The following is a 71,424-nucleotide window of genomic DNA, read 5'->3' as shown; positions in this document are numbered from 1 at the left end:
ATGTGAAGTAGGAGTTGATTAGAAGTCAATATATAATGCCTCTCCTTTCTTCCTGAGTACAATCCACTTAAATTATCCTTTATACACAGAGGTTTTTTTCCAGTTTTAAGGTTTTTTTCTGTTTTTGTTTTTGTTTGTTTTTTTCAAGACAGAGTTTCTCTGTATAGCCCTGGCTGTCCTAGAACTCACTCTGTAGACCAGGCTGGCCTTGAACTCAGAAACCCACCTGCCTCTGCCTCCCAAGTGCTGGGATTAAAGGCATGCGTTACCACTGCCCGGCCCAGTTTTAAGTTTTAAAATAGCATATTTTCCCCCAATTTCTTTCAAAGCAAAGAAAACGGTGACTGGCATTGTGGGAGCTTAGTGAAAATCATACTGAAGTTAATTGTGTAACAAAATAACAAGAGTACCGCCAGACAGATGGACATTTATCAAAGACAGCCTGAGATACCCAAAGGTCTAAATTATCTTATATTTGCAGTCCGTAAGTTCATTCAATCTTTTATCACACTCACACAGGCCAAATGTGAATAAGAGATATATCTAATTATCCCCATTTTATTGAGAGAAAAAATGAAGATAAAAGAGTAAGGGCCTCCACAAAATCCACTTGGCCACTGTTTGTCCTGAGTTTCTAAGTTTCATTTCCTATTGGTATAACACACTTGTTTCTGAGTCATCAGACCACACTACAAGATTCTGCTTTTGCCAAGGTGTTTCTCTGATCACAAAAACAGAGTTTTCTCTCAACTGCTGGCTAGAATTGCCAAGAAGAATGGTTTTTGTTTTCTTTAAAAAAAAATTATTTATTATATGAAAATACACTGTAGCTGTCTTCAGACACACCAGAAGAGGGCATCAGAACTCATTACGGATGGTTGTGAGCCACCATGTGGTTGCTGGGACTTGAACTCAGGACCTCTGGAAGAGGAGACAGTGCTCTTAACCGCTGAGCTATCTCTCCAGCCCCTAAAGAATGGTTTTCTAAGACTTGTATAAGGAACATCTTTGAAGACAATCAATTAAAATTCTCTAGTAAGAATCCTATGTTCTTGCAAACACTCCCCGAGCCAGAATCTTGTAAGAAACTTTAATGAAATGCAATGGATCACAAAAGGAAAAGAAAGAAAATTAGAAAGCTAGGAACATAAAGAGGATCAGGTGTGGGAGGGAACAAGAGAGGATAATTGCAGTGCCTTTGGTGAAATACATTGTATGCATGAAACCCATCATCATGTATAATTAATATATGTTAATTTAAAAAAGGCTGGGGAGTCCAGTGTGGTAGCACAGTGCTCTAATCCCAGTGCTGAAGAGACTTAGATGCAAGTTCAAGTCAGCCAGGACACAAAGTGGGAACTTGTCTCAAAACAACCACAAAGGGGAAAGATGAAAGGAAATTGGGTCCTTGCAGAGTTTGTTTTGTTTTCTTTTTCAATGTAGCCCTGGCTAGCCTGGAAGTCCCTAGGTAGACCAGGCTAGCTGAACTCAGAGATCTTCCTGCCTCTGCCTCCGGGGGTGTTTGGGATTAAAGAACTGCATGAATACATCCGATGCACCTGCCTTGTGTATACCCGGCACTGCAGGTCCCCCCACTTGGTCCTGTTGATCACCCAGTGAGATATGTAAATTCAGCTGGGTGCTCCGTCCTCTTACAGACAAATCCTCTGCCATCAGATGCAGCCACACAGCTAGTAGTCAAGTATCACAGTAGCTCAAACGCTGCCCTGTCCATGTGTTCTGACAGGCCTGCAAAGGAAACTTAAGCATCGACTGTCGGTTACAGAGAGACATTTTAAAAATGGAATCTCTATTTGGATTCTCAGAAATAACACAGAGGTCAATGGGACTTGCTATTCTTTCTCTTCAAGTAGCTAACCCTACATTATTAATAGCAGGCTGATCTACCCAGCTCCCTTTTGAGACAAGGAAGATTCCCTTCCCCCCATATCAGACACTTCCATGAGAACCTTAAAGGAAAAAAGCTTTGTTTTTAGCTTTTAAACTTTGCTAGAGCCTTTCCTCCTCACGCCCAAATAGGGAGTGAGGGACTTTCCCAGACAAGTTCTTGCACAAGAGCCCCCTCCATTTTTCCCCACCCGCCTTGTTCACTTCATTGGGGAGTCAGTCACCTGTCTCCAACCACTCCTTCTTTAGCAGAACCGACAGCCTGTCAGTCTTCTCAGCCAGCATCTTTTCTCCCAGCAGATGGTAGGACCAGTGGCTGGCCAGGCAAAAGCAGGCTTGAGGGAGAGGACGCCTGAGCCTGTCTAGTGAGCGTCTTGAACAGCCGGCAGCAGGGGCCCTCGGCTCCTTGCCCCTCCCCCACCCAGAGTCCGAGCGTACAGCAGAGGCGGCGGCACAGGAAACTCGCAACTCAAGTTGAAACAGGACTCTGTGCCTTGCCTCTCAGCAGCCAGGGCTTTAAATAGGATTAATGAGAGAGAACATTCTAAACATTAGAAGAGGTTCCAGAACAGGCAGCCAGCGACTTCCCCTCAAGCTGCCATTCTGGATTGGTTCCCTGGTCTGCGCGCGCCCCTCCCCCTTCGAACCAAGGGCGCTCGCCCTAGGCTCTGCTCAGCTCTGACCCCTCCCCCTAGGGTTTCAATGACAAGTCCCATGGCCCTCTCAAGTAGCTTCTCTGGCCACTCTGAAAGCCAGGAAGTTTACTCTGGCCACATTAATTTAGAGTAATTATTTCCTCTGATAAAATTCAAAAGCATCATAAGGAGGAAGGTGGGGTCATCTGGAAGGAGGCCATGTTCAGCTCTGCCTCTCTCCCATCTCAGTAGGAAGGACTCTTTTATAGCAGCTTTATACTACCTCAGAGAATTCCATTGGATGTTGTCTGTAGTCTCACAATTTTCATGTGTTGAAGCCTGTGGAACTGTATTCCTGATGTGTCTCTGAGAGGCAGGAGACTAGGCCACACAGCTCCTTGCCTAGAGAATACAACCTAAGTCTCCAGGACAACAGAAGCACAATGTTTCCTTCTTCAATAAGTCAGGCTGGAGCAGGCCATTTTGAAGAGAAGACAGAGGTGGGAAAGACGGCTCTGATGAGAGCAGGGGTGACCGCATGAACCCCTGATATGTTCTAAGTGGAGCCTAGCAGAGAGAAGTGGAGTGTCTCAGAAGCTGAGGCAGAGAGATTGCAATTTTGAGGCTAGCCGGGCTACATAGTGAAACTCTTGTCTCCAGAAAGATAAGTATATAAATGTTAGCAACAACAACAAGAAAAGATACAAAAAGGATTTTCTATCCATTTAGCAAGATAGGTCTAGTATCAGACTTTAAATATAGCTGAGGGTAACCTTGAACTTCTGATCCTCCTGCTTCTACCTCCAAGGGATGATGGCCTTACAGACTCAGGTACTCTATTTAGTTTATTCATTTCTGAGGAGCCATCCCAGGGATTGAAGCCAACTAGGCAAGCACTCTATCAATTCACCTAATCTCCGTGGCAACACTATGAGGTAGGTACACAGCCATCTTACTGAAGATGCCAAAACCCACAGATGCTCAAATCCCTCACATGAAACAGCACTGTGTTGGTGCATAGCTTAGGCAATCCTTCTGTAGACTTCAAACTGTCACCAGATTACTTATATATATTCTACTCGCCAACACAATTAGTGAGCAGAGACAAGAAAATAAAAGTCTGTATATGTTTAGAATAAACACAGTATTTTTAATGTTTTCTACCCACAGTTGGTTGGTCCTAAGAATGTAGAAACTACAGATCTGAACTTCTATCTGTCCTCTTACTAAGGAACCTTAAAAAAAAGGTGGGGGGGGGGGAGTTTAGGCAAAGCATTTGTTACACACACAAACACTAACCTGAGCTCAAATCCTTAGTACCTATGTAAAAGTGTAGGTTTGGTAATGCTATTTACAAATCCAGCATTAGATAGAAACAGAAATATACCAGATGCTTGCTAGCCAGTTAGGCTAGCCAAATTGGGCAGCTACAGGTTGAATAAGACCCCCTGCCTCAAAAAATAAAGGTCCAGTTGTGAGTAGTACACACCTTAATCCCAGCACACAGTGAGCTGAGCCAGGCAGATCACTATGAGTTTGAGGCAGGCATGATCTACACAGTGAGATCCTGTCTCTAACATTAGATTAAATAATGATAAAGGAACATGCTTCATGTCAAGTCCTTGACCCTACACATATGTGTATGTGCCTACCTCCACACACACGTGCACACATTTGCGTGAACCCGTGCAATGTACCATACACCATACAAAGAAAACTGGTGCTATTGTCAAATTTTCTATCTATGGAGCCTTGAAGGCAAAATTAGTCAACTTAGGAAAGCCTCTTCTGGATGAGAGGCCCTGGCAAAGCACAGCTGTCCTTTTTAACTCATTTTTGCGGGTGGAGAAAAATGCTGGAAGCAGAGTCAGAGGTTCCTCATGCAGCCCTCCCACTGTGTCCTTCTCTGTACCTTCTGACCTTCCCAGATATGCAGGTGATCACATGGACTCTGTGTCCTAGGGACGACAGTCAGCACTAGAACATAAGCAATGTATATGGTCACAAACAGGGACTTTGCTATTTACAGTAATTAGCCCTGGAGGTATTAGAGAAAAAGTGCGACACTAGCTCGGAGCCTAGGGACTGTGACAGTTAGTTCTGTTACAAAGGCGTGAGTGAGCAGAGTCCCACACCCACGACAGCCACTTCCCTCCCCGAAATGGCCACGACCCTTAGAGAATATTAACCTCTCAGTCTGGGGCACAATGGCAGCGTGGTAGACAGGACTGAGTCAATGAGTAAATCAAATTGCCCCACACTGGGACTGGGAACCCTCTATTGTTTTGAACTCCCCTCTGGGAGGAGGAAATGAAGGTGACAACATTCCCCATAGGGGAACTAAATGGCTTCTCAGAAACCGTGGTCTCATGTGCTTTTTTTGTTTAAATGAGTTTAGGGCGATGAGCAAACGGGAGGGGACAGGGCCTATTTGAAAAGGGGCTCCCTAAGAACAGACAAGGGTCATGCTAACTTCTTTGTCTGCATGCCACTCCTCAGCCCTGGGGAGAAATTAGCTTAAAGCCAATTAGCACATTAGCCATCAACCGTGCAGGGGATCAGGCTGAGTGTCGTGGGGGAGTGGTCTTCACTCTTCATGCCATGTTTGCCTGTTCTATGTGGGACATTAAATTGAGTACTCAAAATCTAGTAGGAAAGGAGGGCCACCAAGTATACAATGCCTAGTTTATGGCAGTCTTTGCCTATAATCTCAGCACTTAGAGACTTTGTGACTTCAAAAGCCTAGTTAATGAATCCTGGGCTACAGAGTGAAACCTGTGTTTGTTACTTTGCTGCTTCTGTGATGACACGTGATGACCAAACAGCCTACAAAAGAGGTTATTTTGGTTCACAATTCCTGTGGCCCCTCATACATCTTCGCTCAGGGTCCTTATCATATCCTTTGTGAGATATGGAGAGTCCCCAACCTGACTCAAATGTAGTCAGACTGGGGTTTTAGACATAACATAACATTCAGTGTTTGACTTACGGTTTCATTGTGGCTAGAGACAGGCAAACACTGCGGCAGGAGCCAGGAACTGAGGCCACATCTCTAACAGAAGCATGGAGCAGACTGGGAACTGGACTTTATATTCTCAAATCCTCTCAGTGACATACGCGTTCTGTCAAGGCTCACCTTCCCATAACCTCTCTGAGAAGTATACCAACTTAGGACCAAGTGTTCAAATTGCTGAAACTATGGGGAGCAGTTCTCATTCAAACCACGCACACCCTACCTCAAAAATAAACAAGCAAACAAATAAATAAACCCACAACAGTAAACCAGATGTTTAGCTTAAGAGCTCTGTTAAGCAATTCAGATTTTCATGTGTTGGACTACTGGTGATCCTGGAAGACACACTCTGGAAATCTTTAGCTTAGGGAAGGTTGAAGAGATTTTCTGTTCTAGAGAGGCTATGTGGAAGAAGAGAGAACACGGGCATTGATTGAACCTATAAGGTATAACTGTATGTAAAGTGTCAGATAGGCAGAAAAATGGTATATTATAGCCAGGCAGGGAGGGTACTTTGCTGTATAACTGTCTCCTTCTTGGAAAAAAAAAGAGGGGGGCATATACACAGTACAGTTCAATCTTTAATCAAACCCCTCCTCAAAAGATGGGGCAATGCCAATTCAGGTAATCACTACTAGAAGATGAGACTAAGCCTGTTCAATGTCATGAATGGTTTTATTGATCATAAGAGGGGCTGGAACAAAGACCTTTTATTTCTCAGCCAAACACGGGTCTCAAGTGTGACAACTAGACTGATAATGTCAAATTGTCCCCATGAAGCTACCTGCTAAGGGCAAAGTTTGACAACAGTAAAACAGAGAGAGGGAAAGACCAGAGCCCAGCACCACTGACCCAAGCAAGGAGCTAATCTTTGAGATTACTAACTCCTGACGTATTTTCCTATTGTTTAAGCCGGGCTGTGGCTTTTTCAGCTACTTGTAAACAGAAACATTCCCAACTGATATACAGCATCAAAACAAACTTGTCAAAACCACTTTAAGGATATACTTCAGAACAGAGAACAGCCCGGGTCCTTCCGAAGCTAGGGTGTTAAATTACAATGGTGTGCTACGTTCTACAGGGAAGAAAGGATGGAGACATTTACGGAAGCTCCATGGTTGGGCTCCATCTTGTATATCCATGGAGAGGCTTACTAGAGGGACAGTCACCACATAAACCGGGTGCCCCAGCCTTAGAGTCCCAGTGCTCAGGAGGTGGGCACAAGAGGCTCAAGGTGGGGCAGGAGAGACAGTTCAGCAGTTAAGAGCACTGACTACTCTTCCAGAGGTCCTGAGTTCAATTCCCAACAATCACATGGTGCTCACAACCATCTATAATGAGATCTGATGCCCTCTTCTGGTGTGTGTCTAAAGATAGCTACATGTACTCATATACATAAAATAAATAAATAAAATTTTAAGAAAAAAAGAAAAAAAATGCTGTACTCTATACATAAAATAAATCTTTAAGAAAAGATAGCTACAGTTTACTCATATAAATATAAATAATTTTTTTTTGGTTTTTTTGGATTTGTTTTTGTTTGAAACGCTATACAGGGTTTCTCTGTATAGCCCTGGCTGTCCTGGAACTCACTCTGTAGATCAGGCTGGCCTCAGAAATCCGCCTGCCTTTGCCTCCCAGAGTGCTGGGATTACAGGCGTGTGCCACCACTGCCCGGCTTAATAAATACATTTAAAAAAAAAAAAAAGAAGGTAATCCTTCCTAACAGTTATTAGTTCAAAGTCAGCATGGACCATGTGACATTATCCTAATAATAACGTAATAATAATAACTATGATTGTAGATGTATATGTAAAAATAGGAAACACACAATCTGGTGCAAGTTAAACAGCAAAAGCCACTCTTGAGAGCACTTTCTACCCCAGAGGTTGTCAAGGACACCCCTCTGAGACAGGGTGGGAGTCTTTCCATGCATGAAAACCAACCTTCTTGTCTCTTCTTGAGGCAGCTGGGAGACAGGGTAAACACAGTCTGTGGATCTCTTAGACCTTGTGTTTGTAGCCTTATCATATCCCCTCTTCAACATTTGGAGAGTTCCCAGACTCATTTCAATAAAGTTGGCTTTCTTATCTTAAAACACGAGGCCTTGGAATTTTAGACTTAACATAATATTAAGTGGCTGTGCGCTGTTTTATATCCCACTTTGGTTCCGTGCATTCTTTTACAGTGTTCCCATTGACAGAAAGACAGAACGAGTGTTATTGGACCCATTTGCTGGTGAAAAAGTGAGTTTCAAAAAGGGTGTGACAAAACTAAGTTTGAAGCAAAGGGGCCAGGGGTACGTGTTGTGAATCGGACGCCAACCACGCCTTTGAGATATTGTCCTGTCTACTACAGTCCACCCCGGAATGTATTCACTCAAGGATTGTGTGTTCTTGTGCACGTGCACACATGCTAGCTATTTACATGTGTTAGGTTTTAAAGATTCAAGTAAAAAGAATGCAATCTTAGAAGAGAAAACTTACGGAAGAGACAAATTACCTATGGGTGCTAGAAATGAAGAACAAGATGCCAAGTGCCTTAGTTAGGTTTTATTGCTGTGAAGACGCACTATAACCATGGCAACTCTTTTTTTTTTTTATATTGGGTGGATGGAGTAGAGCCCAGCCACACTTTATTTTTTCTTTCAGCCCATTTTTTTTTTACCTTCTTAGACAGAAGGTCTTTTTTCATTTTTAGATATTTGCTCTATTTACATTTCAAATCTTATCCCCTTTCCTCTTTACCCCTCTGAAACCCCCCTATCCCAGCCCCCTCCCCCTTCCATCAATCTACCCACTCCCACTTTCCTGACCTGGCATTCCCCTACACTGGGACATCGAGCCTTCTCAGGAACAATGGCCTCTCCTCTCATTGATGTCTGAAAAGGCCATCCTCTGCTACATATGCAGCTGGAGCCATGGGTCCCTCCATGTTTACTCTTTGGTTGGTGGTCCAGTCCCGGGGAGCTCTGGGGGTACTGGTTGGTACATATTGTTGTTCCTCCTGCGGGGCTGTTCACCTCTTCAGCTCCTTGGGTCCTTTCTCTAGCTCCTCCACTGGGGACCCTATTGCTTAGTCTATTGGTTGGCTTTGAACCATGGGTTTTTTGATCCCCCTTCTAAGAAGGATTAAAGTATCCACACTTTGGTCTTCCTTCTGTGGTCTGTGAATTGTATCTTGGGTATTCCAAACTTCTGGGAATAAGCTGAGAGTTCTACTCCACTTATCAGTGAACACATACCATGTGTGTTCTTTTGTGATTGTGTTACCTCACTCAGAATATTTTCTAGTTCCATCCATTTGCCTAGGAATTTCATGAATTCATTATTTTTAATAGCTGAGCAGTACTCCATTGTGTAAATGTACCACATTTTCTGTATCCATTCTTCTGTTGAGGTACATCTTGGTTCTTTCCAGCTTCTGGCTATTATAAATAAGTCTGCTATGAACATAGTGGAACATGTGTTACATGTTGGAACATCTTCTGGGTATATGCCCAGGAGTGGTATAGCTGGGTCCTCAGGTAGTACTATGTCCAATTTTCTGAGGAACCACCAAACTGATTTCTAGAGTGATTTTACCAGCTTGCAATCCCACCAGCAATGGAAGAGTGCTCCTCTTTCTCCACATCCTCTCCAGCACCTGCTGTTCCCTGAGTTTTTGATGTTAGCCATCTGACTGGTGTGAGGTGGAATCTCAGGGAATCCTGTTTTGATTTGCATTTCCCTGATGACTAAGGATGTTGAACATTTTTTTTAGGTGTTTCTCAGCTACCTGGTATTCCTCAGTTGAGAATTTTTTGTTTAGCTCTAAATAGGGTTATTTGGTCCTCTGGAGTCTAACTTCTTGAGTTCTTTGTATGTATTGGATATTAGCCCTCTATCAGATGTAGGATTGGTAGAGATCTTTTCCCAATATGTTGGTTGCCATTCTATCCTATTGACAGTGTCCTTCGCCTTACAGAAGCTTTGCAATTTTATGAGGTCCCATTTGTCAATTGACAAATTATGTTCTGTTCAGGAATTTTTTCACTGTGCCCATGTGCTCCAGGCTCTTCCCCACTTTCTCTTCCAATAGAATCAGTGTATCTGGTTTTATGTGGAGTTCCTTGATCCACTTGAAGTTGAGCTTTGTACAGAGAGATAAGAATGGATCAATTTGCATTCTTCTACATGTTGACTGCTAGTTGAACCAACACCATTTGTTTAAAATGCTGTCTTTTTTCCACTGGATGGTTTTAGCTCCTTTGTCAAAGATCAAGTGACCATAGGTGTGTGGGTTCATTTCTGAGTCTTCAATTCTATTCCATTGATCTACCTGAACCATGGCAACTCTTAAAAGGAAAACATTTAATTGGGGATGACTTAGAGTTCAGAAGTTTAGTCCGTTATCATCATGACAGGAAGCATGGCAGTGTGCAGGCAGACATGGTGCTGGAGGAGCTCAGAGTTCTACATCTTGATCAGAAGGAAGCAGAAGGAGCCTCTGTGCCACACAGAGGGTAACTTGAGCATATATAAGACCTCAACGCCCACCAAACACAGCAGTGACACGTCTCCTCCAACATAGCCATGCCTACTCCAACAAGACCACAGTTCCTAGTTATGCCACTCCCTATGGACCAGACAAAGTCAAAACACAGAGCCTGTATCTTAGAGGACAGATTAGTGAGGTCAAGGAACTTTCCTAACCACTGACTTTGTATACCAGGTTGAGTTAGAACTCAAAAGGCTCCTGCCCCATCCTCTGAAACATTTATCTACCAACATGAACTACTGAGGTCAAATATAACAACAGGTTTTGTGAATATACCTTTCTAGACCTGACTCAGGCTTAGGAAAGTGTGAGGGATATGGCATATGGATGAGGAAGGGCTCTGAGAATTCTACTGGGGTAAGAGTGTAGGCATCTAGTCACTGTAGGGCACTCCCTTGGAATGAGGAGCTAATTGAGCTTTTTGTCATATTATTTAGGTTTAAGTGTGCAGCCATGTCACACATACAAACACTGTACAATCCATCACAGGCTTCTTCTTCATCATCATCCTATCTCCTTCACTCTCAGCTCACCTCCCTTTATCTCTGAAGCATCCTTTCCATAGGATGTTTCTGTTGTCCTATGGTACAACCAGTTCCAAGCTCACACCCAAATACTGACCACCTTCTACCTAACTGGGTCACAATAAGATAGTATGTGTGTGCTCAACCTTCTAGCTGCAGTGGATTTGAAAGAGATGCAGTGCTGCAGTAAAAGTGTCTTCAGAGTCTACTGTCAGTCATGATGAGTCACAAATGTAACCCTAGCTCTCCAAAGGAAAATCTTGAGTTCAAGGCCAGTCTTGACTACTTACTGAGAGTATGTCTCAAAAAAAGAAAAACAGTGCCATCTACAACACCAAACCAAGGTCTAGCCTAGGATATGACTTTGTAATAGCAAACAGAGAGTGGTAGGGCCAGAACCAGAAAGCTATAGGCTCCTTGGCTGTGGAATATCACGATCATGACAAAGTTGAGTTTGACCAAGGACAGCGCTGAGTTGACAAAGATCTGCAATCCACTGTTCTTAGTCTCTCTTCAGAGTCTACTGTTATCTTCAAGTATTATTTGTTCTGTATCCACCTAATCATCAGAATTCTTGAGACAGGTTCACTTCTGAGAAGACATACTTATACTAAGTCAATGAGTGGGGCACAGAAAGAAGAGGCTGTTGGCAAAAAAAGAGGCATCCTTCTGCCTGTGGTTACAGAGGTGTGAGTAAGGATGGTACTCAAATCTGGAACTGGGGAAATATATATACATACACACACACACATATATATATATATAAAACACATATAGTTATATATGTATATATTATATATGCATATATATTATATGTATTATAATACATAGTTATATATAATAATGTACATATGTATATATGTGTATACATATGTATATATAACACATATAGTTATATATATAATATATATTATATATATAATACATATAGCTAGAGGAGCAGGAGAAATACTTCTCAGATGGAGAGACAGTCTGGATAGACTCCCCCGTCTCAGTCTCCCAAACACTGGGATTACAGGCTGGCTATCTAGTTTCCCTCTTTGGTGTATTCGGGAGGCTAGAATTACATAATTAAATAAAACTTTAAGTTAATCTAGGGTCAAAACCAGGAGGAAGCAGCAGGGGTTTGGAGCAGGAGAATGTCAGAAAGGCTGATTCATCCATGCATACTATTAGTGATCTCTATTTTTCTCCTCCCCTTAACCTGCCCCTTTCAGGCCTAGGCTGGCAATCTCTGGGCAGCGCCTCCGCCTTCAGACTGTCTGCGGTTCACTATCTTACCCTCACTGTACCCTCAGACAGGCAGTGAAGAAGTGGGTGAATGAATGATTGTTGCTTTTAGTGCTGGGGATCGAAATTCAGGTCACAGCTCTTACCACTGAACTGATTCTCCAGCCCGCCCTGCCTAGGTATTTCCACTTAACATTTTGAGACAAGGCTTTGGGTGCTTTGGGTGGCACTGATTTCATTTTGCGCACCAGGCAGGACTTGAATTTATAATTCTCCTATTTCAGCCTCTCAAGTCCCTGGAATTAGTGGCTTGAGTCACTAGGCTAGGCTTCCGAAGTGTCAAAATTTAATTGGATTTTTTGAGGAGTGAAGTCAGGAGGCTCTCTGGGCTCTGGTCTGTAATCAGAGCAGGGTGAAGCAATACCCTCAGAACCCCTCTAGGCCGTTAGTTTGGTCTTTAAACCAAGGAACTCAACCTTTTGCTGGGGTTGGGTTGGAGAAACCACCGGTAAGAGGTAGAGGTAGCAAAGAAGAGGGGAATGCAGAAAATGGGTAAAGAAAGTGCGAAGGCGAATAGGTTGCAGACAGAGAAAGCGAGAACGAGGAGATAGTGGAAGATGAGGAAAGATCGTGAAAGGCCGAACACAGGAACCTCCGAGTGTGAGGAAGCAAGAGCCGAGAAACTGCAAGCCTGACCGGCGCGGGCTTTGCGCACAGAGGAGCCAGGAGGTCGGAGCAACCCCAGCTGTCAGCCTGGAACAAAGGCTGGGGAGAGTGCAGGACGGGGTGCAGGCAGTGCGGGCCAATGAATGTCGTTGACTCTGGCCCCGTCCCACTCGTGCCCCGCCCCGCCCCGCCCCGCCCCGCCCCGCCGGCGGCCAGGGACCCAGCGCCAGGGCCAGAGCGCCCGGGCGAGCTGGCGGGCTCTGGGCGGCTCCGAAAGCTCACAGTCCGAAAGTTTCTCTGCCTTTCTGCGGCTCCTGGGAGTGTGACTTGAGCGACGCGGGATCTGTCGGCTCCAGTAGTTCTCCAGAAAAAGAGAAAAGGGCACTGCACAAAATACACCGAAAAATCAAAATCTGCAGCCATTTGCAGCTATCCCCGAGACGGAGGAGGACAGACAGGTAAGGTACGGGTACCCAGGGTCCTGTTCCTTCTTCGTGCAGTGTCTGCAGTCCTGCGGACGGCCCAGGCACAGGAAAGGCTGCGCTCTCTACGGCGTACCACTCCGGGAGTGAGTCCGCTCGTCTGTCGGTCTTTGTCTGTCTGTGTCGGCGTCTGTCTAGGTGTCTTTGTTTCTACATGTAACTATGGGGGGGGGGGAGGTAGAATGCTAGGTAGGTGTGGGGGATTCTCTCCCCTGTCACTGCTTGTGTTTCTAATCTGACCCCAGCCGGAGGGAAACGGTGTGCATCATTAATCCTTATGTCTTTGTCTGTCACACCGGGGGGTTTGTTTCCTCGCAAACCTGAATTTCATCTTGGAGATGTGCGTTAGGTGTCATGAATGTAGAGATGAAGAACTGAGAGATGAGGAAGTGGGGCCACAGAGACTGAGGCCCCAGACAGAGGATCCAGCTGCGGGGGACTGGCTAGTGAACTTTACCTTGCTGGCTGGAACTTTGGAGGTACATTGTGTCTGGGAGGAATAGGAATGAGTTTGGATGGATACACAGACAGACAGACAGACAGACAGACACACACACACACACACCTCAGTTCACTCCTTTTTCTCACTCACCACAGGGAGTCAGATCCCCTCTGTTTTGCCCCTCATCTGCCCTGGATTCACTCAGCAATAGAAACCCAAACACCAACAGCAACACATGTGATGCTTCCCCTCCCTGCTCCTGCTCCGAGTGGAAGCGATTAAACCATGGCTTGTGAACTTGTGCACATGTGAGTATTCTACCCACCCAAGGGTTGTCATCCTGGGAAAGTGCTGTAGAATCCTCAATTTCCGAGCACGGAAGGGTTTAGGCATCCCTCAGGCTCTGCCCTCAGGCTCTTTGCATGTCCCCGAGGAGGTACTGGGTTCTGGGTAGCTGTTCTAGAGGCTTCTCCACCAAAGGGAAACACAATCTAATCTCAGAGCCCATCCACAGAGAGAGAGGAGCGGCCTGTACGCCATTCTCCCCGCACCCAGACCCTGATGAGGAGGCCACTGCTAAGGGATTTTGAAGATTTGTAACCTGAGCTTCCTTCAAGTTCAGAAACAATTTTCTGCAGGCAGGCAGGCAGAAGGAAAATGGAGGTGTTTGAAAGGTGTATGCACATGAGTATCAGAGTTAGATTTTACAGGGGTAAGAGTCTTCAAGTCTGGCACAGAGCAGAGTGTGGGCAGGAGTCTGTGGGCAGAGAGCGCACCCTAATCAGGCATGGCCTACACCTTGTATTTACCTAGCTCGCTCTTCTGAGCATTTTCAGTGCATCATAGATGTTATCTCATTTGTTGTCCCCTTTATCCTCACTGCATAACTACCACATTAGCATGAGATGTGAGTTACTCTGTGTCTGCCAGTGAAGAAACTGAGGCACCAAAATTGAAGGGTGTTCCCTGAGTTCCCATAACTAATGAGAGCCAAGTCCACCATTAATGAAATCCAAAAAAGCAGGTCTTAGCTGTGTAGATGGGAGTATAGCGCACTCATCTGCTAGAGTTGAAAAGAACTGTCTGTGGAAAAAAAAATTAGAGCATCCTTCCCAGATGTTTCATGGAAAGACCAGACATTGGCTTTTGCTCAAGATGATTGTCCTTGCCTATTCCTAGCGTGTGTCTTGGCACACTCTGCAAGGTACACCTGCATTAGACATTCAGTCTGTGCACTCTTGAGACTGAAGGAGAGAGATATCCTTGTCTAGCTATCTACCTCTGATGGTTGACAGGAGCTGAAATAGAAGTGTGTTGTGGGAAGTGGTCTGGGTGTGCCAATTCAGAGTGTGAGAGTGCTCGATTGCCATGCAGGGTTAAGAAGCCAGATGTCTGCATGTATGGGTGAAGAAGCAGATGGACTCTAACTAGATAAAAATGGTCTCTATTCCTGAAAATGCCTTTGGGCGATTTAACATTCGCCCTATAACTTTTCATTGGCTGCTACAAAACGCAAGACTTTGGTACCCACAATGAAGCTCATGAATGAATATCATAGGCTGAGGTTAGTTTCCTTGAATGAATGCTTTTTTGAAATGCAGGGACTCTGGGTTTGAGCCCCTAACACTACATAAACCTTCATATGGTGGCACAGTATTATAACCAAACCTTGCTCAAGTGGTGGAAATAGGAGGATCAGAAATTCAAAACCAGTCTTGACCACATAGGAAGTTCAGGATCAGCCTGTGCTACCTGAAACAATCCCAAGTGCAGAAAACAATAGCAAACAACCCAACAATAAAAATATACCAAATAAGGTCTTGACAAATCATCTATTTTTAAGCAACTTCAATTCATTTATGAATAATATTGTAACAAAGTTTAACACCATCCACTGAGTGCCATCGAATCTTGCACCATTGTTTTAACCACAGGGATCTGCCACTGTAGGTTAGTTCCCCAACCATCTTTCCCTTAGGTTCAGATCCCATTCCTTCTTCTGAGACATTTCTACCATTTGGTGCTGCTATCACAGTGACTCATTGGCTTCCCCAAGAAGAGTTTTTGGGGAAGAAACCACACAGTGAATTCTCAGCTAAGATATAGTGTTTATCTACTCTTTCTGTGTGTTTGTCTACCCACAAGAGCAGATTTGGGAGGAGAAGGTGCTAGACCCAATTCAGAGCTGGGGTCTGGAGTTGATACATTCAGAGCTTCAAGCATGCAGTTGCAGAACAAGGGTAAGGGACTCAGCAAAAAAGGAATTTCCAACTGCCTGGGGCCTCTTCAGGCCTTTACGGTCGGTCCGTCTCAGCCTTTGAATGCTTCTCCTTGATGCTGCACTTTGGACACTCTGGGGATTCTTTGGAGAATGCAAGCTGCTGTTGGGTTTGGGGAGGTCACGTGGTCATGCTCCATGCTTTCTAGCTTCACATACTGTTGGCATTGTTGATCATGATGTCTCCTCTTGTGATAACCACATATGCTCTCAGGGGCCCGGGGTTATTTAAAGCATCACTCCTGCTTGACAGCCTGAATTCCATTGTTATTTAATTAAAAATTGAGACAGGGACTCGTGGCTCAGGCTGTCCTAAAACTCGTTATGTAGCTAAGAATGACTTGGAATTTCTGTTCTTTTACTAGTACTTAGATTATTGATATGCGCCACTATACCTAATCCAATACTAGGGATCAAACCCAGGTCTCTATGCAAGCTCTCCTAACTGAGCTAATCCCCTCAGCTCTCATTTCTTAAAGGTCTTGCCCATGTCAGGTGCTAGAGAAATGAGTGATGCTTTTGAAGAGGTGAACTAAATGCACCGAGCCTAAAATTGGTGATGTTAGTTGGAAAGAATTAATTAGTGACAACCCCACTGAACTAACAATCCCACACTAACTTTAGTATAGCAGCTGTCTCAAGATGGAAGTGAACTGGAGACGCCAGAGAGGAGGTGGGTGCTCCGGGCTCAGCCCAGGCGATGAACCTAAGCGGGTGTGTGAAGAGCACAGCTGGAAACAAGTCAGCTGAGAGCTAACGAGACCCCCTCTGGGGCTCTGCGGAGGGGGGGGGGCGGCCCCCCTCTGGCAATTGGTCACTGAAAAGTGGGAGGGAACTATCTCCAGTCAGTTTGCAGTTTGGCCTCCACAGCTTCTTTTAAGCTTTAGGAGAGTGGGCAAGAGACCTTGCCTAAACTCAGGCCTGGCTGGGCTGGCCTCCCAGGCCCTTTAGCCGAGTCACCTCTGTAGACTTCTGTTCCTCTAGATCCTGGCTTCCACCTCCTTAGATAATTCCACGGCCATGAGGAGGAGGTTGGGAGGTCTTGCAGACTAACAACTATAACTGCCTGGGAAGCAATTTATGTCAAGACTTTTTTGGGTTTCCTTTTTCTTTTTAGCCTTTTTGGGACAGGTTCATATATAACCAAAGTGGTCTTTGAACTGTCTATTCCTACACACACACACACACACACACACACACACACAAGTGCTGATCCTCCAGGACCAGCCTCTCACGTGTTAGGATTAGAGTTGTACCTACACAGGCCTAGGTTTGCTTTTGGATGGATCCAGACTTCCCCAAACAAATTCTCTCCCTCTCCCGCTCCCTCTCAATCTCCCTCCCCTCCCCATTTCCTTCCCTCTTCCCTCTCCCTCTCCCTCTCCCTGATAAAGAGGTGTTTCAACACCCCCTCTTTATGGATCAAAATTCCCTGAGCCTTAAGGCTTCTGTGGCTCAGGCAGACAATTCTCTCTCTCCCTCCCCCCCCCCTCTCTCTCTCTCTCACACACACACACAGAGAAACTACACTTTAAAAGAGGACTTCCTGTTATCACTGATAACATCCAACTGCCCTATGCTATCCCTTCTACCATGTGGCAAGTGAGGAAACTGAGTAAGGTGAACGTACCCACCCAGGGTTTTCAACTGAGCATCGAAGCCAACTGGCGCGAGTACTGGTTGTAATGTAGTTATGAGGCTATTGGGATTCATTGATCTTTCTTTTCTTCTCCTTTTGTCAGAAGGGAACCGTGCTTGACGTGAAACCCAGGGCCTTGCACATACTGGGAATGGCCCTTAGCACAGAGCTATTCTCTCAGCCCCTGACATTATTAATTAAGTAGATTTAAGCTCCCTAAGTCATTGTCAAAGGCCTAATAAACAAAGAAGGAGATATCTTTAAATTTGGGGCCAGCCATGGTGAAAGGAGAGAACTGACCCTCATAGGTACCCTTAGCATCAAGCATGCATGGCTCTAAATAAATTAAATAAACAATAAGGTAACTATAAGTTATAAGAAAGAGCACAGCTACTCTAATAATGACTGTAATTTGAGGATGATAAAGACCTCGAACTTTTCTTTCATTTTATTGTGCTTCTTTTAGCCCCTAAGTGCTATATACATAAATATCGTATATCTGTTAAGCTCAAATCAAGCCAGGAAGTAGCCAAGGATGAGATATCTATTTGGAGTTTGCTTTAAAGAATGTTTTCTATGTGTTAGATTTCTCCTTAAATTTAGTAAGTTCATGTTATTTATTGATAAAGTCTACATTAAAATTAGAGCCAGTGCTTCCTCCAAGGAGGCTGAGTGAATGATATGTCCTGGAAAGGCAAGACTCATTTTTAACCAATTTCCTCTTGTATAGAGCAGGTGACTTCCAGAATAAAACATGGCCGCAGGAGTCAACACATGGTGTGGAAGCCAAACTGGAGTTTATCACATATGGGAAGCTCTCCTAGTTGAGGACGGAGTGCTATAGGAAGAAAGGGTTGGTGGGAGAATGGAAGGAGACAGCACAGGGAGGGGATTGTACTCATCGATGCAGTACATTTCTGATTTTTCTTACTAACTGACAGGCTAAATGGGCATCTAAGCTGTTGTGATGTAGGTTGTGTCTACTACCCGGAACAAAGCAAAGGCGTCCTTTGCAGACCGCCAATAGATTTGCTTTGTCACTTAATCACTGTGGAAGAGAAGACCAACTCTCAGAGCAACTGACAGAGCTCACCATGTCCTCTCTCTCTCTCTCTCTCTCTCTCTCTCACACACACACACACACACACACACACACACACACACACACACTTTTTTCTCTCTCTCTTCCCCCTCCAGTTCATTCAACCCCTCTCATGTGATACCCATGCACAAATGTACCCTTTCAACATGTGAAACAGACTGTGTGTGTGACTCTCAAGATCCTAAGACCCAGAGATCCACAACCCGTCTTCCTGAATGCCCTCTCTGTAGCATGACCTGAGGTGTGGGCAGTGAGCCCACACCCTAACACCACAGAACCTCACTTTCTACCATCCTTAAAGCAGTTCTGGGTAACTATGAACTCTTCATAGCTGTATTTCCTCTCAGGGCAGAACCAGTCTGGTTGAAACACCCAGCTTGAGGGGCATATAAGAAAGGGGTCTCTCAAGTGGAACTGAGATGAGGGCTGGGGGTGCCCTTTGCTCTTGGCTCTGAAATCCCTGTGTATGCATCTCATCCAGTAAGCAGACTTCCAGGTGGCTGGTGCAGCTCCTGCCCCAGGCACTCAGGGCAGGGCTGTGTGCTTGGCTCAGTGACCTGCTGGCTTTGGGGGCAGCTTCCCTGCCTTTGCTGTTGCAAAGCCATTTGATGCTAAATCACCCTCCTCCTGGCACCCTGGTCTGCTAAATTGGTCTCAACTTGCTGTACTTCCACCCACCACCTTAGTCATTATTCGCTGGCAGCATTCAGAGTGGGTGTAAAGCAACCGAACATTATATTCCTGCTGTAAAGAGAGAGAATTGAGTATAGACATGCACAGAGGGGAGAAAGGGAAGGAGGTAAGGGGGAGTGAAGGGGGGCAGGGAAACAAAGCTTGGGGTTTGCCAGCACCTTTCTCTGGAGAACCCAATGACATTGATGGGGCTGTGCCATATGTCAGGGAGACAACACATTTGAGGGGACATCCCTGCTGAATTGGAAGGTGGAGAGGTCAGAATACAGGGAGAGAGAGTCCTTCGGTTCTGTAATATGAATTAGTTACCCCGTGAGCATTTGTCCTCTTGTGTTAGGATTTAGCCTTTCAGCTCTGTCTGCCCTCCCAGCTGAGATGATAAACCCTTTGCAAGAACAAGTACCCACGTGTCCAGTGTCTTGGTACAGGCTGAATTCAGCCTGCTGAGGTGGGAGCCAGGCTTATGATCGCCCTTTAGGTTTTCCTGTGCTATCTAAGGCACACAGTCAGGAAGAGGAATCCTGAGGAGCTTGGCTGCCATTTTGATGAGGAGGCTTCAGACACCTCTCTCCCCACAAGGCAGGGAACTTTCTTCAGAGCCTGTATTATACCCAATACTGTACAGAGGCTTGCAGGAGCTGGATAGTGGAGTGGGCTCTCAGGCCTAGCATCTGGGGCTGTGGTAGGGAGGACAGAGAAACCTGAACAGGAGTTACTCTACGATGCTGGTGGCGTGGGTTTGGTCATCCAGGAAGAGGAACACAAGCCTAACCCAAGTGGGCTTTGGAGCTGGCCTGCTTCTGGACTCAGGATCCTTCTCTCGCGCCCTCTGCTTGAGCAAGATAGTAGAGAAATCCTGAGACAAGTGCCCAGCACAGCCAGGAAGTCAGGAGCACTCAAAGTTGTGAAGAGGAAAAGAGACAAGTCCCCCTCTCCTAAGAGGTGACTCCTGAGCTGGGTCCACTCTGTCCCTGAGCAGCAGGGTCGTGAAGAGAAGTGCTTCAGAAGAGAGATTGAAATACAGAACAGGTATCTTATTATTGCAGCATTTAGATGTTAGTTCCAGGAGGCCAGAATGAACAGACAAGGGCATCTCAGCAGTGCAAGTAGAGGGGCTAGGGAGGTTTGTGCTGGGCACACAACTTGAGACAACAGCCCCTCTTTACTACGGATCAAAATTCTCTGAGTCTTGAGGCTTCTGTGGCTCAGGCAGACAAACCTCACCACAGGCAGGTGGGGGAAACAGGAGAAGCCTGGAGAAGCCCCTCCCACCTCCATCTGCTCGATAAAGGGAGCTAGTTACTGAAGGAGCCCCCCCCCCCAAAGAGCCTTGGACTCCTCCCCTCGCCAGACTCGCAGCTGCCTCTTGAGTAAATCTCAACAACCAGTGGCCGGTGGGCAGGTGTGGGCAGCACCCAAGGCTTTTCTCCAGCCTTCATTTTGTCGTCTATCAGTAGGAGAGCTGTGTATACAGTCTCCCTGAGCTCTACCGCGGTCCCTGCTGACCTCTGTTGACTTAGGAACCTCCTGGAGTTACTTTTACACAGGATATACAATCAAGGGTTCAAGTCTAAGGTTGCAAATTTTCAGAGAACTAAAAAGCCTGCCAGACTTCAAGGGAAGACGAGTTCCTAAATAGCATTCCATCTGTGACACCCACTCCATGCCCCTCATCACCCCACAAAAATTGTTCCCCAAGTTATTTTTAATCCACTCAGCTCTAAGAAGTCTCGTTTTGAACTCCCAGGGCCCATTTCCTTTCCATTTAATTCCATTCTTCTTAATTCTTAAAATCATAGGGTAATCAATAGACTCTAGGTCCCAGGAACAGTAGAATACATCTGCCACAAGGAGTCCCTGGTCTGGTGCTGTGGATGAGACAAGTACTTTTGTGTATATGTTTTGAGATTGTCTTTAGCTCAGGTTGCCCTCAGACTTCCTATGCAGCTGAGAATGACGTTGAACTTCTGATCATTTTTCTCTACCTTCCAAATGTTGATGTTATAGACTTGTGCCCAGTTTTGCACAGTGCTGGGGATCAAACCCAGCACTCATACAGTACTCTATGCCTAACGGGCAAGCAGCCCACCAAATGATCTACATCCCTGGGCACTGACACGCACACAAACACATCATGGGTAATAAGAATCTTTAAAGTATTTTCCTGGAGGGCACAGAGCTTGAGAAGATCTAATGGAGAAGGATGTCACTGTCACACGGATGAAATAGTGGGTGTGAGAATAGCTGACAAGAGGCAACATGGCGACCGACCTTGCATGATCTGTTGGAATCAGATAGAGAAGGGCCGGCCCTCAACTGTTGAGTACACATGCTATTTGGGAGTCTGAGAGGCAGCAAGTAGGCCTTGGCTAGAGCTGTGGAGTATAGAACAGACCTGAAGACTGTGAGATTGCTTTCTGGAAGTGCTTATCTGAGTGCTTTCCTACCATCCTCTTATCTCCTGCTTGAGAGCAGGTGTCCCCAGAGCCCCTGTGGCCTGGACTGTTTGGTGGTAGTGAGACTTCAAAGAGGAGTAAATTCCTATTGCAAGGTCAAGGTGCTGGGTTCTATATTTACTTATCTAATTGGATACATGACTGACACCTTCCTGCTTGTACCTGTATAACATCAAAAAGGACTCCATTAAAAACAAAACAAGCTAGAGGGATGCTCCATCGGTAAGACACTTGCCTGACTGGGCCTGTGTTTGGTTCCCCAATGCTGTAAGAGGGAGGCCTAAGACAAGGGAACTTGTGGGGCAGCTAACATGGCCCGTGTCGCAAAATTCCAGACCAACCAAGCATCCTGTCTCAAAAAAAAAAAAAGGTTGGAGTGAGGTCGGAGAGATGGCTCCACGTGTAAAATGGTGGCCTGGGTTTGAGTCTGGAATGCACTTGAGTATGGAAGACACACATACATCTATACACATATAAAGTATAACATAGAAATTGCCTGCGCCTGGCACCCAAAGTTGTCCTCTGACCTCTACATACAAACCATGCACATGGACGCCGCCGGTACATGCACCTTTACATGTGAAGGCACACAAATTCTGGAATAAAACAATACAGATGAAGACAGAAGCCCAGAAAAGGGGGGGGGGGGCTTTGCTCAGACTCCCTCGTGCCTAGCGTTCCCACTTTAGCCTCACAATTTGTGGACCAAGTGTGATGACTCAAGGATCCTATGAGATCCTGACTCCCCCAAGGTTGGGCAGATTTTTTTTCCTGGGGACTAAATATGCATCATTGTCTCCAGGTTTTTTGAAAATTTCTCCCAAGTAAAGAGATTCCTAGAACCTCAGCGGTAGCTCCTTCCCCTGGCCTCCGCCTGCTGGTGTTGGGGGATGGAAGTGCTGGGGGTGTCCTCATGCTTCCCTGTCTCCTCTCGTCCTGTCAATGAGGCGAGCAGTCCCCGGCTAGTGTGACAGTGAAGGACTGCTGTGCCCATGGTAATGGCTACCAGACAGAGGCGCATTACACAATGGCACAGAGTTCCCTGGCACTGTCTCCAGTGTGTATAGCTTTCTTGTTGCCAGTCCATGGGCATTCTCTACCCAGACAAAGCACAGAGAGAGATGCCCCTTTGGACAGATGTATGTCTTGATGTGGTTTAGGTTGGGGACGGACCTCCATCAGACTCGGCAGAACAAAGTGCCAGGGCAGCCTCAGAAGCCACCTCCAACCATGCCATGCCACACTATCTGTCCCCAGGGGGAGTTCCCCTCAACCAGGCAGCAACCTGCTAACTGGTAGGAGACTAGGTGAGCCCTAAAGGCATGTGTACCAACCCTGTTGATCAGCTAGGGAGGTTGGTAGTGATAAAAAATAGGGTCTGGAATCAGGAAAACAACCGATAAAACTTTTTTTTTAAAGATTTATTTATTGAATTTATGTAAGTACACTGTAGCTGTCTTCAGACACACCAGAAGAGGGTGTCAGATCTCTTTATGGATGGTTGTGAGCCACCATGTGGTTGCTGAGATTTGAACTCACAACCTTTGGAAGAGCAGTCAGTGCTCTTAACCGCTGAGCCATCGCTTCAGCCCCTGAGCCATCTCTCCAGCCCCAAAACATTTGTGATATATAATTTTAGTTGTCATACTTGACACAATCTATAGTCACCTAGAAAGAGAGTCTCAGTGAAGGGTGATCTATATCACGCTGGTCCGTGATATAGAGGAATTATCTTTTTTATATTTTTGCTTCTTTACATGTTCATCTTATTTTTTTTTGATATTTTCTTCATTTACATTTCAAATGTTTTCCCCTTTCCAGGCCTTCTCTTCAGAAACCCCCATCCCATCCCCCACCCCTCGCCTCTATGAGGGTGCTCCCCCACCCACCCACTCACCCACCCACTTCCATTTTCCTGTCTTGGCATTCCCCTACACTGGGGCATCAAACACCCTCAGGACCAAGGGCCTCTCTTCCCACTGACGTCCGACAAGGCCATTCTCTGCTACATATGAGGCTGGAGCCATGGGTCCATGATTATAATATTAACAGATGTGGGCAGACTTAGACTAGAAGATATATATATATGAAAAAGAGAGCCAGGCAGTGGTGGCGCACGCCTGTAATCCCAGCACTTGGGAGGCAGAGGCAGGCGGATTTCTGAGTTCGAGGCCAGCCTGGTCTACAGAGTGAGTTCCAGGACAGCCAGGGCTACACAGAGAAACCCGTCTTGAAAGAATCAAATCTAAAAAAACCAAAAAATAAAAAATAAAAAGAGAGAGAGAGAGAGAAGAGAGAGAGAGAGAGAGAGCATCAAACTGAGAAGGAAGGGATTAGAGAAGCAAAGGAGGAAAGGGAGGAAATGATGGAATTATATTTTAATTTAAAATTTTTTAATAAAAGCTGGGCAGTGGTGGCGCACGCCTTTAATCCCAGCACTTGGGAGACAGAGGCAGGCAGATTTCTAAGTTCAAGGCCAGCCTGGTCTACAGAGTGAGTTCCAGGACAGCCAGGGCTACACAGAGAAACCTTGTCTCAAAAAACAAAAGCAAAACCAAAATTGTTTAACAAAAAGTAAAAGTTTATGGTACCGTTGCCTGGCGTTGGGCCTTGAATCAGATGGGCAGGGAAAGAGACCTGAGCAGTAGTCATCATAGATATCTTCATTTTCTCTCTGCTTCTGACCATTCACATGAATAGCAGGTCCGGGGTCTGGCCTTGACTGGCTTTCGCTGGACTGTAACCTGGAATTGTAAACTACATAACTCTTTAACCTAAGTTGAGTTTTCGCCAGCGTGTTTTATCACGGCAAGAGAAATAAAGCTAGGTGCCAGGCCTTAGAACCTAGCTGTGCTGCTATTGCCTGTGCTGGGCTTGCGGGCAAGGGCACCTGGCCTCTCTGAACTTCAGTGTTGTATTTGCAAAATTAGTTGCTGTGGGACTCACACAAGCCACTGGAAGCAGAATCCTGTGAAACATGGTGGTAGTCCAATTTGTCAGTGCCTCCCCCCTCCGCCCATTAGTTCCAACGAAAGCAAAAATGAATAAAGCTGAATTCCCCGTATGTGAACGAGGGTCCTGAGGGCTTCGTGTGGGCCAGGGACAGACAGATTTAGGGTCAGGCTGCCCATTAACATCTTTATCAGTTTTCTCTGGTGGTCTGTGTGGTTCTGGAGACTGGAATATGCAACACCTGAAAAGTGGCAAGGAGTAATTTTCAGTTGTGCCCACTGGATCTCCATCTCGCGTGTCCATTTACTAACTGCAAATGCACAGACTGCGAACGGATGCTGGGAAATGAACTGGCATGACCGTCCGGAAGTCAGCCCTGAAAGTGGGTCTCTTGCTCTGAGTGACTGGTGCAGAATGCCCTGGAGAGGCGACGGCTAGGAAGGAGGCTAGGGCCAGGGACCATGCAAGCCTGCTGGGACTTCACCTCAATCAACATGTGAGCAGATCCAGGGTAGGAAGCTCTTTACCCCAGCTGACCATTGTCCGGACAGGGGTTTACTCTTCATTTTCTTCTCCTGTCCCAATGGCTTTCCCAGCTGGCGAATTCTAGGATTGTGTTGGCACCTAAGGACCAGAAGGAAACTAAATGAGAACTCTCAGTGTGTTCACTGTGGAGGTTGTTGGGGGGGGGGGAGATCTTCAGAAGTGACATGGCCCAGGTCTGGCTGGTTCTCCCCAAGAGGATCCAAGACCCGGTAGGGCTGACTTCTGCATGGGAAGATGAGAAGCTTCTCTCTGTCTAAAACAGCATTAGACAAGGTAGGGCGGGGTGGAGGCAGACTGAGTGGGCTGGGAGAAACTGCTTCTCTTCAGGACGCATTTTCCTACGAAGGAAACATCCAAATGCTCCCACAGGAAGTGTGTAGGCCGGAGTTTGATGCCCCTTCCAGGAGGGCTCTGCACTGTTCTTCTCCTTATCCAACCCCCTCTAACCCAGCCGGCTCCACACACAGAGCTTTCCCTGTTAAAGGTGTAGCTGGGTGTGTGGTGACTCCCTTGGAGACGTACAGCCTCTAAAGTGTCTAATCTGAGGACCTGATGTTAGAACCTGCGTTGCTGAAGTACAGCGGTCCCGCCCTAATATGTTACTATATTCCTGGGATAGGGTGGTGTCTACACAGACCAGACCCCTGTAGCTACCAGGAGGTAAAGAAGAGGGATGCTGAGGCCGGCTGCATGCCGAGTTTGTGGAACTTTTGATTGTAGAACTGGGCGTGAGGAAGATGGCTCCTAGGTGGCTCTGCAACCCTGTGAAGCCCAGGTATTTCCCCCCAGGCAGTCTCATCCCTCCCGCTTAAATTATAAATTATTCAGTGGTGAGAACCACCCATCTGTGGGTGGAGTTCAAAGACTTCCCTCTGCACAGACCCAGAGAAGACTAATAAACTCCCACTTGACCTTCCTTCAGAGATTCCCAAGCTGAGGAAAGACAGGACACTTGTGACTGAAGCACAAGGCAGCCTGGAATTGTACCTTACTGTATTTTTGGGATGCCTGCCAGAAGTCAAAATCAGGGCGCTGCCTTGAGGTCTCTGATTAAGGCGTCTCTACCAAGAAAGGCCCCAGGAAGGTGGCTTCCGGTCCAGGACACGTGAAGAGGCTGCAGCGAGCCCACTGTCCTCCTTCGCCTACCCAGCCACTAGAGGCTCCAGGAGGAGGTAAATGGAGCTGGGCAAGTGTCTCCTGGTAACTTCCTGTTGTGGGGCTGAGTTAACTGCAGTGCTGGCCTCCTGGCCCTGGCCAGCCCTGTGCTTCCCAGGCAGCTGTACTAGGAAATCTTTAGTACAGTGGAAGGGAACCCTCCTATGACCAGCCACCTGCCTGTGTGGCCTTCTTGTTGAGAGGGGCTTTCTCAATCTAGGACTTGGCAGGCAAGGCCATTTGAACCTTGCGTGACAGCATGGAATCTCTTGTAGGTGTCTGGCATTTCAAGAAACCCGGCTGCAGGTGTCTCTTACCATGTGTATCAGTGTGTGATCAGCGTCCCGAGCCAAGCCTAGCACCCCGAGTCAGGCTTAGTGGTGTAGGCCTGTCATTCCTGCTTCGTGGGAAACCAAGGCATGCCTCGGCTGCAGACAGAGTTCAAGGCCAGCCTGAGCCAGCCTAGGGAGAGCCTGTCTCAAAATTAAAAACTCAAAGAGAATGTGATACTCAAAGAGAATGTCTCTTCATAAAGCATTGTGATATAAGAATGAGTTTGTGATGTGACCTGGAGTTCAGATATATGTGGTGTATACATAAAAGGCCAGGACCTGTCTAATCCTAATATGGAGACAACCCACTTTGTTCTCTTGTTTTCACACGTGTACACACACACACACACACACACACATAGACACACATACAGACACACACAGACACACACAGATCACACAGACACACACACAGATCACACAGACACACACACAGATTCACAGACACACACACACACAGACACACACAGACACACACAGACACACATAGACCACACAGACACACACACAGATTCACAGACACACAGACACAGACACACACAGACATACACACACAGACACACACACAGACCACACACACACACACACTCACCACTGGTTGCATTCTGTCTAAACTCCACCCCACAGTTACCTGGCAACAGCCAGGCCAGCCTGACCCACTGTGAAAGGGGCCGCTCCCCCTCCTCGCTGTCCTACTCCTGCTTCCCTCTTGCTTCTCTCTTGACCTCTTAGGTTCTCTCCTTCCCCCTTCACTCTCCATGTGCTCATGGCCATGGCCAGCCTCTCTCTCTCTCTCTCTCTCTCTCTCTCTCTCTCTCTCTCTCTCTCTCTCTCTCTCTCTCTGCCTCTACTACCCTCTTAACTCCCCTCCTCATGCCCTGAGTAAACTCTATTCTATGCTATACTGTTGTGTGGCTGGTCCCTCAGGGGGAAGGGATGCCTCATCATGGGCCCGCCGAGGCGCCCCCTTCCCCCACACCTCACCACACCCCCATAGAACATATCTTATATCTCTTTATCTTTTTATAAACACACAAATCACATCACATGCCACACTACTACCACCACCCCATGCCTGGGAATGAAGTCCAGTATTAGGGTACTCAGTTAGCATGCATGATGTTTTAGCCTCAATCTCCCAAACAAATCTGTGTTTGACTTCCTCCCTGTACTCAATCCCTGCAAACCAACTCCTCACTATTCATGGCCCATGCCATAAATGTGAGGTTTCGTGTCTCCCCTCTGTCTTCCTCTCTACCGCCCCCAAGCCCCAGGAGAAAAGGACACGTTGCAAGTATGCTATCTAGGCTTCCGAAAGTGTGGAGAAGAACTAGGGTGTAGCATAAAGGCAAGGGACAGAAGGAGGCCAGCACTATGAATGTTAGGTGTGATTCAACAGAAGTATCTCTGGCAAAACTTGGATGAGTCTGATCTTATCCACATCTGGGTTTGGATTGCTATTACCTGCCTAAGAATCAAGGCAAAGCAAACAGAGGGAAATAGGAGATGTTTTCAGCTGAAACCCTCTGAGTCCATTCTCTGTATCATGGTGGGAGGGACTAGGGCTACTTCCTCCCTAGTCTTGAAGGAGCGTCTGGCAATTCCTTTAATTGGAAAGTGGCCCTGGAAATGCTATAGTGAACTGGATGAGCAGCCTGTCTCTAGAGAGTTTATAATCTATTTGCTTGATCAGTGGTTGCTGGGCCCTCTCCAAACTTCTTCCAAATAATACTTCCTAATCTGTTATATTAATATCCTTTCCAATACTAATCTTTATTTTAATCTAATCCCTAAAGCATCCAAATGAAAATGCTCTCAAATTCATTTGATCACAAAAAGACAGGAAAAGAGCCCAGGGCCTTGTGAATCTGGAGAAAAATATATTAAGAATTCGAGCCTCAGTAATCTCACCTAATAGCTTGAGCCACCATATCCCATATGTTTAAAAAAAAAGCCATAAGTCAAAACTTTAATTATACTCTGTTCCCTTCATACAAGAGTTTCCCCTCAATACTTCCAAAATCTTCTACCCATGGGGAGGAACATTTAGCTCCAGATTACAGATAAGAAACAGATACCCAGAGAACAGATGGCAGGGGCCCAAGGGTAAGAGTGAAGGGTTACAAGGGTTACAACTGACAAAGATGAGGAAGGTAAAGGAGGGGTAGGTCTGGGATAGAGGCAGGGTTGGTTCTGCAGGGACAGGGAAACATACTGGGGAAGGGGAAGGATCAGGGCACAAATGAACAGCCCAAACCTGATGCCATCGTTTGTTGGACTGTCAACCATGGCCTGCATTTGAGGCGTGGCCTTGACATTTAGTCAGGCATAAATCCCAGAAATGAGTTTCCGATAGATGGGAGGGGGGCAGCCGTCCCTTTGAAATGGGATGAGGCTTTTTCCTTTGCTTACTTCATGCTTTGTCTAGGACCAAATGCATAAGGAACCCGAGGCAGCTAACAGGAAATCCTGTTCCCTAGCTCTAAGTCCACTAGTGAGTGCTTCAGGTGGGGCATGGCCTCCTGATAGCCTGGGGTTGGGGTAGAAGATCAGCCCCTGGACAGGACTCCTGAGCTGGGGAAGGGGAGGGTGCAGGAGCCTTTTCAGCACAGGCTCTTACCAATATCCGTGTCTTGGTTCTTTGGTAGGCAGTAGTGGAAGGATTCCTGTTGTGTAGGGAAGGAGGAGACAGGAAGACAGTCCTGCTCCCTATCCTGCTGTGCTGCCCATCTGGACAGATGCTTCCCTCCCTCTTTTTTGGGGGAAGAAGTTAGCTAGGTATGGAGACAATGGAGCCCTGAGTGCAGAGAGAGAGATGGGAGTCATGGTCTAGGCTGATACCACATGGAGTTGTGCCAAACACACACCTTGCTTATGTGAGCACAGGGTGCCGATGCCTGAGGGGTGGGGCGATAGCCCAAGCAGGAGAAAGGAGCCACCACAATGGACATTTGTTAACCTGCCCCTCTGGATAAATGACTGAAGCCTCCCTGCCCCAAAATTGGTATGGATTGAGCTAAGTAGGTAATAAGAATCAAGAGTTGGGGCTCAGAGGAAGAACATTTGCCTGGGGCTGCATCCCCAGCTGTACAGAGGTGAAACTATCCAGGGTAAGCTAAGGAGGTCTGTTAGAGCCAGAGCGGAAGGAGGGTATGTGAGGGAGGGAGAGAGCTGCCTTTGGTAGCTCCAAGCCCAGTGAGGATCTGAGTTAGAAATGTAAATATAAGCAAGAGATAGTGGGTAGGAACTCAGGAGTCATAGCACGTGCAAGTCATGAGTGACAAATATTGATATTTTGTATCAATAGAACACTTGTCAATACATGGTGGCTTTAGCTAAACATGGTGGCATTCTCCTATAACCCTGACACTCAGAAGGAAGAGACAGGAGGAGCAGGAAGTTTAATGTCTTTCTCAGCTACTAGAGAATTTGAGGCCAACCTGGTCTACATGAGACTCTTTCTCAAAATGAACACAAAGCGCCGGGCGGTGGTGGCGCACGCCTTTAATCCCAGCACTTGGGAGGCAGAGATGGGCGGATTTCTGAGTTCGAGGCCAGCCTGGTCTACAGAGTGAGTTCCAGGAAAGCCAGGGCTACTGTCTGGAAAACAAAACAAAACAAACAAACCCAAAAAAACCCAAAAAAATGAAAACAAAGGAGACCATAGCTTTAAAATAACACCAGAAACTGGTCTACAATGAATGAATGAATGAATGAATGAATGAATGAATGAATTTAAAGTGTATGTACACTAGAAGAGGCCATCAGATCCCATAGGACTATAGTTACTGATGGTTATAAGGTGCCTTGTGGATGCTGGGAATTGAACTTAGGATCTCTGGAAAAGCAGCTAGTGCTGCTGGCTGCTGAGTCATCTCTCCAGACCTGTGAATGGCGACGTTTCTCACCCTCACCGCAGCAGAATCACACCTTTGATTCTTTGTAGTTGCTCATGCTGCTGTATGTAGGAGCCTCTCTGTGAGTTCCTTACCCTCTGCTCTATGAGTGCACCCACAATGCTGTCATGATTCTTAGTGATCATGTGACCATCTCTCCCAGTGTTGGTAGGAATGGAACCACTGGGTCATATGTTCAGTTTGAATAGACATTCTGTCAGCATGTCTAAGGGTGTCCCGGCACATGTACAATATTGTCAACAGTGGATGAGTTTCACACCCTCCTCATCCTCATCAGCATTGGGTACTATCAGGCTTTTACATTTCACCATCCTAGTGGTTATCTAGAGATCATTGCTTATAACCTTAGCTTGTATCTTTCAGATAATTGATCATAATGAATGTCATTTCTAACCATCTGTATATCCTGTTTTACATATTACTTATATAAATTGTTCACTCATTTTGAACTCAATCTTTGTGTTAAGTGGGAGTTTATGAGTTCCGTTTTCGTGCGTGTTTTCTGAAAAGTCCTTTACCAAACATATATACTGTGAATATCTTTGTCCATTCAGGGCTTTGTGTTTGTACTCATAATGGAGCTCCTTGATAAAAAAAAAAAATCTTATTTGCCAATATTTTTCTTTAACAGTTTATACATTTTATCCCCTGCCTAAGAAGTTTTTGCAAAAACCAAAAAAAAAAAAAAAAAAAAAAAACCCCTCTGTCTTTTCTAGAAGTTTTAGTGTTTTACATTCTGTATTTTTGTCAATAATCTACCTGGGATTATACATATAATGTATATACAATATACATTACATATAATATGATATAATAATGTATATTATATAGCAGTATACTCTAGAATACATACATGTTATATATTATATATATGTATGCACATGTTGTGTAGTGTTAAATAAGAGTCATGGTTAATTTCTTGGGCAGAGGATATAGTTGGCAATGTGTTTAACTAACATGCACAAAGCCTTGGCATTGATATCCTACACCACCACCATATTACTGGAACACACCTGTAATCTCAGAGCCCGGGAAGTAGAAGCAACAGGGTCAGAAATTCAAGGTCACCCTTGGCTACTGAGTAACTTTGAAGCTAACTGGGCCAACATGAGACCCTGAATTTTTCTTTGTTTTGTTTTTGATGCATTTCATAGTCACCTGAAATCCCAACACTTGGAATGAAAAGACAGGAAATCAGGAGTTCAAGTCAGGAAATCAGGGTTTTCAGGGTCATCTTAATCTCAGAGCAAGCTTGAGGCCAGCCTCTGCTACATGAGACTCTGTCTCACAAACACCCAAACCAATAACAATAAGAACCATGTAGATAGATGATAGATAGATAGGACGTATTCCTAGGGGCTGGAGAGATGGCTCAGTGGTTAAGAGCACTCACTGCTCTTCCGAAGGTCCTGAGTTTAATTCCTGACAACCACATGGTGGCTCACAACCATCTGTAATGGGATCCGATGCTCTCTTCTGGTGTGTCTGTAGACAGCAATAATGTACTCACATACATAAATAAATAATTTTAAAAAAAAAGAACATATTTCTAACTGGATACAGCTGACTCAGCAGCAGTTATTTTCTCTCTGCTCTGCAATGTCACCTCTGCCATGTGGAACTCTATTTCTGATACTGTTCTTCCCTGTTGATCAATCTGTCTGTAGATATCACATTTTCTTTTTTCGTGCAAGTTTTTTGGCTTATTGTTTGCTTCTTTGTTTTTTTTTTTTTTTTTTTTTTTTTTTATGAGAACGTGTCTCATGCCTCCCAGGCTGACCTTAAGTTCATTCTGTATCTGGAGATAGCTTTAAATTTTGATTCCCCTGCCTCTATTAAATTGTTGGCATCACAGGAGTGTGCCACCATGCACTGCTTGACACTCTCTTGATGTCTTGACGTCTGGTAACCTATACCCTCCAGCTTTAGTTTTTATTGATATGGATTTCGTGCTGACTGAAAGTGTGGGGTTGTGAGATGAATGAGATTGTGAAATGGGATTTACTCAACTGGTAAATTAAGAAGAATCTAAATGAAGCGAAGCAATGTTCAGACCATCTTGAATAGACTAAGAGAGGCTTAAATATACAAACGAACTTGGTGACTGCTCCTGCCCATCATAATGTGGAAAGCCCGTTGACATTGTATCAGCCTGGTCAGGTCTAGCACAGCAATACCCTACTCCTGGTACCAACTTATGTCTTAGTCAGGGTTTTACTGCTGTGAACAGACACCATGACCAGTGCAAGTTTTACAAAACACATTTAATTAGGGCTGGCTTACATGTTCAGAGGTTCATTCCATTGTCCTCAGGGCAGAAACATGGCAGCATCCAGGCAGACATGGTGCAGAAGGAGCTGAGGGTTCTATATCTTTTTTTCCAAAGGAAGCCAGGAACAGATTGGGTATACTCAGGCTACTAGGAGGAAGATCTCCAAGCCCATCCACACAGTGACACACTTCCTCCAACAAGGCCACACCTTCTAATAATGCCACACCCTGGCCCGAGCATAGACAAACCATCACAGATGTTTACTGTGTCATTGATCCTCACTGTGTGCTTATGGAGACACCAGCTAAGAACTGTAGAGCATTTTCAAAAATTTAAAAAAAAAAGGTGTGTGTGTGTGTGTGGGGGGGTACTCAGGAGGCTTGGCCAACAGGGTCTGACAAAGGGAAATACATGATAAGATAATTCTCACACATCGCTTTTTAAGCCACCTATCCTAGCTCATACATATAATCCTGACTGCTGAGTCAGGAGACGGAGGAAGGAAGAGGGAGGCTAGCCTACTGAGACCTTATTTTAAAACAAAAGCCAGTCACAGCTTATTGATTCATAGTTCCATGGAAAGGTTTTTCTGAGACTCTCAGGTTGTAGCTTGGGTTTTGATGTGATGAACCACAGAGGTTATCAGGTGATCATGATGGAAAGTTGAAATCCACCCTTGGAATGACCTTTGTATAGCAAGTTGGAGGCAGGGGAGCAAGCAGGACAACCTCTAGGCTGTCACAATATACTGAGCAGAAGCTTGGACAGGTCCTGAAGTAGAAGATTTGAGACAGATGTGACATACACAGAGGAGCTCTTGAAATGTGGTTATGTGCCAGGATCTACTCTCTCTCTCTCTCTCTCTCTCTCTCTCTCTCTCTCTCTCTCTCTCTCTCTCTCTCTCTCTCACACACACACACACACACACACATCTGCATACCACACCTTTATAGTACTTGGTTCTCTTCTTGGTTAAATAAAAAAAAAGTTCATATATTTATATATTTTTCTCAGCTAATCTTGTGATTAAAACCAAACCAAGAAGATCTTTTCCCTCCAGCTGCTCTGCTGAATCCTCTGTCTGTTGCCACAGGCCTCAGATCTGATGAATCTCTAGAAGGGCCCCTGAACTCTGCCTTCCTGAGATGGCTGGCCTTGGCCTTGGTCTGCTCATCTAGTCAGCTCAACCCCTTTCATCTGCCGACTCCCTTTGAAGGCCCTGGCCTTGCACCCTCACGGGGAGACTGCCCTTCCTTCTCCACAGAGTGGGTTGGGTCACAGTTCTACATAGATCTACCCAGTGCACTTTAGGGAGCACTGACAGAAAGTGACAAAGGGATCTCTACAGAGAATGGACTCAGTCAAGGCCACCTACCTAGTGACCAGTGTTGCCAAACAAACCTGGTTTGTCTAATCCATTGTCACTGCTGTTCCACCATCAAGAAAGACAGGCTGAGGGCTAGTGAGATGGCTGGCTGGATAAAACCTCTTGCCATGAAGACTGATGACTTGAGTTCTTTCCCTGCAACCTACAGAAAAGTTGAAGGAGAAAAAACAAAGTATTAAGTTATGAGATAGTCAGGGAGCAAAGTTGCATCTGCGCTGTGGCCTGTGCACAAGCACACCATGCATCACATGCAGATAAGAATAATACATCTTAAAAACTAAGAAAGCGTTGTGCCATTAGGGAGATTCTCATTGGTAAAGCACTTGCCTTGCAAGCACGAGTGTAGCAGCCAGCTTCTCTACCAGCATCTTGTTCCCCGAAACCACAGCTCTGATACTGAATTATTTCATGTCTGAATGCCTAGGCAGTAAGCTTGGGCTCGTTATCTGGCTAGCTAGTAGCTCAATATTTCACTTATTCTATGTAAAACCATGGGGTTTGTTACTTTTCCTTGGGTTTGTTCATCTGTCTCCATCAGCTCAAGGTGAATCGCCAAACCTAACAGTAAATAGAGGTCAGTATTCTACATGTATCCATGCAATATTCAGACATGCATGTGACTGTTGTATATTGCTTACAGTGAACCTCTTTTTTTAACCTAAGTAGAAAGCACATGTGGTAAAGGAGTATTAAAATGTGCACAAGCCAGTATATTAGTTATTTTGACCTTGCTGTGGTAAAGCACCTCATAAAGGCAACAAAAGAAAGGAGAACTTTATTCTGCCTTAAAGGAAAGGTGTGGGAAAGTCGATCACAGGCATCTACAGTCAGGCAGCAGAGAGAGATCAATGCCAGTTCTCAGCTAGCTCTCTCCTTTTAATTCTATCTGAGACCCCAGCCCACAGAGGGGTACCACACACGTTCAAGGTCTAGCCTCCCACCTCAGACTCCTAGGTGATTACACACTTGTCAAGTTAAGGTAAAACAGGTATTAGGAACTCAACTTAATTCTGTGTATATACGTTCATATATACATATATACTAGTGTATATATATTGCTAATATATATAATATATATTGCTATATATGCTAATATATAATATATATTGCTATATATGCTAATATATATTGCTATATATGCTAATATATAATATATATTGCTATATATGCTAATATATGTAATATATGGCTATATATATGCTAATATATAATATATATTGCTATATATATATATATATATATACTAGTGTCACCAAAACCACACCAGTTACATGTCATACTGCATCATTACAACATTACTAGTTAATAAAACTTTTTCAGCCCCACTCTAATACAATAAGACTTTTATTGCATGTGTGGTCCAGTATTGACCAAACGTTATTAATATGGAGCATTACAGTATCCAATCTAATTTGTCAGCAGGCCACAACTAAGAAACATACAAGTGCAAAAGGAAAAGCTTTGATTCAAAAGAAATCAGAGGCTTCTCCCAAGGCCTTTTGTCAATGTAGATCTGGGTTCTACCTGCTTTTGTATGATCCCAGAGTCGCTCTGTCTTTTCTGTTACAAAACACCCCTGTTAAGGACTAACTGCCCTCTTGATGGGGCTCTATTCTTGGAGAGAAGAGATTCTGGTATTTTTCAACAAGCAAGCAAACATCAACCTGTGTCTGCTGGAGCAAGAGCCAGGCAGGCCCTGAAACAGCTACTGACCTGCAAGCCCTTTCCCATCAGGTACTCTGAACAGTTACAGAGGCTAGAATCTGTTTCCTTCCTACCCAACATTTCAAATCTCTTGAGTCCATGAAATGCTAGCAGGGTATTGCTAAGAATCCCATTGGCTTCTGGGCCTGAGGGTCCCTGTGGCAACCAGGGAAGGCTCCCTCAGTGAAGTGCTGGATTAGAATAGGCCCTGGCTTAAACATGCTACAGAGATGGTCAAACCCTAATGCCAGGGAGAATCGAGGCTGGTTCTGGGGACCTAGGCCTTGCCAGTAGGCATCTTCAGTAGTGATCCCTAACATGGTCCTTCTTTGGCTGTTTTTCTCTTATTTCCTATTTCATGCTCTTAGTTTTACTCTGCTTCCTGTCATCCTAATGATCATGTATCTATCATCAATCTTCACAAGTCTTGTAAAGAGCTGGGGGCCTAGCTTGGTGGTATAACATGTGCCTGGCATTCAAGAGACCTTGAGTTCCAGCCTTACCCCACAAAACAAACCAAACAAATCATTTCAAAGAGCAGAGCTGCTAGTTGAGGGAGACAGGATTCAGTACAGGAAGCATGGAAAATGAGCCTGGGAAGTGTGAGAGAATCATTCATGGCAAGTTAAAGGTGGAGCGTGTCTCCACACTGGCCTGGAAGAGCATGGACGGCAGCCAGCGGCAGTGTCTGGAGCCAAGAAGGTGGCTGCCAGGACTGACCTGCCCCTCCTCCCTCTCTGCTCTCAGGAGCATAAGTACAGCAGACTCCCCTCCGTTAGAGCAGGGAGCGGGTCTGCATTCAGGCAAACTGCCTTTTATTTCAAGTTTCCTCAGTGCTAATGGGGACATGGGGTCTCAGCACATGTGCACACGCCTCTGTGCATGTGGCTGCTTGAGGAATTAGCCCCATGAATGTAGATGAATAGGCAGAGACAATGGACTACCGTGAATGAGCAGTTGTAAGGGGGTCTTTCATGAGGCCTGAATTACAAGTGAACTCCTAAGGAAGGGACCAGCAGGGACACTAACCACATCCAGAGAATCTGAGAGGACTTTTCTGCCTGACAGAACCAGGCTGCCAGGAAAACTAAAGCCCCACCCCCGCCCTCACCCCAATTAGCAAGATGACTGCGCAGATGGAAGCGGGAAGAAGCACGTACCCTTATTAAGGGACTGTCTTGAGATCAGAGCTAGTTCTTCCAATGCAAGAATGGAAAACAGGAAGGTGCGACCATGTCTTCTCTGCTGAAACCTGGGGTTAGTTGTTGAGTGGGACAGTACTTAACAGAACCTTAGTCTTCATCCCAGGAGAATGTTGTAAGGGCTCTATCATCTTCTGTCTTAGAGATACTTCTACTTCTTAGTGATATCTGAGTTGGAATAAGAGCATTTAGTTTCTTAGGCCAATAGCTAAGTGTCTGACTTTTTTTTTTCTTTTTTCTTTTTTTTTTTTTTAAAAGATTTATTTATTTATTTCATGCATGTAAGTACACTGTGGCTATCTTCAGACACACCAGAAGAGGGCATCAGATCTCATTACACACAGTTATGAGCCACCATGTGGTTGCTGGGAATTGAACTCAGGACCTCAAGAAGAGCAGTCAGTGCTCTTAACTGCTGAGCCAACTCTCCAGCCCTCTTTTTTCTTTTCTTAACAGCAACTCACTGACATTGTTTTAACTAACCTCCTTGACCCTTTCTAACACCTCTCCTGCCTTCCCCCCCTTTACATCCCCACCACCACCACCACCTCTGCATAGACAGTTTAGCTGGGTATATGAAGATGAGTCAATTAGGGTTAACCTAAAAGGATCCCAAAGGAAATGACATATGGATAAAAAACAAGTTATTTTAGAAATAACTGGTTTTTTGGGGTTTTTTTTTGTTTTTATTTTTGTTTTTGTATTTTTGTTTTTGTTTTTAGTTTTTCCAGACAGGGTTTCTCTGTATAGACCTGGCTGTCCTGAAACTCACTCTGTAGACTAGGCTGGCCTTGAACTCAGAAATTTGCCTGTCTCTGCCTCCCAAGTGCTGGAATTAAAGCATGCACCACCTCTGCCCAGCTAGAAATAACTGTTTTAATAAGAAAGACCAGACAAAGCAGAAGGGTAAATATAGGAAGATTTCCTGGCTAGGGATAGGAGGGTAGGGGAAGGGGGTGTTTGACATGGGCTTTCAGCGGGATAGAGGTGCTGGTCCTGGGGCCAAGTTGTGGAAGAGATTCTAGGTGAGTCATCAGCTTTAACAAGACCATGAAGGTGCTGGATATTATCAAGAGGGAATGAAGATGAAGAACTGAACAGAACCGAGAAGGATCAGATGCTAAGATGACACTCTGTGACACGGTACCGGATAGACCAATTTTAAAGGAAGTTATTTTGGCTCCTGGTTTCAGAGGAAACTGTCCATCATGGCCAGGAGAGCATGACAGCGAGAGCTGTTCTATACACAGTGCCAGCAGCTTCAAGTGACAGCCCTTTGTACTGATGGGTTAGGTAGAGCGTTAGACCAGAACTGGAGGCTTGCGTAACCCATGGATTACTGGCTCTCCTTGCTGGATAATACAGTACGTGACAGATGCAGTTAGAGCAACTCCTTTAGAAAGGAAGCAAAGGCTTATTTTGGCTCACAGACCAAGGATACAATCTGACACGATGGTAGAGGCTTGCGGCAGCTGGGAACCTTATGTCCTCCAGTAGGAGCAGAAAGCAATGGATTCTGGTGCTCAGCTAGTTTTCACCTTCTTATTGGAGACCTGGACTCCAGCCCAGGGAACTGTACCACCTACATTCATGAGAAATCTTCGCTTCTTAGTTAAAAATTCTCTGGCAGTACTCTCCACAGACATGCCTGGAGCTTTGTCTCCTGGGTAATTCTAGATCTTGTCAATTAATTAAACGTCAGGATCCCCAAAGGTCCGCTTGTAGTGGCTAATATCATCAGTCAGGCCTCGCAACCCAAAGTTTCCATAGCCTTCAAAAGCAACATCATTAGTTAGAGAATCGAGGGTTTAAACTCCTCATCATGGGGTAGCATAGATTTCAGATCCAGAGCATAACTTAACGAGTGCTGATTTCTGAAAGGGAAGTTAAGGCTGTGATTTCAGAGACGTTCCCGGGGTTCCCAGCTGAGAGGGATCTGGTTCTATGAACGTAGCTTCTAGCTGCAGCACAATGGAAGGTTTTGCCCATTCACTCAGTGAGCATTTGTTAAGCTCCAGCTGTATGCCAGGCACAGTGCTCAGTGGCATGGTGGCGGGTGTGGCAGTTTCCAGGCCTTCTGTTTTCCCTGCCTCCTACCAGCTCCCCTCCAGTACCAGAATTTCCAGATTGCATCAAGTCAGAGTTGGCAGTAGGCATGGACCCTGGGATGATGCCAGGATGCTGACAAACTCTGTTTCAAGCTCTGGCTCTGTGGTGGTAGCAAAAGAAGAGGGTGCTTTGAGGACAGATTATGCCCTGGGGTGACTCTCGATTCACAGGGAAAGGTCCAGTTCTTAGACCATGTTTTTCATGGTTTGTCCCATTAAAATGAGCAATATGCTTATACTCAGTTCTGACATCCAGTATCAGAGATGTCTTTGTAATAATTAAGCTGTTACACCTTTCAATAAGTCAAATGAGACAAATCTGGCCTAAGATTACTATTTCTTTATTTGTTTTGCTTTTCCACTGTGAATTTATCAGTTTTAGGTTTGTTGCTTCATATAAAAGACCCTACCTTAGCTTTGATCTCCAGCCTGCAGTGTGTCTGTGTATGTGTGTGTCTAGTTCTAGTTGATTCATGTTTCATGTTTCTAGTTTTAAAAAGACATTGATATTACCAGGTGAGGAGACAGCACTTGGAGGCAGAGGCAGGTGAATATCTGTGAGTTTAAGATTTGGCTGTTATATATAATGAATTTTCTGTCAGTCGGGTCCAAAGAGCAAGACCCCATTAAAACAAACAATACAAAACAAAACAATGTGTTGATTATCATTTCTTTTTAAAGCTTCTTTACAATTTTTTAAAATTAGGCCCTGGTGTGACGTACGACTTTAATCTCAGCACTCAGAAGGCAGAGTCAGACCAGTGAGTGTAAGACCAGGATGGCCTACACAGTGGGTTCCAGACCAGTCATAGTTACATATCAAGATCCTAACTCTTAAAAACTTTCAAATTAATTATTTTTTAGTTAGTATACAAGATAATTTTTTTGCTATGATAAACACATAGCACCTATTTATATCTTCCACCTTCTCTCCTACTGTCTCTCCCTTCTCTCACTTTCTCTTCAAATAATTTCCCTCTACTTTAATGTTATATATCTTTTAATACTATATATGTCCTGCCATATATATTTAATTTTAGATTTCATATAGAAGAGAAAATATGTTTGTTTCAGTTGTATTTACTTTCCTGTAAATGTCACGTATTGATTTTACAGCTGGGTAAAAATACCATCGTGTATATATGCCTCATTTTCTTTATCTGCTCCTCTGTAGTCTGGCTTGATATCTTGGCTATTGTGAATACTGCAACAATAAGCATGAATGTGCAAGTCTTTCGGTGGTATGTTGACTTAGAGTCATTCAGAGTAGTATATTTGGTGTGCTGTATTTTATTTATTATTTATTTATTTATTTTAAGTTTTTGAGACAGGATCTTGCTGTATTTGACTGGTTTTGAACGCAATGCTCCTGCCTCAACCTTCTGAGTATTACGAGCATGTGCCAGGACTCCTCATTGTCTATTTCTTGATAACTGGAAAGCCATAAATACACACACACACACACACACACACACACACACACACACACGAGTATTTGTTTTTTGGAGAGTGGGGGAGTGGGTAGGTGGCCACTGGCCATATAGACTTCTCTTGCCACTAGGGGGGATATATTTAGCCCATGAAAGCTGCCTTCCTTTCTACAGTCTCCAGGATTGCTTCCACCCATCCTACAAAGGTCTCAAAACTAACACCACACACACACACACACACACACACACACACACACACACACACACACACACACCAGCTTCTAAATCCTGACTCCTTCTGGTAACAGTTCACCTAGCTTTTGGCATACACACAAAAGAAATCTCAATCTCCAGCAGCGGTGCTCCAGCAGTGGTGCTCCGCTGTGGCTCCCACATCCAGTTTGCACCTGTATTTTGGCTGTGTACTCTCCCCCTTCCCTGAGTGGCTTTCCCCCTCTGGGTCACTTCATCTTCATCACAATCAACTCCCCTGCTTCGGGGTCCCTGACCAGCCCCTCCCTCTCCTGCTATTCTTCTAGATCCAGCCAGGCCTTTCCAGCTTCTTCTACCTTCTCTCTTGCTCCTGTCATCAAACCCTCCCTCCCCGGGCTTTCGTTCCCTCCCTTCCGTCTGGGGTCTTCTTAGACTTCGCCTACCTCCTCAGGTTCTCTTCCTTTCTTCTGTCTTACCCGTTGATTCTGCGTGAGGGAGAATTCTGTGTGAGGGAGGAGGCAGAAGGGTGGGGACGGTGCTACCCCTCCATGTATTACTTATTCTTCCTGCCCCCAGTTTAGTGAATCACCCATCTTCTCCATAAAATATTCTTTGTTGCCTACCAACAAGCTCAAGATCATTATCTTGAGAGGCAGCTCTCCTGAGACATGCCTGCAGCTACTGGGCCTTCCATATATATCTATCTATCAAGCAAGCAGCTCAATGAAGGCCAGGGGTCAGATCAGTGGATCTTTCTTAACTGATTTAATTTTGTTTTCTACAAATCCCAGCTTCCTGGTTGTGTAGGCCTACCCTCTTGTCCCAGTGTTATTGTGAGTTTGTCATTACTGGGGAGTGAGGTCTTATACATCAAGAATTCCAAGACCCCATGCAAATTAGGACAGCATGGTATTCGGTACATCTTTTCCTGAAACACAGCTTGGCGTTCACATAGAGCCATGAGCTCATGTCCATGTCTGCAGCCACGAAGGTTATGCCAGTCAGTGGTGTAATCTTAAATCCACAGCAAGGAGGTTTAACACACGTCTGTAGACCCCAGCACAGTCACCGCCTGACCAGAGGTATAGACTAAGGTGTTACGGTGGTCCAAGTGTCCATACTGCCTCCTGTGACAGGCAGTCTTTACTGCCAGCGTCGTGAGTGAGGTTCAGTCACCCAGGAGATGGCAAGGCACATCTCCTGTGTCTGTGAGAACATTTCCAGAAGGAAGGAGACCTACCATGGATGTAAGTAGCACCACCCTCAAAGCTGGGGGGGGAGGGTAGGAGGCAGGAAAATACTGGTATTTCCCCTCCTCTGTTTTTTGTCATAAATGCTTTCCCTGTCAGGATCCTAGCACACTAAAACTGAGAGGCAAAATAAATTTGTCTTCCTTTAAGGAGTTTGTCAACTGTAATAGCAACATGAAAGTAACTGATTACCTACTGTGTGCTGAGGCCAGGTTTATCACAGCTGCGCTAGGGCCAGCTTGAGCTAGGGCCCAAGGAATCCCAGGTCTGAGGATTAAGAATGAAAACATTTGGTGTTTTGTTTTGTTTTGTTTTGTGACAGGGTCTCTTTGCATAGCCCTGGATGTCCTGGAACTCAGTATATAGATCAGGCTGACCTTGGACTTACAGAGATCTGCCTGCCTCTGCCTTTTGAGTGCTGGGATCAAAGGTGTGCATTTCACCTGCCCCCTTTTAAAAGTGAAAACATTGTAAACCAGGCCTGGTGACCCATGTCTTTCATTCCAATACTTGGAAGGCAGAGGCAGGTGGATCTCTGTGAGTTCCAGGCCAGCTGAGTCTACAAAATATGTTCTAGGACAACCAAAGCTGTTGTACAGTGAAACCCTGGCTCATGAGATCCATGTGGCATAAAGATAAAATCCTATTTCTAATAATCATAGTATAGGATAATGATCCAATAATAAGGCCCAGGCCAGGAACTATGCTAGAGGTTGGTAATACAGCATTGGATAAAAACTGCCTTATAGTCCAACAGAGAAGATAGGGGGAAGAGGAGTTTCACTGGCTGTGATGGATGGATGCTCTTCTGAGAAAGACAGGCCACTTCACACCTTCGCATCCTAGCACCCTGGAGGCGAGGCCGAGGCCGGAAAGATTAGGAGTTCAAGGCTAGTTGGGGCTACACGTTAAAGTCTTAGCCCAAATCGAAAAAGAGAAAAAAAAAAAGGAGCAGAGAGAGGGTGGGTGCCTTTCTAACACACAGTCAGCTTCCCTGTGCAGTCTGAACAACCTCAGGGCGTAGGCCTGGGAGCAGAGCAGAGCAGCCTGGGAGGGTCAGAGGAAGAAGGGAAAGGTTTACAGATAATTCACAGGGAGAGGAGTGGGAAGAAAGAGAGGAGACGGGGACACCACCAGACTCGGGGTTTAAAGACTGCAGTGCCATAGATAACTCAGTGTGGGGATGGTGGTCACAGAAGTTTGTCAACACTAAAGAGTTTCTGAACACATAGTCAGAAATGACCCCAGAGACGGTCCAGCGCCATCCAGATAGTGCCAGTGAGTGACCCCTTATTCTATGGACGGAAGGCAGCAGGCGAGTCAGTAGAGCTTGGGCAGTGGAGATGAGCAGGGAGGAAAACATGGTTGTGTATAAGGCTTGAAGCCAAACAGCCCTGCCATGTTCTCATGTAACTTTGCTTATCTGTATAAGCGGACTCTGGGCTGCTCACGGCTATAGTCACAGGACCTGCGGGCGACTACCCTGTATGGGTGATAAATACTTGGAATGCAATGACAACGTGGTGTTTCTGGCAGCTAATTCCTCCCAGGGCGCGTCTGTCTACCTGTATGAGCTACTATGATACACATTCTGGAAGGTGGAACTCAGCAGTACCTGCCCTACCAAGTCCATCATACCAGGCCCAGCCCTGTTCTTAACTTCGGCTGCCCCAGGAGGAGGCTGTATTCAGGAATAGTAAGCTGTGGCCTGTGAGCCATAAATCCAGGCTTCTCTTCGACTTCCTAAGCTGTGGCCTCAAGAAACCCTGTCTCTAATGCTGTGAGGAATATCTGCCCAGGATCATAGTAGCAACTGATGACGTAAAGACCAGGCATGGGAGCGCACAGGAGCAGCCAATGAGTTAGCTGTGGCACCTAACTTCCTGCGTGCTGCCTGAGGTCCCTTAGTGGATACAGTGTTAACTATCTGGGGCGGAGGATGCAGCTCGGTAGATAAGAGTACTTGCCTAGAATGCATGAAGCCCTTTATTTGATCTCAAGTATTGCATATCCCAGGCACAGTGACATACTTCTATAACCCTGGCACTGAGGAGGTAGGAACTAGAGTATCAGGAGTTCAAGGGCGTTCTCAGTTATAGAGACCGGCCAAGGCCAGCCTGGGATGTGTAATTCCTGTCTATTAAAAAAAATAAATAATGGGGATGCCAAACTTCCTCTGCCATCTGCACCCATGACCGGCCCTTCCGGGAAGAACTGTGACTGACCCATGACAAACGTGTCAAGCTATATATCCTGCCTTTTGTCTGTTGTCTTGATGGACTTAAATATTCAGATGAAATGTAAAAGAAACGTCCAACTCAAATTCATACCAATTCTCTCATTTTCTGAGGAAAATAAAACAAGATGTTTATTCCCAAGGAGCTGGCCAGGCTGTGACCAAGAAAGTGAGAGAGGTGCAAAGAAAATCCCCTGACTGTGTGTCTGCAGTGCCAGTGGGAACGAGAGGCCTCAGCTCTGACGGGCTTCCAGTCCATCAGTACACCCCAGCCAAGGGAGGCCGATGACCTAGGATTTGATTTCACACAGAACTGGCAATGCTTTTTTCTTCAGAAACAGCCAAGCAAGGCGGTGATGAGGGAAAGGCACTTCTCCACATTACACCTGCCTGGGCAGCCTCCTTGGGTCAGGGTAGGTCATTCCTGCAGACAGCCAAGCATGTGGAAAGTTACCACGAAGCTGTGGTGGCAGGCTAGGACAGCATCACTGAGGCCAGAAGTACAGAGAGGGCCTGGGATAGAGGTCCAGTCAGCCTCGAGTCCCTGACCTCCAAAGGTTTACAGGGGCTAAGGGGGCAGATGAAAATGCTGGGGTGGGAGCTGGGTGGCAACCTGCTGGTGCCCTGGGCTTCTGAAGAGGTCTGTGGCTTCACTGTCCCCCTGGATACTGGCTCTGAGGCTCCATACTCAGTGAGATCTCAGACCATGCGTTGGATATGAGGCTCTGGATCTGACGGGTGAGTCCTGGAAAAAGAATGAGCAGAGAAGGCAGGATATGGATGATAAAGAAATCCCATTCCCTGGCCAGACACATCAAATGGTACTGAAAGAGGTTTTTAACTCAAGACAGGTAGAGACTTCAAGCGAGAGCATGAAATACTCAGTGTACCTACCCCTTAAAGGAACCTGCCTCATGGGACCAGACACACTCTGACAAGGACCAGAGCTGAGAGGGCTTTGCACTCCTGTGCTTCCTGTAGTTTGAAGTCTGCCCCTTTGTACCCTCTCTTGTGTTCCTCACTCCGGGACACCTGCCCACTTCCGCCCAGCACAGTGTGTTACAAACATACAGGACAAACATGCCACACAAACACATTACCCCACACAAACACATTACCACTCCCCATATATGCACAACAGTCATGCACATACCAGTACACACGCGCACACACACACACACACACACACACACACACATCGAAGTGCAAGAAGGTGGGTAAGGAGGTGCCAGCATCGGCAGGGATGGCGGAGCACAAGGCAAGGAGAACCCGGTTTTAAAGGCAGGCTCACGTGCTGCTGACCCCACCGGTCCCATCCCTCTGCGCCTGCCCACCAGCTGGAGTTCCCCTTTCTGCTTGCTTAAGACAGAGCCCGCCTTAGGATCTTGTGAATGGCAAAAGGCTTTCTGCCTTTTCCCTGGTTTTATTTCTTGTTAGGAGTTAGAAATCTTGGCCTTCTCCAGGGTTGATGGCTGACGATGACACTGAAGTGTCAGGTTGCTGGGGTGCAGTCCCCCAGTGGGATGAGGCTCCTGATCTCATTCTGAGTCTGATATGAAATTTATTTTATTATTATTATTTTTTTTGGTTTTTTGGATTTGGCTTTTTCTTTTCTTTTCTTTTCTTTTCTTTCTTTTGTTTTTGTTTTTGTTTTTGTTTTTTTTTCCGAGTCAGGGTTTCTCTGTATAGCCCTGACTGTCCTGGAACTCACTCTGTGAACTTTGCTGGCCTCAAACTCAGAAATCTACCTGCCTCTGCCTCCCAGAGTGCTGAGATTACAGGCGTGCGCCACCACCGCCCGGCTTTGGATTTGGTTTTTTCGAGACAGGTTTTCTCTGTGTAGCCCTGGCTGTCCTGCAACTCACTCTGTAGAACAGGCTGGCCTTGAACTCAGAAATCCGCTTGCCTCTGCCTCCCAGAGTGCTGGGATTACAGACATGCACCACCACCATGAAATATTTTTAATGGTACCTTTCAGCCTGGACTGCTATTCCCACCCACCTTTTCTTCCATAGTTAAAGACAGACACAAGCAGTGAGCAGGCTTATGGTGCTGTCTGTGCCTCTGCCTGGCTGGCCTCAGACCAGGCACAGGCCTTGCTGTGCCTTCTTAGTGTGGAACACTGAAGCATTTCTGTGTTTAAAAGGTTTTTTTTTTTTTTTTTCCCAGAGCTGAGGATATAGCTCAGATGGTACAGTGAGTGCTTCCTTAGAATGCTGGAAGGTCTGGGTCAGTTATAGGGAGGGGGATGGGCAGTCCCTATAATCCCAGCATATGGGATTTAGAAGCAGGAGGCTCAGACCATCATACCATCCTCAGCTATATAACAAGTTTAAAGCTAGAAGTTCGAGGCTAGTCTGAGCTACCCGAGACCCTGGTTTGTTTTGTTGGTTGGTCGTTTGGGCGGAAACTGAGGTGTGAGAGCACCACCTCACTTTTGTTGCTTTGGCTGGCCTGGACTTCCTAAGTATCTAACTACCTGCCTCTTCTTCTGCCTCTCCGGGGCTGGACGTAAAGGTGTTTACCACCAGACTCAGCAAGACCCTATCTTTGAAAAACAAACAAACAAGCAAGCAAACAAAACTACTTCTCCATCTGTCATTTCATCTGCAACCCGGGGCCAAGTTCTTTCTATGTTTTCAGCCCCGAAGGTCTCTTACCCTGTCTGCCAGATGAGCCTCTGGCTCCGACTGCAGGAGGGGTTGTCGCTGTGATGGCACAGGAGAGATCACAGCAGCCTCTGTATTCACACGATGCCATTAGTGATTTGCCTCTGGCTGGGTAAGTCAGTGGAAAGGATCTCAATATGGACCTAGGAACAGTGACTGGAAAAATCAGAATTTTGGGGAGCGTCACAGAAGTACTCATCAGAGTCATAGACCTTCAGGAATTCAGGGAGCTCGAGAGATGGCCAGCTTAAGTAGAAACTTGGGATATCTCATTGGCCAAATACTGACCATACCAACTCTGGTGTCCAGAGCCAAGAATGTCATGGTGCTAACAGTGTGTCAACACATCCCTTCCCCTAATCGATGGCTGTTTTATCACTTTTTTCAGATCCTTCCCAACCTGAGCTTGGTCTCAGAGCCTTTCCTTTCATTATGTCTGTCCACATGAGATGTCAAAGTCTCGAGCTATCTACTGTTCAACCCTCCTTCGTGCCCTCCCAGATCCTGATGTTTAAGATCAGAATCTCTGGCCTTTGATCCATCTGTGCATCTGTCTGTCCTATGTGTCAGGACTGCCTAGACTGCCAGACATTGTCACCCAGAGCCCCAAGAGCCACATGTGTGAAAGGATGCTTTGTCTTGCTTTTGTAGGAGGAGCTACACTGAAGGCGGCAGGGTAAATTGACTTGAGCTTTGCATGTAACTGGGGCTTTATATGTAAAGTGGGAAAAGCTGGGGCTGGTTGCCAATCATATTACTGAGGAGAGATGTCAATCAGCTGCTGCTGAGACCAGAGCACCAGTCTGGAGGAAGGCTCCGCCGCTGGTTGCAGAATACCGCGGGCCTGGCACACAAAGGCCTGCCAGGCAGGGTGGCTTTTGATTCCTCCAGAGCAGTGGGAAGCAGAATCGCTTTTGTGCAATGGATGGAATGACTCAGCCTGCCTGTGATTACCCCTTCACTTTCCGCCTTGCCTCTGAATCCAAGTTCACTTAATTGAGAGGTGTGTGGGCCTTCGCTCTCAACCCACCAGCAGCCTGCTCCCCATTAGCACATCGGCACCCCCAGCCTTGCCTCTCACCTCCCACGCTCCCCTCCCCTTCCTCCTCCGTTAGTGCCTCGTTTTCATTCATCTATTCACTCAGAAAGTGTGTATTATTGAGCTCTGCACGTGGAGCCCTCCAGGCATCTGGAGCTTGCAAACTGGACTCACCTCCTCTCTGGCCTTGCTCCCACTTCACCCCAACCCCTGCAGCAAATGGGGGGCCGGGAGGGGGGTGTCAAGGGCCAGAGATGAAATACTGGGAGGGGTCCTGGATAGGAAAAAACGGAATCAGGCAAAGCAAAGTGGGTGGTATGGGGTAGGATTGTCAGGGATACTCAGCAAGCCCGAGGAACATGCCCCTTAGCCCTTGAGAGATCTCTTTTGGAGCGCTGCCTGGAGGCCCGCCTGGTGCAGCTGGCAGATGCCTGGGTCTGCAAGATTCACCTGCCTTGCTACTGGAGGCAGAGGCATTTCTGCCTAGGAAAAGATGCTGTGAAATCATCCCTATTAGCAAGGGGGAAAGTGTAGGGAGTACCTAGAGAGCGTGTGTGCGTGTGTGCGTGTGTGTGTGTGTGTGTGTGTGTGTGTCTATGTGTGTCTGTCTGTCTTGGTATGTGTGTGTCTGTCTGTCTGTCTGTCTGTCTTGGTGTGTGTGTCTATGTGTCTGTCTGTCTTGGTATGTGTGTGTGTGTCTGTCTGTCTTGGTGTGTGTGTCTGTCTGCCTGTCCTTGTGTCTGTCTATCTGTCAGTCTGTCCTGGTGTATGTATGTATGTATGTCTGTCTTGGTGTGTGGGTGTGTCTGTCTGTCCTTGTGCCTGTCTGTCTTGGTGTCTGTCTGTCCGTCTGTCTATCCTGGTGTGTGTCTGTGTGTGTCTGTCCTGGTGTGAGTGTGTGTCCTGGTGTGTGTGTGTGTCTGTCCTGGCATGTGTGTGTGTCCTGGTGTATGTGTGTTCTGGTGTGTGTGTGTGGATATGCTTGTAGAGGCCAAAGGTTGACACTGGGTGCCTTTCTCCACTGATGTCTACTTTATTTATTGACGAAGGGTCTCTCAGTAAACCTGGAGCTGCCTAGTCTAGTCAGGCTGCTAATTCCTTGTGGCTTCTGGAGATCCAGGCTCTGGTCTTCAACACTTCCACAGTAAATACTATATCCACTGAGCTAGTTCCCAGGTGCGAGGACTCACTATCGTAACTTCAAGACAAATGAGCGTGGAGGTCTTGCATGTTTCCCCCCTCCCTCCTAGTCACTTCTGGTTGGCAGTCACTGTGTTAGTTTCCTTTCCCACTGTGGCAAAGCACCTTGACAAAAGAAACCTCAGGAAGGAAGGAAGGGCTTATTTTGGAGATTCATTGAGGCATCATGAAGCAATTCACATTCTTTCTAGTTACTTTTGGGATCGGGGGCCAGCTGGGTTGCATATCCAGATGGTGAAGAGGGAAACGGTGCCACTAACTGCTCTCCCTGCGCTGGGTGTGAGGGGGAAGTGTGGTGAGAATGTGTGTGAAAGGAAAACCATGGCATCAGGAACATGAGACAGCTGTCACATTTCAAGAAGAGAAGGACGATACTAATGCCTCGCTCATTCTCTCCCTCCATATCATCAGGGACTCGAGACCATGACAGTGCAACATCCACATAAGCCAGGCTAGAACTCTCTCACACACACGCCCCCAGGTCTTTCTCCTGAAGCCTGTTGAGTCCGAAGTCTTAGCCATCACAGGGGGCCACTGTTTGTTCTGCCTTAATTTTGGTCAACATATATCTATGTCATTTTCTTCAATGCTGGTGATGGCTGGAGTTGCTCTCAGCCGTGGGTCTTTGACACCCAAGGAAATGGAGATCCTTACTGATACTGATTCTTATACCAGATGAGAGAGGGCCTATCTATCTATCTGTGCTCCTTTGTAGAGAGCAGGTAAGGTATATAGCGGTGTGGGGCCTGATGAACAGAGCTGAATGATTTCTTCCTGTGCACCTATGGCCCTGCCAGCCAGGAACAACAGTGAACAAAGTCCGGAAAGTGAACTGAGGAGCCTAGAGGTGAAGTAAGGCAGAACCCACATCAGCTCATGTTCCCTAACTTCCAGCCCTTGTGGGGCTCCTCACGGAGAACAGCTGTGCTTTACACTGGACTCTGAAACAACGAATGAGTTAAAGTCCGGGCCTGGAAACAGTGGTCCGCCCATCAGTCTCTCTGTCTGAGAGAAGGGGCAGACAACTGCAGTCTGAACATTTCCCTCCTACACAAAATCATGGAAAAGCATTCTTAGACTAGGACTAGCTCTAGGCAGCTTGGCAAACCCAAGCAGGTAGGCCTTTCAGGAAAATCTGTGTTGCTGATTAAACTCCTACTAGAGTCTGTCTGTGTACCTGGCATCTCTCTCAAGTCCTGGAAACAGACTCCCCCAGCTTATATTCCTTGGTCTTGGCCAAAGACTTTGAACAGGCCTACTCTGGGGTGGTAGAGGGTAAATTCACTTCTCTCTGGGGTGATCAGTTTATTCAGACATCTGCCTAGAACAGGAAGATAAGCAATGAGCCAGGCCAAGCAGCGATTTCAGCATCCCTTGTAGAGGAAATGGCTAAGAGTTCTAATTCTAGTTCTAGTTAGTTCTAGTTCTTCAGGCGGGCTTTGCTTTCCATTGCACTTGCCCAGGGTCTTTCAGGGGACTGTGTTTATGATGAGTTCAGTAGAAGAGAGCTTAATATAGGAAACAGAAGGATGTGATTCCAATAGCCAAAATTAGAACCTTCTCTTGGAGGAGTGGGAGGGGTGGGACAGAGCCCTTACCCTACCCAGAAGCTCCCAGTCATACCTGGAGACAGGACTCACAGGAACAATGACACAGCTACCCCCTCCCACATACGTACACATATTCATAATAAAACACACAACGCACACACTCTCATAATGAAGCACACTCAAGCTCACACACTCATAGTCTCATTCTCCAACTCAAATATTCTTGCACATACACACTTGCCTCCATGCTCATACTATCAGGCTTGCACTAACACATGTTTGCACGTGCACTCATGCACACAGTCATGCACAGTGTTGCTTATAACCACACACTTTCTCACAAAGACAAATGTGTTCACGTATACACGTATACTTATCGCCTCATGCCCATATAATGCTCTCATACACTTTACCTTCACACACACACACACACACACACACACACACACATCCGTATATCACCCACAGAGAGCAGTTAGAGCTACTCTCTGACTGGTCTCTTCTATAACTGAAACCTAGGTGGTCTTGCCCTATTAGTTTATAAAAACTGGAATTTGAGGTGTGGTGTGGTGCACTCCCTTCACACCTGAGCCAAAGTGTAACCTCTATATCATGAAACATTAGGCATAGGATGTAAAAGGCCCTTCTGACACCCATATTCTAGAAGGTCCATGGACATGGTATTTGTCCCTTCTGGCAGTTGCAGAGTTTCTACTAAAGCGGCTTCATGCTCTGAGTTCCCTCTACGCCTTCCACAAGAATGGCATCTCTTAAGAACAACCACAGCTACAAACCTTGCCCTGCCTTAAAGTGACAAACCCTCCTGGCCTTGCTTTGGGGCTTTGTGTATCTTCCTGCATTCCTTCTTGGCTAATTAGGAGCTCAGGTACCAGTTGCCCTGGAGGAATTCAACTAAAGGCAAGGGCCTATAAAACCTAGATAGCTTTCTAGGCCTCATTAGAATAAAACTTAGAAGAACTCTCAAGTGTGTATCAAAGTTGTCATATATAAGAGAGGTCTGGCAGCACAGTGGCTAGGTGTGAACAGACAGCACTGCAACGTGAATAGCTAGGAGATGCTAGCCCTGTGGCAGTAACATAGCATTTGTATAAGAACCAGGTAAGGTTCACACAGAATTTGTTAAAGTGGTTTATGATCCTAACATGCTCCTGTGAAATTCCTGGGATTGGCTTCCTTTGGGAGAGAGAGCTTGGGGTAAGGGGTTGGGGAAAATGTGGGATGGGAGTTCAACTCTGCTCTGTTTTATTTCTAAAATCAACATATCAGCATTTTAATAATTGTCAATACTTCATGGAGTACTTGAGTTAGGGTTTTTTTTTTCTTTTTAATTTTAATATTTATTTTCTGAGCTGGGTGGTGGTGGCAGGAGCACAGGCCTTTGATTCCAGCACTCAGGAGGCAGAGGAAGATGAATCTGAGTTCAAGGCCAGCCTGGACTACTGAGTGAGTTCCAGGACAGCCAGGGCTGCACCGAGGAGCCCTGTCTCAGAAAAACAAAAAATAAAAATAAAACAAACAACAACAAAATATTTATTTCCCATGAATGAGTGGTTTGCCTCTTGTGTGTGTGTGTGTGTGTGTGTGTGTGTGTGTGTGTATACTTTGTGTATTCCTGGTACTCTTAGGGATTAGAAGAAGCTGTTGGATCCCCCAGAGCAGAAGTTACAGATTGCTATGAGCCACAATGTGGGTTCTGGGAACACAGTCAGGTCCTTTCTTAGCCTTTCCACTCCCTTGGGTTGATTTTGTAAGTTTCTGATTAAAAAAAAAAATGTATTAAAATAAGAATGAAACACAAGAATGAAGGGGGCATAGTGGACTCCCAGGCACCAGACCAGCCAACTTGAGACATAGCACGCTGATGGAAACTAGGGTCCTCTCCATCCAAATACTTGGTGACCCCAACTCTTTATTTTCCTAAGACAGGCCCTTGCTATGTAGGCCAGGCTGTTCCTGAACGAATTACTCTCTTCCCTCCTGAGGAAACCATCATGCCTGGTTTTGGCATTCCTTTGGAAGTCAGCCTCATCCATGCCCACATCTTGGGAACTCAGGCAGCTGAGTTTGAAGTTGTGAGGGAACTGAGGCCATGCCACTTATTATTTTGGCCTATTCGCCATGTCCTTGCCCCCATCTCCCATAATTCCCATCCCCAGAGAGAAGCAGCCGAGTCAAGTCCATAATCCAAGGTTAAACTTTCTCCCCAAAGTTCTTCCTGGAGTGCCCAGAGCTGCATATATTCATGTATTTAAACTAATTAATCAAGGACTTGGGCATTAGTGGCAAAGGAACACTTGGAAGACATAGCCAGGAGGTATTTTTCTGACAAGGGAACAGTAATTCTTATTAAATTCTCAAAGCCTAAAACACAAAAGTGAAGCAATTTCAGCTTCATGTTGTGATTGGAAACCCCATGAGTGGGGTCTGTGTGGGACTCCATGTGTGGGGACTGTGGCACTGGGTACTTCTCACACAGTATCCTTGACAGTTCTTCCTGGAAACATCAAGAGCTGGTGACTTGGCTGTGAGGGTCAGACCAGAAGCCAATTTGTCCTTATCTACTTCACCCCCTCCAGCCAAGACTGTTGATGTTTTGTCTAAGCTCCACCCCACACCTACCTGGCAATAGCCAGGTACGCCCCGCCCCATAGATCTGGCCCACTATAAGAGGGGCTACTTGCTCCTCCTCTCTCTCTTTGCTCTCCACTCTCCCACATACTCTCACCTCTCTGCCCCTTGGGCTTCCCCCACCTCCACGAGGTCATAGCCGGCCTCCACTCCACTTCTCTACTCTCTCTCTCTCTCTCTCTCTCTCCCACTAACTCCCATCCCCTACTCTGAATAAACTCTATTCTATACCATGCCTGTGTGTGTGTGGTTCCTCAGGGGCAGAGGTGCCCAGGCAAGGGCCCGCCTGGACACCTTCCCCCACGCCTCCGAGCCACACTCCTCTAACCCCCTATCCTCTCCCTTTTTAAGTAGCCCTTCTTATAGTGGGCCAGATCTCTGGGGCGGGGCATACTTGGCTCTTGCCAGGTAGGTGTGGGGTGGAACTTAGACAAAACATCAACAAAGACCCCTCCCACAGAAGAATGGAGAGCCGTGGGAAAGAGAGAACCAAGTGGACAGCTAGGGCCTGCTCATCCTGAGCTTGGCCGCGGACTTCTGGCTGTGTTAGGGAGAGGGAAAGGATACAAATGCATGGATGCCCAGAACCTCTGCCCTAACCTGACCCTGTGTGTGTTATGGGCCAGGGCTAACAGCTTCAGGCCAGGGGAAGGAAGCTGGCTTGGAGTTCAGACAGACTCCTTTCCTCTCCTTCCACATTCTGGAAGGGGATAAACAGGAACGGACCATATCTGCTTCTGCCCTTATTTCCTTCAGATAGGACAGTGCAGAACACGAATAAAGAAGGAGCGGCAGAGGTGTCTCACCCCTGTTCTTACCTAAGGGTCAGAAGTGAGGGCTTTGGTTATCTAGACCATTTCCTGTACTGGTGTAGCGAGACTCAGTGCAGGCTGGGGCTGGAGGAAGGTGACTTCTTCAGCTAACAGGAACTCATCTCTGACGTTCCTAAGACCTCACACTGTCTAGGCTACCCTACCACGTTTAGAGAGGCTTCTTCCCTCTTCTTTCCCCCCTCCAAAGTCTCTTAAGCTCTCTGTGGCCTCTGCTTTCTCCCTTGGCCAGTGAAGACTTGCTTCGAGGGCTTTGGAACGTGCCTCTTTGCCCTGTCCTTGAAGAGGAGAGAGGAAGCAAGTCTCATGGGGGTGAATTACAACCACATTTGCCAGAGTCCTCTCTGATTTGACGGGTAGAACAAGTCTAGACACTTAGGGAGAAATAAGCTTGCTTTCAAGTGAATCCTAGAGTAACCTTGATCTTTACAGCTCCCTGAGTGTTAAGACTGAGGGTGGTGTGCAGAATGTATGGGTTAAGGGACTGGGCTGCTGTCCTTGGGTCCAAAGGTCATCCTTTGTCCACCCATCCCCTTAACTCCCAGTGTTCTTTGTCTTCTTCCAATTCTGAGAACCCAGCACAAAACTTGTGCACAGTGAGCCACCCAGGCCGCCACCCAGGGTGCCTGGAACTGTCTTGGTATTTGTACTTAAAGGAATTGCAGGTGTGGCCGGAGGCTCTGGCACTCACTCTCTTCTTTAGATTCTTTCTCAACCCCAGAAATTCACCTTGGTCACTGGGACAGGAACCAAACATCTCTGAGTCTACATCCCCACAGCATGTGGTAGCACGATCTGTGTTTACCTATCAGATGGTGACATGCAGACGGAAGGCTCTAGCCCTTCATTCTCAGCGGTGAGCTGCCTGACCAAGCTCCCTGAGCTGCTGACTCATCTCCCTCAGTTTTGGTTTGGGAGTTACAGATACAAAGTATTCGATTGCCGCTGAGTTCAGGCTCTGGCAGAGCTATGCGCCATAGACTGCATTTTAAAGTAAGAGTGCTACAGGCTACAGCAAATATTAGAAAAGAATGTAAAAGCCGGGGGTGGTGGCGTACGCCTGTAATCCCAGCACTTTGGGAGGCAGAGGCAGGCGGATTTCTGAGTTCAAGACAAGCCTGGTCTACAGAGTGAGTTCCAGGACAGACAGGGCTATACAGAGAAACCCTGTCTCAGGAAGGAAGGAAAGAAGGAAGGAAGGAAGGAAGGAAGGAAGGAAGGAAGGAAGGAAGGAAGGAAAAAAGAAAGAAAGAAAGAAAGAAAGAAAGAAAGAAAGAAAGAAAGAAAGAAAGAAAGAAAGAAAGAAAGAAAGAAAGAAAGAAAGAAAGAAAATAATGTAAAAATGTTTTATAGAAACCTGGTAAGGGGTTGTGCTTTTCTAAGGTAACAGGAGGGGAGCTGAGAACGAGAGACGAGTGTGACTTCCATGGAGCCGTAAGAAGGCTGGGCTGGCCAGCGGCCTGTGAGCACACCCTCAGTGGACAAAGCGCCTGTGCTCAGTGCCCCGAGAGAAGCAGTGGGGCTGTTTCTGGGGATGTCAGCAGAGGATGCAGGATGTGGAGAGGAGCCTTACGGTTTACGGTAAAAACTGCAGGAAGCTTGGAAGGGTTTGCATGGTAGACATACAGTGTTTGTGATGTGTGTAACTAACAAATGGAGAAAAGCTCTGGCCATGTCACCTTTGATTCACGAGCCAGCTGAGAGAAGAAGGCAGGCATAGCAGAGCCACAAGCACGTTTGTTCTGAATGTCTGTCACTTACCGTCCTTGTTGCTGGACTAGAACACCCTGGCGGGGGTTACTTAAGGGAGTGTGAGAGGGTCACAGCCTATCAAGGCAGGGAAGGCGTGGTGGCCAGAGTATGTAGCTGGGGCTCTGCACAGCTTTTGGACTTGTTGCTGCTGCTGTTGTTGGTTTTGTTTGTTTTTTGGCATGTATATGTGTATATGTGTTCTGTGTGTATATATGTTTTGCATGTTGACATGTAAGTGCCCATGTATCCATATATGTAAGGAGGCTAGAAGTTGATATGCATCCTTCTTGGTCTGAGCTCTCTCTTGGGCTTGTTGATTCCAGTCAGGTTGCTCTGAGCTTCTTCGTGAGCACTACAGGTGGGTGCCATGCCAGCCCTATGTACATGGGTTCCGAGATTCTGAACTCTATGGTGATTAGCCTGAAGCCTCCCCCCACCCCCTACCCCCAGCACATGATGCTCCCATGATCCACTTGGGCATTCTGTGGCCCATTCAGGATCAATGTCCCAATTTAAAGCAGATAAAAGAACACAGGTCTGTTCTGCACTGTGTGTCTTAGGGAGCTGGTTGTCACTTTCCCCGGGATTCAACCTCATGTCTTCTGACTGAGAAATACATCTTCCCCCTGTATAGCACTCACTATCTTTTGGAAATGAATGATTTCACTTACTCGTGTGTGTGTGTGTGTGTGTGTGTGTGTGTGTGTGTGTGTGGCACTGATGTGTTGTTGAGTTTTTGCTATTTGAAGAATTGATTACAAAGGTAGATTCCTATTACTTTTAATTTTTTTAAAGATGTATTTATTATTATATGTAAATACACTGTAGCTGTCTTCAGACACTCCAGAAGAGGGCTTCAGCTCTCATTACAGATGGTTGTGAGCCACCATGTGGTTGCTGGGATTTGAACTCAGGACCTTTGGGAGAGCAGTCAGTATTCTTAACCACTGAGCCATCTCACCAGCCCTACTTTTAACTTTTTTTAAGTTTTATAAGTTTTTAGTTACTGTGCAAAGCTGCAGTGAGGTCATTAAATTCCCAAGTTATGGGCAGCAGTGGCATAACTAAGGATCCAAACCAACTTGATCATGTTCTGTAAGACCCGATAAAAGCGGGCGCCCCAGCACCCCATGCCTTGGAAGGTGACACTCAAATCACTTGCGAGAAACGGTCTCGATGCAATAGTAAGAGGATTTTTTATTCCAGAGCTCTGGGGTCCACAGTCATATACCGCGCAGGGGTAGAGGACTGTGGGACCCTGTGCAACTGAGGTCAGGGGTATTTAAAGGGGAAAAATCACAAGGCAAGGGGTGGAGGACAAAGTGGAGGACAAAAATCACAAACAAGGCAAGGGGTGGAGGACAAATTATGCACGGAATGGGGAAGTACAGAACGAGGAAGTCAGGCAATAGTTTATGCCTTAAGGAAGGTTAGAGATTATCTGGAGCAAACGTCCTTGGGGCATTGTATAGTTAAACATTGGAACTAGAACAAGGTGGGCTATCTTTCTCAAGCTGAAAGCAGAAAAACAAGTTACTCTGTGCTAGGCTAGTTGTTTAGGGGCCTAAGAACATTGAGTTGGGGTCTCTCAGTTCATTTCAGAGTTCAAGGCCACAATTGCTCCTTCCCCTTTCTTCCCTTCAGCCCTCTCCCACCAAACCTTTATTCCCACCACTCTGTCAAAAGCACTCTTGTCAGTGACACCTGCCTGTGGTGACCTCTTCCAGGGACTGAGTCTCATTTGCAAACTTAAGCATCACACTGACATCAGCATCTGGATGGATTAGGTCCTTTCTTCACTATTGATTTTCTTGATTTTCTTGCGCTGTCTCTCAGCTTCCTGCCTCCTGCGCTTGCTCCTGACTCTCCTCAAACTTCCTTTCCAACTATCTCTACAGAGTGGCATCCTTTGCCCGGAATTCTGAGGCTCCAGTGCCTCCCTCACAGCCTACATAGCCTTGCCATCAGCCCAGGTGCCCAGTGAGTTTTCTAAACTTATGGTATTAAACCATATCTTTGTTCTTCAGCCCAACTCACCCACAGTGCTCAGCTTGGGATCTTTCTTGTTTTCAATGAGTGACAAATCCTTGCTTCTGGCTGCTCATAAAAACATTAACATTAAAAAATTTCTAATTCTTGAAGTTTCGAATATGTAAATACTGAGGGGGTACATCTAAACTCTGGTACTCCCTGGGTATACAGAACTGTGTCCTCTCTTCTTAAGCTCCCTACATAAGCATCCTGATTTCTCCTTGACATAGTACTTGAAATGGGTCCTATAGATTAGGTATGGACTGCCTATCCATATGACACTACAAATGACTCCCACAATCATATGCAATACCCCGGTTTCCACTGTATGCCCAATACATAGGACAGCGGCTCACCCTAACACGCTGATATCATCAGAATGTTAATAGACTCATAGACGAGGCAGAGCTTGGCACTGGCATACACCTTGATACCATCTAGGTTCATGATAGGCCTAGCACTCCTGAAATCATCACGATGACAGTGCTGTGCCTAGATCTATGACCTCTCTGTGTCTCTTCCCAGGTCCATGACTCTCCCAGGCTCTGAGAAGCTCTTGCTCTGACCACAGTCCCCTCCCTGGCTGGGCCAGGACTACGTTTTGCTGCTTCAGTCTCTCCAGGCCCCTCCAGCACCCTGCAGGCCTTGGTTTCTTGCCACCATGGGCAGTGTGAGCAGCCTCATCTCAGGCCACAGTTTCCACAGCAAGCACTGCCGTGCCTCACAGTACAAGCTGCGCAAATCCTCCCACCTCAAGAAGCTCAATCGCTACTCAGATGGCCTGCTGAGGTTCGGCTTCTCCCAGGACTCAGGGCGTGGCAAGTCCAGCTCCAAAATGGGCAAAAGTGAAGACTTCTTCTACATCAAAGTCAGCCAGAAGGCCCGAGGCTCCCATCGTCCAGACTACACAGCCCTGTCCAGTGGGGACATGGGGGGCCAGACTGGAGTAGATTTCGATCCAGCCACCCCACCAAAGCTCATGCCCTTCTCCAATCAACTAGAAATGGTAAGTGAGGTTCTTTGACACAGGTGTTTGGGTAGAAAGGGGGATGAGAGGTGGTGGGGATGAGTACCCTGATACCCAAGTGTCTTGATCTCCAAGAGGCCCGATCAGCACTGGTGAGAGCAGAAGTATTTGGCCTCACTGCAGAGATCAAAAGTCTATCCCTAAACCAGAAATCTTAGGTTGGCCCTGCAGTGAAGAGCAGAGGAGAAATTCAAGGCTTTCTGAGCTCTACTGGGACATAACCTGCAAGGTTCATGTAGGCCAAATGGCAGCAAGTTCACAGGCCAGGAAGGAAGAGAGGCTGTTATCACCTGGAAGACGGGGCAGGAAGATGGGGGTGCTCTCTAGGGCCTTCTGGAGGTGGGTGCTCTCACGGGTGCCCTACCTGTGGTTTCTAGTCCCTTAGCTAGAGGGGGATTTTGTTCTTATGAAATGAGCAGGGATGCCCACGAAGAGCTCCGGTGTTGGGAGATCCAGCTCCTCCGACAGTTCAGTCCCCTGAAACCTGTCTACTACTGCTGCACACTGGAAACAGTTCACCCGTTCAGTCGCCACGCTCACTCTGTGGCACAGTCAATGGCTTTAAAGCACAGGTTAAATACCACTTACCTGAGATGCCCGGGGACGGAGTACCAGAGGTCTCAGGGTTGGTGCCTTTCAGATGATGAACTATTTGCACAGGCATAACGAGATCTCCAATAACAACAATCATTTATGTTTTGTATATATCTGACTCATGAAAGCACACAATGATTAGCAATGTTTTAAATAATTTATACAGAAAGCAAAACCTCTTAATGTGTGGATTTTTCCGCTCTTAGCATCGTGTCTGGACTCAAACGCTTGCAGATTCTGGGACATTTCAGATCTGAGATTATTTTAGGACCAGGATGCTCAACCTAGAATAAGAAAGGTGCCTGTGTTTGTGCAAAACCTTCTAAACAAAGGCCTTGTGAGAGGTGGAGTGGTCCACTGAGGGAAACTGCAAGTCTCAGGATTGCTATTCCAAAGGACCTGAACTAGAAGCAGCTAGTGGCTTACAGTCTTATGCTAGGCTCAGTGGAAGAGGTGGAGGACATGCGAGTGATGAACTTTTTCAGTCTGCGTCTGTCCATACCGCACAGACCTTAGTCCCACCTCGCCGCTCTAGAAGGCTGGGGCCAGGTGGCAGTGATTGCTACTAGCACAGTGCCTAGGCCATCACTGAAGGCTTTCTTAGATACAGAGGTGGTGTGTGTGTGTGTGTATGTGTTTGAGACAGGATCCCACTATATAGCCCCGGCTGCCTGGAACTCATGATATACACCAAGGTGGCCTAGAAGTCACAGAAATCTGCCTGCTTCTGCATCTCAAGTTATGTGACTGTAGAAGGATGGGTCATTATGTCCAGCTTTAAGAGTCTTGTCATTGTCATCCTCTCCTCCTCTTCTTCCTCCTCCTTCTTCCTCTTCTCCTTCCTCTTAAAAAGATTTGTTTATTTTTATTTTATGAGTATGAGTTTTTGCCTGCATGTGTCTATGTGTACCATGTGTGTGCCTGGTACCCACTGGGGCCAGAAGAGTGTATCAGACCCCTTGGAACTGGAGTTACAAAATGGTCATGTGCTACCACCTGAGTGTGGAGAATAGCATCTAGGTCCTCTGGGAGAGCAGCTAACGCTCTTAACCGCTGCCTGCAGCTCCCTCTGAGGGTTTCTTGAGAATGGTGGACTGAGGAGGGTGAAAAGGCCCAGCTATTGAGGGCTTGCCGCCAAGCCGGAAAGCCAGAAAACCTGACTTCCACACAGCGGAAGGAGAGGACTCCTGTAAGTTGTTCTCATCTCCATGTGTATTCTGTGGTATGTGTATATACACGTACTCACGTGTACACACGTGGACATAAGAGAGGTATTCCATACTCAGCCAGTCCAGAGCAGTGGACACCATTTTCGCTATCAGCCAAGAAGGGTTTCACTTGGGCTCCCAGCGCAGGTGGGCTCCTGAGGGTTGCACACGTGCACCCAACAGTGAGAGAAGGTAAGGTGACTGTGGCAGAGAAGCTCAGGTCTGTGTGATCCTTTGTTTCCCCAGAGTTCAGACAAGGGGGCGGTGAGGCCCACCGCCTTCAAGCCCGTGCTGCCTCGGTCGGGAGCTATACTTCACTCTTCACCGGAGAGTACCAGCCACCAGCTTCATCCCATGCCTCCAGATAAGCCCAAGGAGCAGGAGCTGAAGCCAGGCCTGTGCTCCGGGGCACTGTCTGACTCAGGCCGGAACTCCATGTCCAGCCTGCCCACGCACAGCACCACCAGCAGCTACCAGCTGGATCCTCTGGTCACCCCTGTGGGGCCTACCAGCCGTTTCGGGGGCTCAGCTCACAACATCACACAAGGCATCATCCTCCAGGACAGTAATATGATGAGCCTGAAGGCCCTGTCATTCTCTGACGGGGGCAGCAAGCTGGCTCACCCAGGCAAGGTAGAGAAGGGCTCCTCCTGTGTGCGGTCCCCACTCTCCACGGACGAGTGCACCATCCAGGAGCTGGAGCAGAAGCTGCTGCGGAGGGAGACCGCACTACAGAAGCTACAGCGCAGTTTCGATGAGAAGGAGTTTGCCTCTGGCCAGACCTTCGAGGAGCGGCCGCGGCGGACTAGAGACGAACTGGAGTGCCTGGAACCCAAGGGCAAGCTGAAACCAGCCTCTCAGAAGAGCCAGCGCACGCAGCAGGTGCTCCAGCTGCAGGTGCTGCAGTTGCAGCAGGAGAAACGGCAGCTAAGGCAGGAGCTCGAGAGCCTGATGAAGGAGCAGGACCTGCTGGAGACCAAGCTGAGGTCCTACGAGCGGGAGAAAACCAACTTCGCCCCTGCACTGGAGGAGACCCAGTGGGAGGTAAGACCGTGGGATACGGTAAAGTCCTGCCGAGCCTCTGCTGATGTCCACCACGTCCATGCCGGCCGAGTGGTATCAACACCGAGTGCTCAGGCCAATGCGGCTAAAGAGACAGCTTTATGACCAAGGAAGGGACTCCTGAGGGAACTAGCACCGGGATGCTCTGAGTTAGCTCTGTGTTTCTTGCTCATTCCTAAAGGACTTTGGGGTTAGGTGAGTGTGGCTAGGCGGCGTGGGGGGAAGGTGTCCAGGTGGGCCCTTGCCTGGGCACCTCTGCCCCTGAGGGACCACACACACACAGACATGGTATAGAATAGAGTTTATTCAGAATAGGGGATGGGAGTTAGTGGTAGAGAGAGTGAGGTAGAGAGAGAGGGGGGGGGGAGTGGAGGCCGCTATGACCACGTGGAGGGGGTGGGGAAGAGCCCCAGGGGCAGAGAGGTGAGAGAGTGTGGGAGAGCAGAGAGCAAAAAGAGAGAGGAGGAGCAAGTAGCCCCTCTTATAGTGGGCCGATCTCTGGGGCAGGGCATACCTGGCTATTGCCAGGTAGGTGTGGGGTGGAGCTTAGACAAAACCCCAACAATTCCATCATCATATCATCCTCGAGGAGCCTAGCCTTTGGTGGAAAGCCAAAACCAGACAAGGGAGGCCCAGCCAGGCTGCCTAAGGGTTGACACCTGTGTTTGTCGGGTCTGAGAAGGACTAGGCCTATTTGGTGCTTTTGGGGAAGAGAGTGCTAACTGTGGTTAGTGCTAGTCTCAGTGATGGAACTGCCCTTCTTGGCCGAGGTGTAAGTAGTGATTCTACTTGGTCAGCTGAGATTTAAACGCGGGGGAGGCAGACAAGGGACACACACTTGGTCACATTTGGGTGGCTGGTTGTTTGTTTGTTTTGCTGTTGTGGTTTGTTTGATACTACGGTAAAACCTGGGGCCTCACATTTGCTAGAAAAGCACTCCATCGCTGAGGTATTCCTCCATCGCTGAGGTATTCCTCAGCCCTTCCGTCACTTTGGAGGGACTCCTGTGAGTCTGGCCTGGCTGGAGAGCAGTCGGGGTCCCCGCATATCCCGCGCGTATCCTGCTAGTAGGAGAGCATCCTTTTTCCCTGAGTAGTGCACTCCCCCCCCCCCCCCACACACACACACACTCCCATGGCACAGGCAGGCAGGCAGAGTGTGTGTACATCAGTGCTGTCACACACTCCAGAGACTTCTGATTGTCGTCAAGAGACAACAGTCGTACTATCTGTATGGGTTAGCGTCGGGTCTGGACGGGGTGGCACACTATCGTAGCCCTGACTGCTCAGAGCTTCCTGTCTTCACCCTGTCAAGTGACAAGTAGTCACAAGACATGTGAGGAAAGGAAGCTTTTGTGTGTAAGTCGTGAGTGTTGGTCTTTGTCATTCATCATCATGGTCCAGTCGAACTAAGCTGGATATTGCCATGATCTTATTCCTGCTTTGGCTAGTCAGAATACTTAGCAAAACAACAACAACAACAACAACAATAATAATAATGAAAGGGTAGTAAATAATGACAGAAAATTGCTATAAACCCATTTCATTTACAGAGACTATGTTCTTTCATCTAATCCTTATAATCATATTGTGATGTAGGAATGTTAACAGTTTTTCAGTTTATAATTAAGAAAACTGACATAGAGATTAGCTATGATAGCTGGTTAAGTGATTTGGCTAGCATCTTATACATATTAAATAGATGCTAAGATTTAATTGTAAGAAAATGGACCAGAAGTTCGAGTTTTTATTATTTATTGGGGGAGGGGCAGCACATACTACAACCCAAATGTGGAGGTCAAATGTCAGCTTTTCAAAGTTGTTTCTTTCTTTCCACCATGTGGGGCTCAGGGATGGAGCTCATCAGGGTTGGAGACAAAGGCGTTTGCCCTGTGGGACATTTCACCAGCACCACCCCCAGAGTTCACATTTCTAATTGCATGTTGTCTCCATGACAATGTGTGCCAGTGTCACCTGGTTCATAAGTGATCCAATCTGGATTCAAAGCCTGTGCTTACTGTGACTTTGTCCTAACTCTCTCTACCAAACTAATGTAGGCCTGCCCGGTGTGTTACTCAAGCTGTTTTGGTTTGGTCATTGTAACAAAATGTAGAAGTTCACTACAAGAATTTCCTCTGCCTCACACTGGTGGAGGTTTTGCTTCATGTTCACAGACCTTGGCTGACAGACCTTGTTGCTTTGGGCCTGTGATGAAGTAGTGTGTCCTGGTGGAGCCTGTGGCCATGCGAGTGTCATGGGCAGGAAGCAAAGGTGAAAACAAAGAAGGGTCCAGAGTCTGACAGTCCCCTCAGGGGCCAGTGACCTAAACACCTTCCACCAGGCCTAACTTCTTACAGGTTCCACTAGCTCTGCTCTCAATGTTACCACACTGGAGAACTCTAACACCCAGGTTTTGAGAGACATTCAAGATCTGCACTTGGCCTTGTCAAGAAGTTCTGGGCTCTGTGCATGATGGTGAGGTGTTCCCCTCTACATTAGGAAAAAATGGGAAGCTTTATAGGGAGATGAAAAGGGGAAATATGGGGTTTTGTGCCAAGAGTCCATTCTGAGATGCAAGGCCCCAGTTGTCATTGTCCTTCTTCTTCTTCTTCTTCTTCTTCTTCTTCTTCTTCTTCTTCTTCTTCTTCTTCTTCTTCTTCTTCTTCTTCTTCTTCTTCTTCTTCTTCTTCTTCTTCTTCTTCTTCTTCTTCCCCTTCCCCTCCTCCTCCTCCTCTTCCTCCTCCTCTTCCTCCTCCTCTTCTTCCTCCTCTTCCTCCTCCCCCCTCCCCTCCCCCTCCCCCCTGTTTCTGTTCCTCCCCTTCTCCCCTTCCTCCCCCTCCCCTCCCTCTCCCCCCTCCTTTTCCTCCCCTTCCCCTCCCCCTCCTCTTCCCTCTCCTCCTTCCTTTTGGCTTATGGTGGGGATCAAACCCATGGCTTCATGCATATACTAGGCATGCACTTTTATAAAAAACAAAACAAAACCTTTTCTTTTCTTTGATGCTTTCTTTCTTTTTTTAGTGAGAAGTGGGAGGAGGTATCTGAGACATGCTTGATGTGTATAGGCTGGTGTGTACTACCACTCCAAATCATATCATGACCCCAAATAAAGCTATGTTCTCAAAGTGCCAAGGCCCCAGAGACACAATGATCTGACCCAACTCTGGTCCAACTTTGATGGCCAGTGGGTGTTGAAGTGGTAGAGAAGCCAGGAAGGGAGGAAGACCATTCATTATTTGGCAGATGGGTACTGGACATGCCTGTGGGCCAGGTTGTATGGCTAGCTTTGGGGGACAATAGGACATGGTAAAATGGTCCTACCCCATAGTTGGATGCAGGGTGAGGTTTGGGTTTTGCTCCCTGAAGCCAATATCCATGGTATTATAGGTGGGTGGTAGAGCTGGGAGCAGTGGACAGAGTAAGCAGGTGGTGATTGAATTGCATATAACCTTGGGTTGGGGCACAGACTGGCATGTGGAGCCTGAACTGGACACGAGGGAGGCACTTGGAAATGCATGCAAGAAAAACAGGTTGTCTACATGCAAAAGAACTGTATTTGAGGTGTGTTGTCAGGAGCAGCCTGAACCCTTTAGGAAGTAGTGATATCATCTTGGTTCGGATAATGCCAATCCCTTCTGGCATTGATTCTCACCCTTTCTCACCCCACCCTTGGCAGGTGTGCCAGAAGTCAGGGGAGATCTCTCTTCTGAAGCAACAGCTCAAAGAGTCCCAAATGGAGGTGAACACTAAGGCCAGCGAGATCCTCAGTCTGAAGGCGCAGCTGAAGGACACCCGGGGCAAGCTGGATGGAATGGAGCTGAAGACACAGGACTTGGAGAGTGCCCTGCGCACCAAGGGGCTGGAGCTGGAGGTCTGTGAGAACGAACTGCAGCGCAAGAAGAATGAGGCGGAGCTGCTGAGAGAGAAGGTGAACCTTCTAGAGCAGGAGCTGCTGGAGCTGAGGGCCCAGGCTGCCCTGCATCCGGCACCCCTGGGCCCTCCAGGGGTGGGGCTCACTTTCTCAGAGGACATCCCTGCTCTGCAGCGCGAGCTGGACCGGCTGCGGGCTGAGCTGAAGGAGGAGAGGCAAGGCCACGACCAGATGTCCTCAGGATTCCAGCACGAGCGCTTGGTGTGGAAAGAAGAGAAGGAGAAAGTGATCCAGTACCAAAAGCAGCTGCAGCAGAGCTACTTGGCCATGTACCAGCGCAACCAGCGCCTGGAGAAGGCCCTGCAGCAGCTGGCCCGTGCGGATGTGGCAGGGGAGCCCTTTGAAATTGACCTGGAGGGAGCTGACATCCCCTATGAGGATATCATAGCCACTGAGATCTGAGAGGCTGCCTAGGGATGGGGGGCTGGGGACCCCAGAAAGCAGGGAGGGCTGAGCTTGTTCAAAGAGACATTTTGAGCCCCTCTGAGAGAAGCCACCTCTGGTAGAGGTCCCCACACAGCCTTTCCTCCCTTCCTGCCTTTTTCAGCCTAACTAACCCTGCTGCTTCTAAGACCTTGATCTGCGAGCCCCAAGCTCTCCTAGAGAGGAGCTTTATGTGCTGGTTGAGGTGTCTCTCAACTTTGGTCTCATTCAAAGTCGTGAGAGAGACACTCCATCAGGAAAGGGGGCAACTGACATGCAGGCCAAGTGGCCACCCAAGGACAGAAACATTTTCCCTGTCATCCCTAACCCCCGTGATCCCCTGGGCGTGTTGGGATGCCTTTGGGAATAGAAAGAAGCCATTGTGTAACCAGAGGCCTTGGGCCCTGTCTTCTCTGCAGCCTGTTCTTCTGTCTGTGGAGGTGGAGGGGTTGTGTTGCCACCTTGTTGAGCCAGAACACCACGGGAGGAAGAGGCGGGCGGGCAGCCTGGCCTTCCTGGGTCTCGAGAGGTCTGGGTAGGATGTAAAGGGAAAGAACCAAAGCAGAAAAGGAGTCGAGTCTAAAATGAGCTGCATGGCCCCTTTGATCCCAGTGGTCACTCTTTTCAAAGCCATAGGCACTGGGGCCCCAGGTGGGGCACAGGGAAATGGCGTGAGCTGTAGATTCCCGGCTGTGCCAGGGATCCTCCTCAGCAGCCAGCACCAGGCTTGCGCTCTCGGATCCAGAAGAGTCCATCCACTTAGAGAGTGTACTGGGAGCTGCTCATCCGCCTCCCTTGTCTGAAGCCCAAGTCAGCAGTAATCTCTTCCCCTTACAGTCTCCACAGATTGGGAAGGTCCCTAGAGTGCAGTAGGCCGCAGTCCAGGTGGGAGAGATACAGCGTGCAGACAAAGAGCCTTATAAATATCTCCAGCCACCCGCTCTCCTCCCTCCATGTGGCAGCACCCCATGTTGTAAGAATTTCGTCTAGAAAGCAGCATGTGAGCCTGTGGGAGCCTGGCCTTGCCTTTTGAAGATATCCAGATCTAAGAGCAGAGGGAAGTGCAGTTGCTTAGTTGAAGGAATTGTCTTCTCTCGCCTTCCCCCTTCCATTCTGTGTTTTCCAAAGCAAGCCAGATCAAGCAGGCAGCCGAGCTGCTCCATATTCTATTTTTGGCCCTTACCACAGCTGTTGTTGGTAGGGCACCCAGCCCTTGCTGGATTCCTGTGCCACGTGCTTGCCTGGTGGGCGGGACCCAGGATGGAAGGGAGGGTCTGCGTGCTCGGCAGTCCAGGAAGCCACCAGTGTTCTACCTCCCTAAGGCTGGTCCTTAAGAGTCTCTGGGTCCCCAGGCCTAGTGACCTTGTCTTCCCATGGGCTTTCTTCCCTTCCGAGTGTCTGCTGGCTAGGTGTCTCCCCTGGAGGTGGCCCTGCTTTCTGTTCCGGGGGTTAGGTTGGCCCTCTCCTACTACTGACGTTCAATGGCACACGATTCTCTGGTCTACCATTGCCCGTAATCACATGCTCACTTAAACCTGGGATCTACAGGCCAAAGATGAGTCCCCCAACTTGCAGGGTCATAGCCTCCACTGAGGAGGTCACAGCCCAGTTTAAAAAGTCCATGGCCCTCAGTTCTTCGTTGTGTACCAGTCTGTGCCTTGTTTGAGTCTTTCCAATTGAGACTGTCCAACAGAGGGAAAGAAAGATGGAGGTTAGCTGCCGCTCCCTAGATTGAAGGACCCCTTCCTCTGGAAGAACAGCCAGAAGTTCATTGCTATGCCATGGAGTCCTTGCCCAGGAAGAAGCAAATAGCAGACCTGGGGCAGGCCTGTGCTCTGTATCTGTGCAGGGTGCCTTCTATTCACAGGACGTTCTGCCCACGTCACTGCCCAGTAGCCCTGCCCTGGTCATCTTTGAGACCTCTGCCTGGGAACTGTTCAACTTTTAAGATGGCAGATACCTTCCCGAGACTGCTATCAGCCTGAGACCCCCAGGTAGCTCCAAGATGCAGCTGTGCTATAACCTAACGCCTTGCCTTCCTTCCTATGTGCTTTCTTCTTTCCTTGTCTGTCCTCAAGCATCCTCACTATTTGTGGTCCACGCCCATGCTGGATGGCGAGACAGAACAGTGACTGAACAGGTGTCGGGTGCAGGGGCAGACAATAGCCCGCCCTGCTGTTTCTTGGGTCCATACTGCTTCCCAGAGGTGTCTGGTTCCGGAGTGTTGCTGCTGTCGGAGGGAAGAACAGCAGCTAGCATCACCTCACAAGGTGTCCCGACTCCCACGGGGTACCTCCTTGCTTGATTTTGTCCTCCCCAGTTACACTTGAGCTTCACCATGGTAACTGTTGGGCAGGCCTGGCATCACTCCGCTCATCATCTCGTCTCTGGCTTGGGCTGTGTCTCAGGTAAGAGAGATGTCCAAGGGAAGGCCAGGCTGGACCAGAGGTTTCCCTAGGACCCGAGATCTCCTCAGATGCCACATAACAGGCCACAGAGCCTCTCGGCGGAGACCGCTTTCCCTTGGCAGAGGCTGGCTTCGGAAGACTAAGTACGCAGTTATTTTTCTCTTCTTTGTTTCTGGTTTGCTTTGCTCTTGATGACTTCATTGTGCTTTATTTTTGAAGTTTTTTGTTGGCTCTGTAAACTATTTCTGCTAATTTTATGTTTTTATTTATGAATAAAGAATGCCATTTCTCATGTCTTCACGGTCACTTTTGTCTCTTCATGCTAATCTCTGCTCCTCTGCTATGGTATGCCAGGCAATTCCTGGTCATCTCTCCCTTTGGAACCAGAAAGCCAGTGTCCCTTTGTGCCAGCTGGGGTGTTCCTCACTTAGAACCCTTGAGGAAGGCAGCTCTGTGGCCTGGGGAACCCTGACTTCACCAGTCTGGTGATCTTACTTGTGACATGGTCAGCCTCTGACTGACCCAGAGGAAGGAAGGAGGAGACTGAAAGGGCTTAAGCAAAACCCACGGTGTTTCTCAACCGAAGTCACGGCACCAAATGAAGGGGCTTAAAAAGAGAGGATTGGGGGTTAAGAGAGTGTGGCATGGCGGTGTGGGGGAAGGGGATGCCCAGGCAGGCCCCTGTCCAGGCACCTCTTCTCCCTGAGGGACTTCACACACACAGGCATGGTATAGAATAGAGTTTATTCAGGGTAGAGGATGGGAGTTAGTGGTAGAGAAAGGCAGAGAGAGAGAGAGAGAGAGAGAGAGAGAGAGAGAGAGAGAGAGAGAGAATAGAGAAGTGGAGTAGAAGCTGGCCATGACCAGTGGGGGCGGGGGGAGGAGAGCCCAAGGGGCAGAGAGGTGAGAGAGGGTGGGAGAGCAGAGAGAACAAAGAGAGAGATGAGGGGCAAGTAGCCCCTTTTATAGGGGGCCAGATCTATGGGGGGGGGCATACCTGGCTATTGCCAGGTAGGTGTGGGGTGGAGCTTAGACAGAATACCAACAGAGACCAGGGGCCAGTGACTTCACAAGCGTGCCCCTTCCCAACCCCAGCCTCCCCCTCCTCCCTCCACCAGCTGCTGGCCTCCTAGTCAGCCTTCGGCCCGGTGCATATGGCTTTTTGGCAAGGGACTAGAGTAACTATTGTCACTCCTCCAGGCCCCTAGGTGAGAGTGCTGAGTGCAGCCACCATCTGTCCTGCCTGCCTGGAACTAACTACTCCCCCACCCCACCCCCACCCCCACCCCGCACAGACACTTACTCTCCAGTCCACCTTGACGCACATTCCCTGTTTTGAGTTCAAATCCTAAACTTCAAAGATAGCCACTATGGTAGCAGAAAAGAGAGACACACAAAGAGAATGGAAGGCCTATAGGCATAAAACAATGCCTCGGAAGGTCAGTAAAGGCTGCTGTTGGGGAAGGTGGCCGGGATTTCTTTCTAGCCCCAGCTAGGACTATGCTATTCATAATAGCCCTACACGAACAGGACACTGGATGACTGGCCCCTCCTCTTCACGGGGGGGGGGGGGGGGGGGGGACAGGCCCAGGGGAATTAGGCAGGAGAGCCACGCTGCCAACTTTAGCATAAGCCTGCAAGTTTTGGCAGCTTCCACTCTAACATTCTTGAGAGCCCTGGGTTGCCACATCAGAAACCTCTTATTCTGCTGGTGCAAGAACTCTTATCCCAGCATCCCAGCTAGAACCACCCAGGACCAGCCAAAGCCACATGACATGCATCAGGGATTTCTTTAGAGACCCTGCCACCGTTCCTGACCCTCAGAACCACGACACTTAAAAAAAATTTTTTTTTTAAGATTTATTTATTTTCATATACAAAAGCAGAACTCTGCCAAGGTTGCCTCAAGGCAGAGAGACAGCAAAATGGGGAGCAGTTTATCTCCCCCACAGCAGCTCCTCATCCCATTTTGATCCAAATGAGAGAGAGAGAGAGAGAGAGAGAGAGAGAGAGAGAGAGAGAGAGAGGAGGAGGAAAGAGAGAGAACACTTCTGACAGCAAGCCACCCAGTCCTCAGCCTCCGCCAGGCTGTGCAGACAGCACACAGTCGCAGCAGATATTTTTATCCAACTGTCTTAAAGTCTGTGCACTCCATGTGTGAGGAGGGAGGCCGGCCAGCCCGTGAGCATCCCTGAGCATCTAAGCAGCATGTCTTTGCTCAGTTAATTCTGGAAGGCCATGCTGTCCCCAAGTCCCACTCCCCCCCCCCCCCAAGTGTGGCCAGCCTCTCCTTCCTGAGTGCTGGGATCAAAGACATTTGCCACCATTCCCAGCACTCTCAGCTGGAGTTCAAGGTCAGCCTGCTCTATATAGAGGAGGATATAAAAGAGACTCTGTCTCAAAAACAAAACAAAACAAAACAAACAAAACAAAACAAAAAAAACCCAAAAACAAACAAACAAAAAAACCCAAAAGAATCCTTTCTTCTTAGGGAGTTTACATTCTACAAGCAAACAGGCTTTACAAGGGTCATAAGCAGCGTGGTTCATGCTGGCTGTGTAGACAGTGATGTGTCTGAAGGGGATGTGGCAAGGCCATTGCTACAGAAAAAGGGAAATCTCAGCTTGGATCACCCCTCAAGTCCTTTCTCTTAAGGGTCTCTTGCCTCAGGGCCTCAGTAGACACCTTCCTAGTGAGGGAACCCACAGTTCTCCTCTGACTGCTGTGCCCTGGGCTGCTGTCCC

At 47.2% G+C, this 71,424-nt stretch overlaps 1 protein-coding gene and 1 long non-coding RNA gene across 2 annotated transcripts in view; one reads left to right on the top strand and one right to left on the bottom strand.

The window, feature by feature from the left end:
* The window catches only part of LOC127668939 (uncharacterized), an 8,396-nt gene extending 5,979 nt beyond the window's left edge, over positions 1 to 2,417 (bottom strand). The window contains exon 1 of the long non-coding RNA XR_007974237.1: positions 2,133 to 2,417. This is a non-coding gene — a long non-coding RNA (uncharacterized LOC127668939). The remainder of the gene's footprint in view (positions 1 to 2,132) is intronic.
* A 10,315-nt stretch (positions 2,418 to 12,732) lies between these two features.
* On the top strand, positions 12,733 to 68,965 carry Lzts1 (leucine zipper tumor suppressor 1). The gene is made up of 4 exons (XM_052162815.1): positions 12,733 to 12,973; positions 58,557 to 59,037; positions 61,107 to 61,904; positions 65,595 to 68,965. The coding sequence occupies exons 2-4, from the start codon at positions 58,693 to 58,695 to the stop codon at positions 66,249 to 66,251; spliced, it is 1,800 nt and encodes a 599-aa protein (XP_052018775.1). The 5' UTR covers positions 12,733 to 12,973; positions 58,557 to 58,692; the 3' UTR covers positions 66,252 to 68,965.
* The last annotated feature ends 2,459 nt before the right edge of the window (positions 68,966 to 71,424 follow it).

The sequence above is a fragment of the Apodemus sylvaticus genome, chromosome 18 (genome assembly GCF_947179515.1).
Source record: "Apodemus sylvaticus chromosome 18, mApoSyl1.1, whole genome shotgun sequence".
Lineage (NCBI taxonomy): Eukaryota > Metazoa > Chordata > Mammalia > Rodentia > Muridae > Apodemus > Apodemus sylvaticus.
The sequence above is the reverse complement of the archived record's forward strand: the minus strand, read 5'-3'. Positions and strand labels throughout refer to the sequence as shown.

Bases quoted from the DNA above. Each gene is read 5' to 3' on its own strand.
- Lzts1 (XM_052162815.1), top strand. From the start codon at position 58,693: ATGGGCAGTGTGAGCAGCCTCATCTCAGGCCACAGTTTCCACAGCAAG. The intron at 59,038-61,106 runs GTAAGTGAGGTT...TTGTTTCCCCAG, and splicing joins TCTCCAATCAACTAGAAATG to AGTTCAGACAAGGGGGCGGT. The intron at 61,905-65,594 runs GTAAGACCGTGG...CACCCTTGGCAG, and splicing joins TGGAGGAGACCCAGTGGGAG to GTGTGCCAGAAGTCAGGGGA.